The 61,691-nt window shown below is 40.7% G+C and overlaps 2 protein-coding genes across 2 annotated transcripts; one reads left to right on the plus strand and one right to left on the minus strand.

Moving 5' to 3' along the window:
• Positions 1–7,929: 7,929 nt before the first annotated feature.
• Positions 7,930–15,707, minus strand: ggctb (gamma-glutamylcyclotransferase b). The gene is made up of 5 exons (XM_061081867.1): positions 15,647–15,707; positions 10,114–10,238; positions 9,892–10,037; positions 9,641–9,773; positions 7,930–8,094 (listed from the first exon to the last, which is right to left on the minus strand). Exons 2-5 carry the CDS (start codon positions 10,222–10,224, stop codon positions 7,930–7,932), a joined length of 555 nt encoding a protein of 184 aa, XP_060937850.1. The 5' UTR covers positions 10,225–10,238; positions 15,647–15,707.
• Positions 15,708–25,538: 9,831 nt separating this feature from the next.
• On the plus strand, positions 25,539–27,981 carry LOC133014109 (low choriolytic enzyme-like). Its single transcript, XM_061081252.1, has 8 exons — positions 25,539–25,610; positions 25,775–25,793; positions 25,884–25,946; positions 26,113–26,259; positions 26,369–26,486; positions 27,389–27,567; positions 27,657–27,738; positions 27,843–27,981. Exons 1-8 carry the CDS (start codon positions 25,539–25,541, stop codon positions 27,979–27,981), a joined length of 819 nt encoding a protein of 272 aa, XP_060937235.1.
• The last annotated feature ends 33,710 nt before the right edge of the window (positions 27,982–61,691 follow it).

Here is a 61,691-nt window from a genome sequence, read left to right on the forward strand (position 1 = left end):
AAAAATAAATTTCTGAAAAAAAAAAAAAAAATCTGGATTATTGTACACAGTATTATGATACAGCTGGAGTTAGATCGCCTCACACGGGGCACCATTTATGTTGTGCAATAGGAGTAGACTTGACGTTGGCTAATTATTAATAATCATGAAATAGGATTATTAAAATAATAAAAATTATCTATCAAAAATAATTAAATTATTAATTGAAGATGATCAGTAATCAAATAACAATAAAACCACTAATGAGAAAATAGGAATTATCAATTAGAAAGTACAAGCTGTCAATTAACAATGATAAGGTTATCAACCAAGAATAATGAAAATAATTAGTCTAAAACAATAAAATTATCAATTTAAGAATAATACTATCTATATTAATAATTGAGAAAGGGGGGCACCACCCTGGTTACCAGGGACCAACGATGTCAAGCTATAATTATCAGTCTCATAATGATAAATGTCAAATTAATAATGTCAATATTTTAATATTAACGATTACTTAATAAACAGTGAAGGCTTCTAAGTTCGAGCACAGGCGATCATAATCCAGCTGCAATCACATACATATGCACAAATAATCACAGACTACAGATACTTTAATTACAAAAGTATTTATTAAAAAGGGGAAATAAAGTTATAATGTTATTCAATGATTTATCATTTTAACAAGCTCCAATATTTCAAAGGTAAACACAGCAGCAGCACTTATCACAATTCAGAAAATACATGGACAACCTGCGGTCTACCTATGTATGTCTGTCTCTATGTGTGTGTGTGTCTGTGTCAAAGTGTCTCTCTGTGTGTGTGTGTCTATGTGTGTGTGTGTGTGAAATAAAGTTAGTGTTATTTAATGATTCATCATCTTAACAAACTCCCATATTTCAAAGATAACAACAGCAGCTTATCACAATTTAGAACACGCATGTAACCTCTGGTCCATCTATGTGTCTCTGTGTGTGTGTATCTGTCTGTGTCTATCAATGTGTGTGTGTGTGTGTGTGTGTGTGTGTGTGCGAGAGAGAGAAAAAGAAGGGGGGTGGCGATGACGCGTAGTGACATCACATCTAAGATGGAGGCCGATCATGATTCGTGGAATCAAGGCCTAAAAACTCTCAAAATGGCGGATTGACTACAAAACAAGATGGCGGAGCCGTTATGAATTTAGAGCCAGGATGGGAGGAGAGAGAGAGCGGAGGCGTGGCAATAATAGACTCAAAATGGTGGGTTAACTTGCGTTATTCAAGATGGAGTCTATGTTAATGACACCATGTGGCCGGAGCGCACACTGGTGGTCGTCACATGAATTACACAAAGGAAATTTTAGACAAAGAGAATTCTTATCTCTGCTTGGCTTTGGGGGCCGAATGGTTTCCAGATGTGTTCAGCCTCTCTAAGCATAGATTTAACTATGTGACATGACCTGTATTATAAATACAGGTCAGAAGTGTGTATAGGTCGGTTTAGAAGGAGAGAGAGAGAGAGAGAGAGAAGACATGTAAGGAGAGTTCAAAGAAGCTCTTAAAAATACGTCTGAGATGAGTTAACAGTGATTCACCCCTCAGCCCTCAAGCGAGCGTTGTGGGCCGAGGTTCTGATCGGTGAAATCACTGCAGACTCACACAGACGTTAACAGTGCGGGCGGAGGCGCTTCTCGCGGCCCTATTTACTGCAACACAAAACATTGCGATCCAACCGGAAGTAGCGGCTCGGAGTAGTGGCCGGCTAAAACAATGGAACACGGAAGTTCCATCAACAAAATACACTCAAGTATTAAATCAACACGCTACATATTAAAACTAACATCTGCCCAGACAACATAAGCCTCTTACTGTGACCGTGATTTCGTGGGTTGCATGCGACTTGGCGCGAATCCCCGGAGGTTCAGTGAATCGCTTGAAGTTTCTCAGACGGGCTCTCGTGAGCACCGCAGCTGGGCCGGAGCCGATCCGTTGTGCTCCGTGGCGAGATGAGGTTTCGTCTTCTTCTGCAGCAGCGGAGATCGTGCTGCCTCACAGGGACGTTCGGCTGCTTGTAGCCGTTGTAGATCGTGTGGAGAAAGAATAAAGTAAAGTCCGTGTGGATAAGGAAACAGTCTGAGATCGTCCAGCGAGCAATTTCCTGTTTTGGTCTTTTTAAGTTAAAAACAGGAAAAGTCCTTTTCAAAATAAAAACGTCATCTAAGGTAAAAGAAGAAATGAATGAAATGAATTGAAATGAACAAAACAAATGTCTTATCGCCTCCATTAGCTACTGAGTCGTGTGGTTAGACCTCTTGAGGTCAGAAAACAACTTGAGCAGCGTGGAAAAGAAGACAAAAAGAGTCTCTTAAAAATACCGAGTTAACTAGTAGAACCCCGGAGGGGTTCTGTTGTCGCTTGGGCATCTGAGTGAAGAGAGAGAGAAGTCTGTGAGTTCAGCCCTTTTAAGTCATGTCTCAGGTGACTCCCCCCTGGGAGGAGGGGTCAGGGGTCAGTGTGGCCCTCCAGCCAATTGAGTTGTCAGGATTTGGCCCCCAGGGGCGGGCTTACCGTGGGGGACCAGGACGTGATCTTTTGCCACATGGAGATAAGGGTCCATGCTGGGTTTTTAAATGTAAGGGGTTACCCGAGCCTGGCCTAAGGTTTTACGACCCTTTGTTCTAAGTCGGATCACTGGGCCTTGCCCAACAATATTTTGATTTTCATTCTCAAATCGTCGTTAGAGCACATCGATCCCAGATATATATGTATCTTACAATGTGAACAGACCCGGGACCTGTTTGATCAACATCGTAAAAAGATCAGCTTCAGATCCATCCATCTTATCCAGGTAGCTCAGGTATCATTCAGTCCGGCTACGTCCTGCAGACAGGAAACCAGGAGGTCCAAACCATCTGAGCTGGTCTGTTTCAATCAGAGGTGGATCTACTCTCAGCTCCTTCCAGATGTCAGAGCTCCTTTGGGCTAGCCCAGCCACCAAGGCTGCCCTTTTGTCTGGTTGTTCCAAGATCACATTTTTTTTTACTCTCACCAAAATGTCATGACCCAAAGTAAGGATTGGCATGAAATATACATTAACTGGTTATTTGCCTCATTTTGAGGAACAGGTCCTTCTGTGCAGTCTGGTATACCTTACAATCACTGTTGATACCTTCTTCACTTGAGTTAGTGACCCTTCATCATTTGTATGTTCTTAATTGTTACATGGCCCAGAAATCGCTACAGGATATTACAATATGCTTGTAGAACATATGGTTTGTGATTTGCGTGATCTTTTAAATGTTATTCCAAATTTACAGAACCTCCCACTAAATCCCCAAAGGACGTGAACAGTGTCTCAAACATTGTAAATGTGTACTTGAAAAGCTCAAAAGCAGTTCTTTTTGGATGTCTGGGTCACTCTTGCTAATTTACAGGCCTCACTGTTTTCCTTGAAGCCCCCCCACTAACTGTCCCAAAGAAAACGGCCCCATTCAGGTCCCCATGGCTCTCAGATGGTGATGCAGCTGCTTGTGTAATGACCCATATGTGGATTCTTACTGTGTCCTACTTAGCTGTTGTTGAGTCCCCCCTACACGAAAGACCATGTTTGTCAGGGCCTCTGGTGGCCAATGGGCTCAGCATTTACCACTCTGGGACAAGACAGGATCGTTTTTTCCTGTCTCATGATGTGATGGAACAAACTGAATGAACAAGGGCAGTATAAGCTGTGCAACACTGTTCTTACTTTAATACAACTCTGGTTTCCTGAGGTTTAAGACACTGAGTCTTCTCCACTGAATAAGCACATTAGGAGCTAGACCTAAAATAATTCATTTAGTCTGGGCTGCAGTAATCTCATCTGACAGACTCTTACAATGAGGACTCTACTCCCGCTGTTTGATTCAAGCAGGGACAGGGTGAGGTGCTGTTAGCAGAGATTTAACAAGAACCTACACAGTAACATTCCAACAGGGCTCCACATGATACAAGATGTTCTCAGTAATACTTGCAACAATTGCAAATTATAAACATTTATTTGAATATGTGTTTATATCACAGGTTTAAAGAATTTTCCAAGATTTTTCGGGATGCAGTATTTGTTTATGACAACTCCAGAAGCTACAAGGCAATCGCCAAAGATCCAGCAATCCCTCTTTCAGCCGTGTGTTAAAACGTTCATTCAAACTTATTTGTTTAGGGGTCTTGTACACTGTATGATAATTGGTAAATACAATCTACAAAGGACAGTAGGTGTGGATTGGGTGGGAGGTTTGGGGCAAGAGGGGGTAAAAATGGAACAAAATAGAGACTGTACTCCCAAGAAGTATACAAATATTTGCTGTTTCAGCAAACTGAAGTTGGCCAAAGTTCTGAGCAGACTTTAAATATCATAATAAACCGCTGTAAAGGATCTAACAAATGAGGATAAAAGAAAACAATAAGCATGACAACAATAAAGCTGCCTACAGACTTTCAGAATTCAGCAAGTTTATTGCCAGCCACACTTTGCAACATGGAATTAGATTGTATCCTCTATGAGTGTCAATATAGAAGAATAAAACACCATCAGCATGCGTTAGCTATCAATAGTGGGCAAGAAACAAATGCCTGCAGTCATGGTATTTATGCGTCTTAAAGGAAATAAAAGAGGAGGAGGAGAATATGGACCCAGTAATGAATGGATACATTGTTCATTCAGTGTATCGTGTCAGGCAACATTCCTAATTGGTTGGTTGGTAGATGTAGACTGTTACATTGTGAGATGGTCTTTCTACTATGATCATTTTTAATTAGTATTTCTTAGAATTAAAGAGTAATGCAGTCTCAGATGATATATAGAGCACTTCTATCCTAAGAGGAACATTTGACTGCTCTGTAGCTCCTGGTCAGTGTGAAAGAAACCTAGTGAGAGTCTCCAGGCAACTCTGTGCTGCTTGAGACCATGTGAATCTATGAATGCAAGTTGCAGCTGCACCGCAGAGAAGAATCTGTATTGCCGTGATCCCCACAGACAGGATAGCCGTCCGTCCTAGATACATTCCTCTGCCTCTTATGCTGTGTTTGTTTGGGATTTGGTCAGAACTCTGCTTGGGTGGGAAAGAGCCTTGAAAAACATGTCTGAAGTGAAGAGAGCATTTTTGGAGAAAGATGCTGCAGCGAAGTGTGGCTCGCACAGGGGGGCAGAAGAGGCATGTTTTGTCAACAGAAATGGAATTTTACAAGGGTCGTCTCTCATGGGGGCCAATCATTTGTCCTGTTTCCATAACCCAGAACAGCTTCTCCACACTATACAGGCCCGTCAGACATGTGCCCCAGAAAGGCGCTGGGGCCAGTTTATCTCCAAAATTCTACTCAATCTGCCAAACCAAAACATATATTACATTAAGACCCTTAACAGAGCAAGATTGAGAGAAAAATAACTCGCTTTGTTTTGGGAAAAAGAAACCATCAGAAACAGACTTGGGATTGGCAGCCATCTGCCCAGTTGAATTGGAAGGAGAAAAATGTGGGAGAGGGGATAAAGAAGACCAAGACTAGTGGCCTGTATTTAAGCACTGTCAGGCTGTACTGATAAAAATCATAGCCACCCGTCTGTGCCCTCTCCATTGCAGCAGCAGCAGCAGAGATTTACTCCTCCGGTACGATTAACCATTGTGATTCTCTACTATCCACCAGGTCCTTTAGGAGATTTCTTGGAAGAATAAGATGTCCTCCTATCAAACTTCCCGGAAAATGGCCCTCCACTTATCCTTCTAGGTGACTTCAACATACAGACAGAGAAGTCATCTGACCTATTACTTTACTTTCTTCCTTTGCTCTCTCACTTAGTCCTTTCCCCTCCTACTCACAAAGCTGGTAACCATTGACTATATTTTCACCAGAAACTGCTCTTCATCTAACCTCACTGTTACCACACTTCATGTCTCTGACCACTTCTTTATCTCTTACTCTCTGCCACTCTCTCAAACTGACAACCCTACCACATCAACAGACTCTGTACCTGTTTGTCGTAACATTATCTCCCTTTCTCCCTTCTCTGTTTTATCAGCCCTCCCTTAGTCTGAGTCTTTCTCACTCATGCATCCTAACTCTGCCACAGACACTCTCCTTTCTACTCTGTCCTCCTCTCTTGATTCTCTCTGTCATCTCACGTCACGACAGGTCCACAAGTCCTCCCCGGCTCTGTGGTTGTCTGACTCGGTGTGCACTGACAGAGCCACTATGCGAGCATCAGAAAGGAAATGGCGAAAAGCTAAACACCCTGACGACCTGTTCGCTCATCTATCTCTTCTCTCCTCTTTCTCTGCCTATTTCTGCAGCCAAAAGCTCTTTTTACCAAACTAGAAATCAATCCTTATTTTCGAACCCCAAAACCTCCTTGATCCCCCCAGTTCCACCTTCTACCAAGCCACTTTGCAAACTACTTAAAAAAAAAGATAGATGACATACGCTCCTCATTTTCAAATCCACCTTCTATAACTACATTTCCATCTACTTCATCCCCTTCATTTTCCTCTTTCATCCCGTCTCCAAATCAAGTTCTTACCTTGGTAACCACCACCTGCCAACCACCTGCCCCCTTGACCCCATCCCATCTCACCCATCTTATCAACACTTCCCTGTCAACTGGCTGTTTCCAAGGCAGGACACTCAACTGAGACTGACCTCCTTGCTGTCCCTGACCAACTTCACACTGCTAGAGCAGTCTCTCTCTCCTCTGTCCTTATACTTCTAGACCTTTTTGCTGCATTTGACACAGTGTACCTCCAGATTCTTATTTCCGCCCTTCATGACCTTGGTGTCTCAGGCTCCGCTCTCTCCCTGCTCTCATCCTACCTCAACGACCACACTTACCAGGTAACTTGGAGAGGATCTGTGTCTGAACCTTGTCCTCTCACTACTGGGGTCCCTCAAGGTTCCGTCCTGGGTCCCCTCCTCTTCCCTCTGTACACCAACTCTCTGGGCTCTGTCATTCACTCACATGGCTTTTCCTACCACAGCTAAGCTGATGACACCCAACTAATCCTCTCTTTTCCTTAATCTGAAAAACAGGTAGCCGCACGAAATCTCTCCCTTTCTGACTGACATCTTTCAGTGTATGTCCGCGCACCACCTGAAAATGAACCTTGGTAAACTGAAAGGCTCTCCCACCCACCACTATTACTTTACTCTACAAAATCACAACTGTTTGCTGTCCGGGCTCCTAAATTGTGGAACGAGCTCCCCCACGACATTAGGACAGCGGGAAGTCTACACATCTTCCGTCGCAAACTAAAAACATTTCTCTTTCAACTATAACTTGAACAAAAAATTTTAAAAAGCGATTTAATAGCACTTATATGGAACATACCTATAGCACTTTGTAGTCGGGCTTTCTTGAAGAAATTATACTTTCTTGATTATTGTTGCTCTGGGTTTGTACCCTCATGGTTTAATGCACTTACTCTAAGTCGCTTTGGATAAAAGTGTCAGCTAAATGAAATGTAAAATTGCCCCTGATAGCTGTGTGAATAAAGGGTAGGGTCAATCATATTTCAATAATATTTATATAATTAAATGTGTCAATTTAAAGAGAAAAATAAAATTTTAAAGGAACGTTTAACACACGTCTGAAAGAGGGATTTCTGGATCTTTGGCTTTTACCTCGTTGCCTCTGGGGTTGTCATATTTTTGACAACAGTATTTAGATGCCATCTTTGCCATTTTGAGAAAGACAATGAAAACAATAAGCCAAAATTCATTGGTATTTGGGATCATATTTTGTTTGAAGAACTGAGTGGTGGAATTATTCAAAGGGCCAATAAAAGGACACACATGACCATGCTGAACACATACGTTCTTTATTATATCTTTGGTTGACAGTGGTCTTTGTCATAGTCCTGACAGGTGGGATTGAGTTAAGCATGAAGTAAACAGTATTACAGGTTCTTTCCTATGATAAAAACTGGACCTGACGCAGGCGGAATCTTCAAGCGTCAGAGAGGTGGTTGGCCTTCTCCTTTGCTCTTCTTCTGGCTTTCTCTAGTTCAGCCATCATGGGCAGAGGACCCTCATACATGTTGGTCTTGATTGCTCTCAGCTTCTCCTGGTAGTCCCTTGGCAAGCCGTTCTGCTCTGCTCCCATCACAATCACCTGCAGTGGTTGACGAAGTTCAATATGTTGTGGTCAGCTAAATCCCACCCATCCATCCATTTGTCAGCACCTGTCAGCCAATGTTGACATATCTATGAAACAATAACCATATCAACAGCCCTACCCTCTCTTTGCTCAGTAGTTCAGGTCTTCAAATGTTTCACGTTAGAATTATTTTTCTATGCTATTACATTCATCTTCACGAAGCAGACATCTGTCTAAGGCTCTGTCTATGTCACATCCTCCATTCCCTGTAGCTGACTCAGACTGTAAATGTACAGTAGTCTGTTCACCTCTGCTCTCTGCTTAATGGACTCTTTCATTCTGCTTGTTACAGCCATGTAAGCTACAGTGTGGCAGGATACACAGATCACAATTCATCTGAGAACACCTAGCAGCTTTTACAGTAACAATGCCCAGTATAACACAGGGGACAATGAAGTGTACTCTTGCATTTACACTTTAGTGGACAAAGCCACGGCGTCCATCACAGCTAGCTGTTTTTCTCTGAGGCATGTTTGGAGCTCACACATGAACAATCTGGCATTCTAACTCACAAACTGTCAGATCTGTAAATCGACGCACGGCAGTGGGGGTGGGCCCCGACTCGTCTGACCTTTTGATCACACATTAGGTGATCAGGGTCGTGATCCCTATTCCAGATGCTTCACAGACAGAAATAGGTTGGAGGGAATAGTTTCTCTCGACCGGTTGCATGATGTATTTGTTTTTCCTACTAACTCACATTTCCATACATGCATAATTTGTTAGGATTGTACAATTGCAAAGTTTGCAACAAGTTGTTCAACAAACTGTTTACAACAGTGTCTCAGTTTTTGAGATCTACCATGTCCTATTCTTAAACCCATATGAGCTGTTCTTTATCATAGCAACAAGTAGTGTGCATAGGTTAGTGTATAATGTCTTAAGTTATAGACCAGTGTAACCAACTTGCTTGAGATAGGTGCAGTAATCGTATTGTAATCGTGTGGTCATATGATTGGAAATCCACCTTTTTAACACTTCAGACAAAAACTGAACATCAGCTTCCTGATTTAGGATTTACTGAGAACTGTAAAAACCACATTGGTTTATGTTAGGTGGACCATGAAAAGAACCATACTAATAATGTGTGATGTTATCACACTGAGGTATTTTCAACTGCTCTGTTTCCTGTACATTTGGTTTGGCTTCGTCTTTTTTTTTTAAGTTATAAAATAGGATGAAACCTTAATGATTGAAAGCTGAGACGGATTGATCAAGCAAGTGAGTTGGCATAAACTTGATACTGCAGCTGCACTCCACAAAATTGTATTTTAAATATGTACATCAGTAGGAAGCAAAGTCAGAAAGTACTGGGCGACACATTACAAGGTGATGGTTTAGGTGTTGTTATGGGAATTGTTAAGTAAGAATGTTATCGACCTTATCCATTAAAGTTGAATGACTGAAGAATTTGATACATCCACATCAGCCAAGAAGGAATCCCTCCTCCAGCGGTAAGTTCTCTGAGCCATAAGCATTGATGCAGTGAAATGTCTCTTACCTGTAGGTAATGGGGTGATGGTGGGGCGTACACGCAGCTGTTCATTATGTAGGTACGACAGTTGAGCTCCTGGCCTTCTGTGTTCACTGATACCTCCACAGGATTGTACCTACCTAATGTCACATTTTCTTGACTGAGTGTGTGCAAACACATGTACACAAAAAAAAAAAATCACATTTGGTAGCCATCAGCTTTACAGGAAAACATTCAAAAAATTTTTGGCATTAAAGAAAAAGATAAATGATAACCACCTGTCTAGAGACTCCAGATCAGAATTGTCAACTCTCCACACCACACCCCACACCTCTTCCCCTGGGCTGTGCTCTATGGTGGCCACACCTCCATGCCACCGGTCACTTGCAAGGCCTTTATGGTTCCCAAACACTAACTTAAAGTCCTGAAACAGAGAGATAGAAATAGTAAGTGTTCACATTTCTGACTGGAACCCTACTATCTTTGATATAAGACTGTACCTTGAGCATGGCCACACAGTTTACGGTTGCAGAAGGATTGCTGAGCTGCAGCCGCTCCTTCAGCAGGTTGCTACCATATGCAAAGTATAGGAAGGTGCAGTTATTTTCCATGTTGGCACCAGTTTCTGAGAGGAGGAAGACGAGAACAAGGAGGGTTGACAATGAACGGAGCAGAGTGAAGGTGGAGAGCAGGGTTTAGACACAGCTGATTGTGTGGAGAAGCAACAGGCTGAGGGGAGAGAGCTGGAGCTGCAGAGTGACAGAAATTAAGTACTGGCCTTCCAGCACTCACACACTATTCTCATGCTAATCCCCTGTACTGCCACACAGCCCTATTCACACTCACAATACATAGTTTGCCTCATGTGTTGAGCCAACAGTATTAAGCTACACAAACGCACGCACACACGCACGCACGCGCACACACACACACACACATAGTAAAAACACTTTACTTCTATTTTTCATATTCACACTTAGTCTTATCCTTCGATTCTTATCTTAACATCACGTTTGTAACTGCTATTATTATTACTGCTTTGCTAGTGTAGGTAATTCCTTTGCACTATCTATTGATGTATATTTTATGTCAAAACCGTGTTTGTAATATCTTTTCAACAATCAAATAAAAGATGTGAACCACCTTTGTAACCCTGCAGGAGTTATCTTACTAACTGCTTCACACTGCAGGCTTCAAGCCTTGGGTCAACCAAAATGGGGATGTCTGCCCACTACTTCATACTGTCATCTTATCTAATGTGGTGATTTATTGTCTGTTAATGTTTGATTGTTGTTCAAGTCTTGTTGTTGTTCTTCCCATCCAGTGACAAAGTCTTCTCATATAACAGATTAATAATAAACTGGTCATGTACAGGGTCACATGAGATTAATAACAACAATACTGACGCCCAACTGCTGATACCACAATCAAACATTAACACTCTAAAGCAGAAGTCTTCAACAGGGGGTCCGCGACCCCTAGGGGGTCCGCGGAGGTACTGCAGGGTTTTTTTGTTTTTTTCACGAATTTAAATGTCTTTCAATACACATTAACATGCATCCAACATATTGTGAGGCTGATTTGACCCTCTACCTGACAACCTCCATCCATCCAAGATTAGATAAGTTGTGTGCTACCCATCAGGGTCCGACATCTCACTAATGTGGGAGTATGTGTGCCATCCAAAGATAGCTTGAGGATTCACTGTTTCTTCTACATGTATGTTTAAAATAAAAACATGAATCTGTGAATTACTTTAATAGCTCAGTGTTGTATGCAAGATGTACGGTGGGTACGGAAAGTATTCAGACCCCTTTTAATTTTTCACTCTGTTTCATTGCAGCCATTTGCTAAAATCAAAATAGTTCATTTTATTTCTCATTAATGTACACTCAGCAACCCATCTTGACAGAAAAAAACAGAAATGTAGAAATTTTAGCAAATTTATTAAAAAAGAAAAACTAAAATATCACTTGGTCATTCAGACCCTTTGCTGTGACACTTATATTTAACTCAAATGCTGTCCATTTCTTCTGATCCTCCTTGAGATGGTTCTACTCCTTCATTGGAGTCCAGCTGTGCTTAATTAAACTGATTGGACTTGATTAGGAAAGGCACACACCTGTCTATATAAGACCTTACAGCTCACAGTGCATGTCAGAGCAAATGAGAATCATGAGGTCGAAGGAACTGCCCAAGGAGCTCAGAGACAGAATTGTGGCAAGGCACAGATCTGGCCAAGGTTACAAAGGAATTTCTGCAGCACTCAAGGTTCCTAAGAGCACAGTGGCCTCCATAATCCTTAAATGGAAGAAGTTTGGGACAACCAGAACTCTTCCTAGACCTGGCCGTCTAGCCAAACTGAGCAATCGTGGGAGAAGAGCCTTGGTGAGAGAGGTAAAGAAGAACCCAAAGATCACTGTGACTGAGCTCCAGAGATGCAGTAGGGAGATGGGAGAAAGTTCCACAAAGTCAACTATCACTGCAGCCCTCCACCAGTCAGGGCTTTATGGCAGAGTGGCCCGACGGAAGCCTCTCCTCAGTGCAAGACATATGAAGCCCCGCGTAGAGTTTGCCAAAAAACACATGAAGGACTCCCAGACTATGAGAAATAAGATTCTCTGGTCTGATGAAACCAAGATTGAGCTTGTTGGCATTAAGTCTAAGCGGTATGTGTGGAGAAAACCAGGCACTGCTCATCACCTGCCCAATACAATCCCAACAGTGAAACATGGTGGTGGCAGCATCATGATATGGGGGTGTTTTTCAGCTGCAGGGACAGGACGACTGGTTGCAATTGAAGGAAAGATGAATGTGGCCAAGTACAGAGATATCCTGCAAGAAACCTCTTCCAGAGTGCTCTGGACCTCAGACTGGGCCGAAGGTTCACCTTCCAACAAGGCAATGACCCTAAGCAGACAGCTAAAATAACAAAGGAGTGGCTTCGGAACAACTCTGTGACCATTCTTGACTGGCCCAGCCAGAGCCCTGACCTAAACCCAATTGAGCATCTCTGGAGAGACCTGAAGATGGCTGTCCACCAACGTTCACCATCCAACCTGACGGAACTGGAGATGATCTGCACGGAAGAATGGCCAAGGATCCCCAAATCCAGGTGTGAAAAACTTGTTGCATCATTCCGAAGAAGACTCATGGCTGTACTAGCTCAAAAGGGTGCTTCTACTCAATACTGAGCAAAGGGTGTGAATACTTATGACCTTGTGATATTTCAGTTTTTCTTTTTTAATAAATTTGCAAAAATTTCTACATTTCTGTTTTTTTCTGTCGACTTTTTTGATTTTAGCAAATGGCTGCAATGAAACGGAGTGAAACATTTTTGAAGGGGTCTGAATACTTTCTGTACCCACTGTATATTTATAAATGGCAGTGGCATGGCCATCCTGTACCTTGCACATGTTTAAATCCAAAACATGAATATATGAACCTGTGTAATATTTGAATAGCTTAGTATTGAATGCACAATATCAGGGTAGTTATGTTTATACATGGCACTAGGCCCAGTTTAATATAAAACACAATTTTATACAATATATATAGTAGGGGGTCCCTGCTCCATCTCTCCACCTGTTTGGGGGTCCTTGGCCTGAAAAACATTGAAGACCCCTGCTCTATATTTTTCCTAAGATTTCTATGGTACTATTTTCCATGTGAAACAGTTGGTAACTATTTAAAATATGCCATATATAAAAGTTTACTTTATGAGGAAATAACATTTAGCATAAGATATTATAATTATATTTCCTCCTGTGATATTGACCAACATCCTTTTTCATTCACTAAGGCATTTTTATCAAGGCTAAAAAAGAATAAATACATAACATATAGCTTATGTTTAAATATCTATAGTAGTTTGCCATATATAAAAGTTTACTATATGAGGAAGTGCTATCTAGCACAAGTTATTATTATCATATTTCCCCACAGGAGGAAATTATTTGATATTGACCAACATCACTTTTCATTCACAAATTCCTTTCACAAATCACACAAAGAAAAATACATATATGGAAATACTTGACACTGTTTTGAATGTGCAGTGTTAGAAGGTTTATCATATGAGCAATTACGGAATTAAGACTTACATTTCCCCACAGCTACAGTACAAAATGGCTGCCAAGATGGAACGAAAATCTACCTAGCCGCTGAAGTTATTTCCATGATTCAGGGCTCGTCCCCTATTGGTAAGTGATGAGGTTTACTACAATATAGGCTAGGCCAGGGGTGGGCACACTTTTTGACTTGCGTTCCAAAATTTGACAGAGGGGCCGGGCCAGGAACAGATGGATTGAGTGTTTTTGTGAACTAATATAAATGACATGGAAAAATCATTACATGATTTGGCCTTTACCAAGTAGCAAAGCACTTATTTGCAAGGCCATTTAACAAAAACTTGCCTTCAGAGAAAGGCTTGCTAGCCTTTGCTATTTCGAATGCCCCCAAAAAACATGCCTTGGTAGTTGACTCTTTAATCGCAGTTTGTCTGTGAAAAAAAGGTTGCTGAGTCTGTAAATTAGTCGCCAACCTCTGAGCTGCAGCCACCCGTTCTTGCGTTGACTGCTTGCTAGCGTAGTTAGCATGCTTCGTAGCAAAGTGACGGCTGATGTTGTACTCCAGGAAAACTGCGACAGTTTCTCGGCATATCAGGCATACAGCCTTCGATTGGACTTCAGTGAAAAAGTATTTTGTTGTCGACTCCGTGTTAAACACTCGGCACTCATTGTCCACTCTTCGTTTCCTTGATCCTCTCATTTTACAGAAGGGCTCAGAGGGCAAAGGGAAAAAGTGAAGGGAGATCAGGTGCCTTTTCAAGCCCTACACACCACACTCCCGGGCAAAGTTAATTTAGCTTACGTTTTTATCCAAAGCGACTTAAAATAAGTGCATTTAACCCCGAGGGTTCAAACCCAGAACAACAAGAATCAAGAAAGTACGATTTCTTCAAATATAAAGCAAAACTACAAGGTTCTATAAGTACGTGCAATTTTAGTGCTACTAAAATGTTAGTTTCAACAAAAAAAATTTTTTTTTAATTTAATTTAACTTTGCCCATGTCTGGGCTAGTCTGTAAATACTGAATAATTATTCAGTCTTTTTATTCAGTCTTTTAGTCAGCAATTTAGTGAGCAAAATAGCGAAGTCCATGAAGCTAGCATATAGCAAAGAGTGGAAAGACTCCAGAATCTGCAGCTGTTAACACTTTGGGGAACCCTGATGTGGCTTAATAAAAGTGACCACAAGTAAATTAATGTTTTTTCAGAATGATCATACATTTGTGACTATACACCTCAAAGGGTTTAAATGTTTTTCTTTTTGGAAGGAGATGCACCTGACAATTCTGACACCGATCAGTCCTCATCCACTGAAAATGACAAAGAGACTGTCGTTGAAGAGATGAAGCAGCATGTACATGGCCAAGACTCGTTTCAGATGGAGCAGACAATACCTTAAACACTCCGTTAATGTTGTTGAAGATGCCAATCAGACACATCCACACCATGAAGAGGACCTATCTGATGATGATGCGATCCAGACTATACCCCATCCTGTGATTAGTTCTTTGAAGGTGTGATCAAAGACCATCCAGAACTAAAGGAGATCAAAGATCAATTCATGTGTCTACAACATCAGTAAGAGCCCAGCAAAGAACAGCTGGAGGGAGAAGTGAGGAGATGCACATGCCTACTCAGCATTATGTTTAGTTAGTTTATACTTTGTTGGTGACAGAGTTGAAGGTTTAAAATTGCTTAAGTCACAAAGGCATGTTCAAAAATTCATTTAAAGTCATTTATTCCTCTTTTTTTTTTACATAATTGACAGAGATTGTTATTAGTATGTCAACAGTAACCTATTTTCATAACCCTTTTGAGTAGAATTATTAATAAATATCATATATTCAATATTTGGTAAATTTTTTTGTGTTTTCTGAAAAACCTGAAAAAAATACTTGTGCCATTGGTTTAAGAGGGTGACGTTACATTAAAAAATGTGTGTTGAGGTTGAACATGTACTTACAAGCGATGAATCAACTTGTTGACGTTAACTTGAACAGTCAAGGTAAACGCTTGCTCTGTTCATTTGCTGTGGTTGGAGACACTAGGAAAAGACCGGAAAGGAGACAGCAGTTAAAACCTGAAAAGTACAGTGTTAGCAATAAAAGTGAATATAACTACACCCACATCCCGCTGAAAACATTCAATTCTTACTTTATTTTACTTTACTCTTTTCTGTTAAATTACCTCTGAACTCACCCCTGTTTGTTGGAGGAAGCGGGGTGGGCCACACGATTCCCAGCAGGAGAGGGGAGTCTGGAGATCTTCAGATAAATTTAAGGCTGAACTCTTCCTGCAGAGAGAAAAAATATTTTTTTAAATATTTTTTTTCTCTATTCACGTTGATGTATAGAGAAAGGGTGTTTTAGCTTTAAGTAGCCCACCTCTAAATGGATAATTCCTACGATGCTAGGAGACATAGTAGTACACGATGGATCACACATGCACAGGAGTGTGTAAAACAGTCTTCAGGGGACACAGCAGTGATCTCCACTAAAATGACTGGAGAGGAAAGTCATGTTTTTCACTATAACTGGAAATCGTGATGAAAATAAAATGTTACAGTTTCAAGGCTCTTTGATTTCCGGGACAATTTGTCTCAAAGTATCTTATTTTGCTCACAGTTTAACCTAAAATCTATGATGGGCAAAGAATAATATCAGTATAGATAAATAAATGAATAAATAGATACAAAATAATACATACATAAGTAAATAAATGTAGAAAAAAACAATTGAGTACACAAGTAAATGAAAAAAAGATACTGTTTGCAATGAAAAAGTCCATTCTGTGTTTCTACATGTATTCATTTATTTATTCTTGTGTGTTTTGTCCTTCATAAAATGCATACCCCATCCACACACACGCACACGCACACACACACACACACACAAGACCCCTGCTCTAAAGGGATCTGACATAATAATTTTACGCACCAGCAAATACAGTCAATATAACCCTGGACATGTGCCAGCCTATCACTAGGGCTTATTTAAAGCAATATAATAAATTATATATATTTGAATATATTAAAATTTTAACAGTCCAAAATGATTGCAGGATTTTGTTGAATTTAGCTCAGTGGTTTCAGTTGACAAATCAGTAATATTTGTATGTTTACATATTACAACAGTTAATATAAAAGTAATTATGACACAATAGCCAATCAGGCTCTCCCCTCTGTTCCAACTTCTACTGCTCAGGTGGAAACCTTGATATTGTTTTATTAACTTTAGATGTTTAACTTTGCTTTTTCCTGTACATTTTCTGAAATGTTATTGAGTGTTGCACCTGAGGGTCAATGCACTGAGGAAACCTGGAGAGAAACCAGTCTGCTCTTTTGTCTGGCTGAGCCATCATCACATCCAACAACTCTGCATCCACTTTCTATCAGGACCTGTGATGGTGGTAGTCTCATGGTGATCTTCTCTCTGCTTGATACGTCTGCACATTAGATGGCAGCAGTGCGAAATCATCTTGGATCAAGCAGTGTAGAAAAAGTGAAGTGTATGTGTGTGTGTGAATGGGTCAATGTTACTCAGTGCTTTGAGTGGTCGATGACTAGAAAAGTGTTATATAAATACATTCCATTTACCCTCAATTAGCTCATTCAAATGAGGATAAACATATTACAATATTTTATATAATATAAAATACAGTTATATTTAAGATTATATTATTTATTTTGTGAACTACCTTTATCTTGGGGTGGATGTGGCTAAGGGTGTAGAGCAGTGGTCCTTTTTTATAGAAACAGCACCTTATATTCCCCCTCAAACACAGATAAGAGGTTGCTTTTTACACATACAATCTGGGTGGCATTAAAACACATCTAAATCAGTGCTAGTAGCAGTACTCCAGACTTTCATTTGAAACACTTAGTCAGACTAAAACATGTTTAATTAGGACATGTGACCTTGCTGATGCATTTTACCTCTTAAACAGTTTGATAGGATTATTACATGTGTGGCTGTAACAGGGTGGCCAAAACTTTTGAACAATTTCAAGAGCTTTCAGAAAATCACTAAGACAGTCTGACTAAACAGACAAACGTGTTCATATGCAAGGATAACATTTTCACTGAAGTATCAGTGTAAACTAAAATAGCTTTGTAAGAAATACAGGATAGCAATGCAGTAAGTTAATTCCCAACAAATTCTGTTCTTAGGCCTTTGCGCAAAAGGTAAACATTGTGTCAGTCATGAAGAACCTCTTTTCCCTTATGATGGTCAGGGGTTGTGGCCTACCTGTGCTTCATTTCCCTCAGATCTTAAAGTCATGATAAGAGAAGTCCTCTTTGGCTTCCTTGCTGAAATGATGTCCAAAACATTTGAAATCAGAACTTAGAAGACTATGGACTATGGACTGTTTTTAACTATTGACTATACCAGTGGTCGCCAACCCGTCGATCTCCCAGTCTTCACTGTCGAGCCCCCAACTCTCTGGACTCACTGGCTGTCGACGCACTGCAGATCAGCTATGTGTCAGTTGTCTGTTTTTCACATGCGCTGTGTGTCTGCTACTGGCTGTGGATTTGCATGTTTATCTACTGCATTTCCTTCAACAACAAGTTGGTTCACATACTTAACTAAATGTCAGGAATCTACAGTTGAAGATGCTGATTTTTCGGTCTGTTGATAACAATCAAAGCCCCGTTATTTGAAAATAAATTTTAATGCTATTGAGCTATACACTAATAGAATATTCCCAAAATATACCAAAATAGGTTTAATTTTTTCCTTTACTCCTAGTCCTACCACAATAAAACTTTACATAGAAAAGGAAAAATTAAAAGTAACATTTTTTGTATTACAAGTTTCTTTTGAAATGAATTTGAATATGCACATATTTGCTCCACACATATTGAATATGTCCTAATTTGCATAGGCAGAAACACCATTCATTTGTATGACAAATACATCGGCCCAATCTTCATCTCTTTGTGCTGCAGTCTTTCTTGCAACTACAGCAGACTACATCTTGTATTTCTGGTGATGCCGCAGGGTGATCGGTCATTATTGGCATAAATCTCCCATCCAAAACATGCCACCCCAGTCTTTTGGGTCCATACGTTCACTTCGCCCTTTCCACTCCATCATGTGGTTAAAGACCCGAAGATTATGGAACTTTGCAGCTGTTGACCTTGGAGGGGGAGTTTGAGGTTCCACTAGAGATGAGTTCTGTGTTACTGTATCACAGAATCGCCTGTATCTCAGCATATCCAGTGATTCATCTTTTTCGCCCCCATACAGTGATACTCGAGCTTTTTCACCTGCTGCAATGATCTTTCACGGTGAAGAGAGAGCGTTCGATGAACAAGCGCTCGTCTCCGCGTTGCATGCGTTTGCGCGCTGCGGCAAGGATAAACACTCTACTTCCTGTAGCCATTAGGTGGCAGTGTGATTTTAAGTCATGGTGTCTTTGTAGATGTCATCAGGTCGCGACTCTTGTCTTACATGCCTAGGTTGGACTTGATTGAACCAAAAATGTAGAGATACAGTAGCCCGTGTTTCGATGGCGTGTAATCAAACTTTGACACAAGGCCACGGTCACATGGTATAAGGAAATGTTAAAATTCAAATAACTTTAGATCTCCATCTTGTTGTGAAGACACTCATCTAAATTTTAAGTTGATCTGATGAAAGCCCTACGACAAGTATGTCAAAGTAAATATGCGGAATATGGCCAATATGGCCACTAAATCCAAAATGGCGGGCTTCCTGTTTGGTCTAGCATATGTATCCAAGAGACTTATTTCTTTGCCATGAAAAGACACGTGTCCCTATCGATTTTAGTAGATGTAGGCCAATCGTAGTGCCGGGGCTGCCCTTTATGGGGCGCTAGTCAGTTATTTTGCCACGCCCATTCCTTAAAATCATTTGAATAGCTTCAGGGGGGGGGGCTGTTGATACACACCAGTGTTAATTTTGGCAGCTATTTTTGATTTAGTCTTAGTTTTAGTCTTTTGACGAAAATGCATATTAGTTTTAGTCTAGTTTTAGTCATTTTTATCCTTCTTAGTTTTAGTCTAGTTTTAGTCGACGAAAAACAAATTACATTTTAGTCTAGTTTAAGTCGACGAAAACAAATTAGATTTTAGTCTAGTTTTAGTCGCAAAAAACAAATTACATTTTAGTCTAGTTTTAGTCACATTTAATAGCCACATTAAACTCCTTATCTTCCCTTCTCAGGTCCAGGGACCCCCTGTGTTGTGTCTACAACTGCGTACTAGTCTAGCTTGCAGTACTTAGGTTGTCCATTAGATGTCCCTCCTATAGGTCTATAGCAGGGGTCGGCAACCTTTACTATCAAAAGAGCCATTTTGCCCCCTCTTCCCCCAAATAAAATTTGTCTGGAGCCGCAAAACATATTTGATAACAAAGCTGATAAAATTTTATATAAAGTTATACTATACTAATCTGTAGATTATTGCATTTATGAAATTATAGAACAACAATAAAGAAAACTGTTGACATTTTATTTATTTTTACCTGTTACAACAGGGGGAAACACCAAATGCTTATGAAGAGGAGAAGAAAATACACAGGCAAGTGTAGGCCTACTTTGAAATAAATTAAACGCAGAACTATGTAGGGTTATTTGAGTCATCCCCATATTTGTGGGAAATGTATGAAATAAGAAGTACCCTATTTTGAAATAAATAAAAACATATAGCTGCAGCCTATATATTTTAGTTGGCGTTGGCGAAATGTGAAAACAAAAATTGAAAGCAGATCAGACCGGAGGAGGAAACTGAAGCTCGGTAGAAACCAACTGCAGCTTCTGCTCTGATCCAGAAGCTGCGGCGCTGATCTCAGAGCAGCTGAGACCAGAGAAACTCTGTGTTTTCACTGTTTCCAGTGATAAGAAGCAGGTGAGTCAGTGACCGGCCTGCTTCACATGAACGAGTTCTGATCTCACTGTCTCTCTGAGCGAGTGCGCGGGGGCGGAGCCTCGGGACCGGTGCGCTGTCTGGCAGCACACACACACACACACACACACACACACACACACACACACACACACACACACACACAGACACACACACTCGCCGCTCCGGGTACTTCATGACGGCCTGATACGATTATGTTTTTAAAAATTGTTGTGACTTAGTCAACCGCCAACATTTTCGTTTCGTCTCGTCTCATTAACGAAAATTAAAATAGATTTCGTCATAGTTTTTATTTTCAAAGATCCGTTTTCGTTACGTCTTCGTCTCGTCTTAGTCATGGGAAAAGGGGCGTTAACGAATATTTTTCGTTATCGTTATCGTCAACGAAATTAACACTGATACACACATGTAGTTTGAGTGAGATGGAACCATAAGACGGAAGTTACAGCAATTTCGTGTTTCACAGCGAGTTGATGAACTTTGATGGCACGCAACTATTATGGCGTTGGACGAAAAGTCACAGTAATCTTATTTCTTCATTATCAATGTCTTGAGACCCATTTGATACAGTTTGACATGGTTGAGGTCAGTGGATGAGGAGGAATACATCCAAGTGTAAGACATGCAAAAAACAAGACATTTACTGTTGCGCTGTGATTTCAAGTCATGATTTCTGTGCCGGGACTCTTGTCTTATGTGTCTAGTTTGGACTCGATTGGACCATGTATGTCCGAGATACAGAAGCTTGTGTTTTAATGGCGTTTAATCAAACTTTGACTCCAGGCCACAGTCACACGGTGTGACGAAAAATCGATCTCTAAATCGGTTTTTATCTCCATCATGTTGTGATGACACTCATCTAAATTTTAAGTTGATCTGATGAAAGCTCTACGACAAGTACGTCAAAGTAAAAATGTGGAATATGGCCAAATTGGCCACTAAATCCAAAATGGCGGGCTTCCTGTTCCTGCTTCTTGAGGCTTTTTTCTATGATTAGTCATAATACACCCGTGGCCCGATTTTGGTGGAAATCGGTTATGTGGAAACCTAGGGGCTGGGTTCCAGGGGGCGCTGTTGAGCCATTTTGCCACGCCCATTTCCAAATACTCCAGAATAATAGTTATAATAAAAATAATAAAACATTTTCACCATTTTCTAATTTACTGCAAAGTTTAGAAACTTTTTGAGCACTTTGAAGCCCTCAAAAAGCCCATCCTTTTGTCGGGAGAAAAATAATAATCCTTACAGATTCAATAGGGCCTCTCACCATTCGGTGCTCGGGCCCTAATGAGTGTCATCACAACAAGACGGAGATTAAAAGTTATCAAAAGATCGATTTTTCATCAAACGGTATGTGTATGACCGTGGCGTCAAAGTTTGATTACATGCCAATAAAACATGATGTTCTGTAACGCGGTCATACATGGACGATGAATCCTTTGATGCTGAGCAGTAAACAAACAACTCCGATTCTGCAGTGACAGTGCTCATAATTCAAAAGAATCTTTATGTCTTGCAAAGGTGACGTCTCTCTCTCTCCCAGAATTGGAACATTTCCTCAAACTGTGTAAACATTGAGGTACGGCAAAGGTTCATCCTTCGCCAAAGGAGACGATGTTGTCATAACTCCACTGTGCATTGTCCTATCACCATCAAACTTCTGTCTCATGATCAGAGTCAAAGCCTGAACAGCTCTACACCGTGTTCCACATTATTATGCAAATTGGATATAAGGGTCAAAAACATTCATTTTTTAGTTTTTGAATTAAACTCATGGATGGTATTGTGTCTCAGGGCTATTTGGATGATTGAAATCAATCTCAGCCACCTGTGATAATTAGTTTGCCAGGTGAGCCCAATCAAAGGAAAACTACTTAAGAAGGATGTTCCACATTATTAAGCAAGCTACATGTTTCAGGCAAAATAGGGAAGAAAAAGGATCTCTCTGCTGCTGAAAAGCAGCAAATAGTGCAATTCCTTGGTCAAGGTATCACAACATTGGATATTTCAAAAAGAATTGCGCGTGATCATCAGACGGTGAAGAAATTTGTCACTGATTCACAGCACAAGCGGGTTCGTTCAGACAAAGGCAAAATAAGGAAGATTTCTGCCAAACAAATGCGTAGGGTTAGGAGGGCAGCCACTAAAATGCCATTGAATAGCAGCAAACAGGTGTTTGAAGCCGCTGGTGCCTCTGGAGTCTTGCAAACTTCAAGATGAAGGATGCTCAAGAGGTTTGCAAGTGTCCTTAAACCTGTTATTCGTTCCTCTAAACCAAGCTCACAAGCAAAAAAGGTTGCAGTGGCCTCAGGACTACATGAAGACTAAGTTCCAAACTGTTTTGTTTACGGATGAGTGCCGTGCAACCCTTGATGGTCCTGATGGATGGAGTAAAGGATGGTTGGTGAATGGCCACCATGTCCCAACAAGGCTGAGACGTCAACAAGGAGGTGGCGGAGTCATGTTTTGGGCCGGAATCATGGGGAGAGAGCTGGTCGGCCCCTTCAGGGTCCCTGACGGTGTGAAAATGACCCCGGCAAAGTACGTAGAGTTTCTGACTGACCACTTTCTTCCGTGGTACAAAAAGAAGAACCGTGCCTTCCAAAGCAAAATCATATTCATGCATGACAATGCACCATCTTATGCTGCAAAGAATACCTCTGGGGCATTGGCTGCTATGGGCATAAAAGGAGAGAAACTCATGGTGTGGCCCCCATCTTCCCCTGACCTTAACCCTATTGAGAACCTTTGGAGCATCATCAAGCAAAATATCTATGTGGGTGGAAGGCAGTTCACATCCAAGCAGGTGCTCTGGGAGGCTATTATGGCATCCTGCAAAGACATTAAATCAGAAACTATCAAAGAACTCACAAGTTCAATGGATGCAAGAATTGTGAAGGTGATATCAAAGAAGGGGTCCTATGTTGACATGTAACTTGACCTGTTAAGATGTTTTTGATTAAAACCTTTTTTTGATTTCAGTAAATATGACCTCTTAATGCTGCAAATTCAACAAATGACAATTTTTAGTTCTTTACAACCTATAAAATATCTTGAAACTCAGAAACTCAGAGACTGCATAATAATTTGGAACACTGCATTTTGAGTTTTTTATTTTAAAAAAAAATACTGTTATCATTGGGAGGTTTGTTCAATAAAATTTGAATTATACTCTAACAGTTGATGACTTGAAAAATATACTGACTGGCTGTGCATTACTATTTAGGAAAATCTGAGCAAAGTGTAATCTGCATAATAATGTGGAACGCGGTGTATGTGTCAATATTTCCTCAGTCATTATTTATTTATTTTCAGGCAAAAAGCATGCAACGCTTCAAAATGCATGTGCTCGGGCCCGCCCAGTGCAGAAAGTTAGAAAGTGGTGAAAATGTACGTATTCTGGAGGAATTTTCAATGGGCGTCGCAAAATGGCTCAACGGTGCCCCCCGAGACCCCCGAAACGTTTTCACATTGACTGATCTTCACAAAAATCGACACACAGGTGTATCATGACCAAACAAACAAAAGTCTGGAGGTGCAATTGGAAAAACACAACAGGTAGCCTGCTATTTTGCATTTACTGGCCATTTTGGCCATAGTCCACATTTTTATTTTTGAGGAACTTGTTCCAGGGCTTACATCAGATCAACTTCAAATTGAGATCAGTGTAATCACAACAAGATGGAGATACAAAGTTATTCACATATCGATTTTTCGTCACACGGTGTGACTGTGGCGTGGCGTCAAAGTTTGATTGCACGCCATTAAAACACGATGTTCAGTAACGCGGACATACATGGACCATGAATCCTTTGATGCTAGGCCGTAAACAAACAACTCCACTCCTGCAGTGTCAGTCTTCATAGATCAAAGGAAACTCTATGTCTTGCAAAGGTCACGTCTCTTTCTCGCTCAGAATTGGGACATTTCCTCAAACCGTGTCAACGGCGAAGGTTCATCCTTCGCCAAAGGAGACGATGTTGTCATAACTCCACCGTGCATTATCCTATCACCACCAAACTTCTGTCTCATGATCAGAGTTCAAGCCTGAACAGCTCTATGTGTCAATATTTCCTCAGTCATTATTTTAATTTTTTTCAGGCAAAACGCATGCAACGCTTCAAAATGCATTTGCTCGGGCCCGCCCAGTGCTGCTTTGCAGCCCTAAAAATTTTAGTTATGAAGTGTAACTCATATATTTATCTGTAATTTCAAATGAAATTCGTGCTGACACCGCGTTAAATCTATATTTTACTTTGTAACTGAAAAGTATTGCTCTGCCAACAAACTTAGAATGGTAAAAGGTTTTGTATATATTTATTAATATTATTATTATTATTATTTATTATAAGACCATGAATAATCAAATAAGATTGTTATGTATATTGTCAGAGCCAAAAGTGACATCAAATGATTGGTTTTGTTCAGAGCAAAATTCAAATATATTCAGTTTAATGTCACGTGTGACAAAGAAAAGAAGCAACTTCAGAAGATGAAACAAGATCAAGTTTTAACATTAGATATGACATTTTAAAGGTATTATCAGGATGCTTATCAATTATTCAGAAGAAAACAGGATTAGAAAAAATATAAGATATAAGTCTATTACATCTCAGGGCCGCAAATATGTAATGGGAAATTTGTGTTTTTGTTGTATCTGCTATATTGCGAATTTAACTTTGGGACAGACCCAGATCTCCTGCTGGTTAAAAAGCCTTATCTGAAATCTGATGCTAAGCAAGTTGACAGCAGCCTGTGGCCACTGTAATCCCCCCAGAATGAGATTATCCCTGTGTGGATATAGTGGGCGGTGGTGAGCGGGGCACTCCCGTCGGCTGTGTGTTGAAGACGGAGCCCACCGAACCCCTACCACTAATCTCTGTACACTGACACACCTTGACAGGCTGCATATAAATTCAGGCCCGACTGGGCTTCAACAGGACTCACATCTGGAACTCCAAACATGGACTTTAAAACCAGCATCTCTCTGCTTCTCCTGCTGCTCCTTGGCTCCTGCAAAGCTCACGATGAAAATGTAAGGAATAATGCATGAAAATAAGTTTTAAATAGTGTTCTATATAATCAATGAAACGTTTCCCATAGCTCAGGTGTCTGTCTTTATCCAGATATTTGCACTAGACTGAGTTTAAATTCTTTAAAATTAAGTAAAGGCTAATTTTCTCTGCTATTTTTTCACAGGATCTTGGTGCTGATAATGGTAAGTGACCAAACCATCGCACACCTTTCCCAGTGAGTTCTAAAAAACCTCTATAATGCATCACATGTCTGCTATTTTTCTATTCATTAGACACCTCAGGGGACATGTCTGACACGGAGGACATTACTGCAACTATTCTAAGAATGAACAATGGTGAGCATTCAATCGTGATGTTACAAGGACGGCAAGGAAACATTAGTTTCTCACAGTATCAGTGCAGATTTTCTATATTCCATGATGAAAGGCATGTTTTTTTGGAGAACAATTTCTCATCTTTATTTGACCAATGTTTTTTCACAATTGTCTTTTATTGTTATAGGCTCTACTGATTTTCTGATGGAAGGAGATGTGGTGATGCCAAGGACTAGGACCGCAAAGAAGTGTTTCTCGAATAAATACTCCTGTCTGTGGCCAAAGTCGGCCAACGGGAACGTGGTGATCCCTTTCCTCATAAGCCAAAGATACGGTGGGTTTAAATATTTTAAGGGAACACGGTGGTGAAACTGGACTGTGCATGTTAACACGTCACTGAGTGGATGATATTACTGATTTAATACTTTGACCCACAACTTTAGCCGGCTCTGAGAAGAGAGAGATTCTGAACGCCCTGAAGGACTTTGAACGGAAAACCTGCATTCGCTTTGTCCCACATAATAGGCAGACGGCGTACTTAAATTTTGAACCAAGAAATGGGTGAGTCGAAAACTAAGGAACTTGCATGTGAAGGGAGTAGGTCATGCATGTATATGATAGAGTATACAACTATAATATAGGGATGAAGGTAGTGGGACACTAATGAAAATTGCATAAGAGAAGAGCCTTTAAAATACGTCCTCTGTTTTGCTCCTGTTACTCTTTTACAATCTCTATTACTCTCTTTATACAACGTTAATGTTCTGCCTTAGAATCAGTTGTACTTATGATGATATACAAATATATTCCCCTATGTAAAGGTGTGAGCTGATGATACTTGTTTACATAAACGTTTTTTGTTGAAGTCGGCTCTTCTTCGTGTGTGGCACACGTTTATTGACATCGCCACAGCGGCTCCTCAGAGCCTTTTTCTGGCGGACAAATCCGCCGGTCAGTGACGGGTTATACTAGTGGACATGGTTTCGGATATTTTCTGCCAAGTGCTCTTCTATTTTGGTCCATATTCGTTCTTCTAAATCTTCCGTGGTTTCCGCAGTTTCCGGGCATGAAACCGGAAATGCGACTCCGGACGGGATGTAGTAAGCAGACCAATCACAAGCCTTGAGGGCTGCGTGAGGCTCGCGTCGCTTTGTCGTATAGTTAGAAAAATTGGCTGACGCACGCAAGCCGCAACACGCCCCCCGCAAGTACGCGAGGGGCGTGTTGCGTCTCTCGCGTGCGTGCGTGCGTGTGTAAAAAGCAGAGTATAAATCGGCCTTCAGTATCACACATCTGCAGTTGACAGCCCCATCTCAGCTCCCAACTAAACACCATCAGAAAACGAATTATTTAAGCGTGTAAGCAAAGGGTCGCTGACAATGTAAATAACATTACTGTTTCAATCAAATGTCAAGTCGCACATTCCATATTAATTATCTCCGTCTCCCTCTGTCTGCTATTAGCTGCTCCTCTTTACTGGGCTATGTTGGAGACAGGCAGACAGTGTCACTGCAGAGGTACGGCTGCATCCAACGTGGCATCATCCAGCACGAGGTCATGCACTCGCTCGGCTTCTACCACGAGCACACTCGCAGCGACCGCGACCAGTACGTCAAAATCAACTGGGAGAACATATACAGACGTAAGATCCCCACTTCATTGTCCATTGATTCCGATTGATATATTAATTTGTCTATTCGATACTTACTGGGATTTTTTTTATCTCAACAGATACGTATTACAACTTCCGAAAGATGGACACGAACAACCTCAACACTCCATATGACTACGACTCTCTGATGCACTACGGAAGGTGAGAGAGAGCAGACACGTCGCACTTCGACAAATTAATCAGTGCTGAATCTTGACATGTATCTGAACGATTATATGACTCATTACTATTGTCCATATCTGTAGAACTGCCTTTGGAATTGGAAGAACAGAAACCATCACCCCCATCCCCGATCGCTCTGTTGCCATCGGCCAGAGAGGCGGCATGTCCCGCATCGACATTCTGAGGATCAACAGGCTCTACAAGTGCTGGAATTACATGTGATGAGGACGATCGCGAGATGGGTTGATCTGTTTCATCGCATTAATGTAACAGTATGGGAATAAAAAAATTAGACTTCATGAATCTTCTGTCTCTTCTTATAATTAATTTTTAAAGAAAGAAAGACGTTTTGTGTAACTGTGGTTGGTTGCTGACTACGTTTCAGTAGTTAGTAATTTTATAGATTTTCTACATGCTTTTTGATTTAAAGGAGACTAACTAGATTTGAGAGACTAGTTTTGAGTAGATTAGTTGTTAACTGACTAGGTCTAAAGCAGAGGTCTTCAACAGGGGGTCCGCGACCCCTAGGGGGTCCGCGGAGGTACTGCAGGGGGCCCGCAAAATCTTTGGTTGATTCGACAATTTTTTAAATTTTTTATAATTTTTTTTTTTTCACGAATTTTATTGTCTTTCAATACACATTAACATGCATCCAACATATTGTGAGGCTGATTTGACCCTCTGCCTGACAACCTCCATCCATCCAAGATTAGATAAATTTTGTGCTACCCATCAGGGTCTGACATCTCACTAATGTGGGATTTTGTGTGCCATCCACAGATAGCTTGAGGATTCACTGTCTCTTCTACATTTATGTTTAAAATAAAAACATGAATCTGTGAATTACTTTAATAGCTCAGTGTTGTATGCAAGATGTACAGTGGGTACGGGAAGTATTCAGACCCCTATAAATATTTCACTCTTTGTTTCATTGCAGCAATTTGCAAAAATCTAAAAATGTACATTAATCAACACTCAGCACCCCATCTTGACAGAAAAAAACAGGAATGTAGACATTTTTGCAAATTTAATAAAAAAGAAAAACTGAAATATCACATGGTCATAAGTATTCAGACCTTTTGCTGTGACACTCATATTTAACTCACATGCTGTCCATTTCTTCTGATCCTCGAGATGGTTCTACTCCTTCATTGGAGTCCAGCTGTGTTTAATTAAACTGATTGGACTCGATAAGGAAAGGCACACACCTGTCTACATATGACCTTACAGCTCACAGTGCATGTCAGAGCAAATGAGAATCATGAGGTCGAAGGAACTGCCTAAGGAGCTCAGAGACAGAATTGTGGCAAGGCACAGCTCTGGTCAAGGTTACAAAATAATTTCTGCAGCACCCAAGGTTCCTAAGAGCACAGTGGCCTCCATAATCCTTAAATGGAAGAAGTTTGGGACGACCAGAACTCTTCCTAGACCTGGCCGTCGAGCCAAACTGAGCAATCGTGGGAGAAGAGCCTTGGTGAGAGAGGTAAAGAAGAACCCAAAGATCACTGTGGCTGAGCTCCAGAGATGCAGTAGGGAGTTGGGAGAAAGTTCCACAATGTAAACTATCACTGCAGCCCTCCACCAGTCGGGGCTTTATGGCAGAGTGGCCTGACAGAAGCCTCTCCTCAGTGCAATACATATGAAAGCCCGCATAGAGTTTTTTCAAAAAACACATGAAGGACTCCCAGACTATGAGAAATAAGATTCTCTGGTCTGATGAGACCAAGATTGAGCTTGTTGGCGTTAATTCTAAGCGGTATGTGTGGAGAAAACCAGGCACTGCTCATCACCTGCCCAATACAATCCCGACAGTGAAACATGGTGGTGGCAGCATCATGCTATGGGGGTGTTTTTCAGCTGCAGGGACAGGACGACTGGTTACAATTGAAGGAAAGATGAATGCCACCAAGTACAGAGATATCCTGGAAGAAAACCTCTTCCAGAGTGCTCTTGACCTCAGACTGGGCCGACGGTTCACCTTCCAAAAAGGCAATGACCCTAAGAAGACAGCTAAATTAACAAAGGAGTGGCTTCGGAACAACTCTGTGACCATTCTTGACTGGCCCAGCCAGAGCCCTGACCTAAACCCAATTGAGCATCTCTGGAGAGACCTGAAAATGTCTGTCCACCAACGTTCACCATCCAACCTGACGGAACTGGAGAGGATCTGCAAGGAAGAATGGCAGAGGATCCCCAAATCCAGGTGTGAAAAACATGTTGCATCATTCCCAAGAAGACTCATGGCTGTACTGGCTCAAAAGGGTGCTTCTACTCAATACTGAGCAAAGGGTGTGAATACTTATGACCATGTGATATTTCAGTTTTTCTTTTAATAAATTTGCAAAAATTTCTACATTTCTGTTTTTTTCTATCAAGAAGGGGTGCTGAGTGTACATTGATGAGAAATAAATGAACTTTTTTAGATTTTAGCAAATGGCTGCAATGAAACAGAGTGAAAAATTTAAAGGGGTCTGAATACTTTCCGTACCCACTGTATGTTTATAAATGGCAGTGGCATGGCCACCCTGTACCTTGCACATGTTTAAATTAAAAACATGAATATATGAACCTGTGTAATATTTGAATAGCTTAGTATTGAATGCACAATGTCAGGGTAGTTATGTTGTACATGGCACTAGGCCCAGTTTAATATAAAACACAATTTTATGCAATATATATAGTAGGGGGTCCCTGCTCCATCTCTCCACCTGTTTGGGGGTCCTTGGCCTGAAAAACGTTGAAGACCTCTGGTCTAAAGGATTGAGCCACCGAGCTATCCTACATAGTGCTACTATATAGACACAACGTGAAGCTCACCTGTGCATCTTGTGTAGTGTTACTTACGTATTTTAACCGCTTTTATCTAAGCGAGCTTGAGCAGTCCACCAGGTGCTTTTTCGCACTCAGAAGATGAGTAGCAAGTACCACCATGGGGCAAAGGCTCCTTCAGGGCCAGACATCCTGTCAGAGACTGTCGCCAGTCTGATAAATTTGTCTAATGATGCTGTGAGTGAGTTGAGTGAGTCTGATTTAAGTACCTGCGAAAAAAAGATTGAAGAACTGACCATGCACCTCATCAACCCCACTGGCCCACATCGAAAATACCCCATGCTCTGGGTCAACTCCTGCACAAACAGAGAGCCAAGCTGTAAGCCCAAGAACATGCGAAGGCGCTCAGGGCCATGCAAGCAGCATGTCGAGCGGAGCAAGAGCAAAACTCCCTCCTGCGGCATATAATTGAGACCCAAAAAGAACAGGACCAGGCAGTGCAGGAGCAAGAAACCCTGCACGCGCAGGTCCAAGATCAGCAAAAAGGGGGGAAAAGTCAAACAGAGCTGCCCCTCCTCGAGCCGATACCCCTGATGACAGGGCCAGGAGCTGTCGTCCTTCCCGGTGGAGCCAGCGGAACAGAGACACTGGGAGAACAGCTGCGAGCACAGCTACGCAACCCTCAGGCAGAGGAAGCTTCGCTCTGGAGAGCCACTCAGCAGTTAACCGCTCCGACCCACTCAACGCCAAGGGGGGAGCCAGAGGCAACCCCTAGACGTGCAGTGACCTGGGACCGCTATCAGGCCACTCCAAATGCCTGTCTAACGGACACTGAGGATCCACTCCAGCCAGAACGAGCACATCCTGCACGGAGCCACGCAACTCTTCCACCCCCGGTGCAAGAGATGGTGGCCACGAAGATGAATACCGTGGCACATACGAGTCAGAAGACCCTGATGACTCAGCACCCCCTCAAAGAGAGGGAATCCGCACCAGACAGGTAAGGTCCCTTGTCAAAGACATTGATCGCTTCGACCCAGACAGTCGCGAGTCCAACGAAGACGACACCGTGGTCATGGCAATTCAAGCCCAACCAAATGTGGACCTGGCGCTGGAAGATGACTACTTCCCCCACGCCAGGATGAATCCCAGCATAGAGAACCAGGGACATTAACCCTTCCAACAGGGATCCCCCACAAAACCAGGGGGGTGAGGATTTCAACCAGCCCCACAATCAGTTTCGACTTCATTACCTAAATAGCTGTCAACAGAGAGGTAGGGATTGGTGATACTCACATGGATTAACCTTTACAAACATGTTTAAATAAACTTTTTGTCTGAGGTGAACATTAGTTTCCTCATTTGCAGGTGATTGGATGTTTTGGTTTCAATGCGTGTGTGGAAATCACATGTTTTATTAAATCATGATCGTTTCTCCCCAAGGTTGTTTCCATTGAACCTTGTTGCATTTGTTATTGATACACGAACACAAGAACAGAAACCATCACCCCCATCCCCGATCGCTCTGTTGCCATCGGCCAGAGAGGCGGCATGTCCCGCATCGACATTCTGAGGATCAACAGGCTCTACAAGTGCTGGAATTACATGTGATGAGGATGATCGTGAGATGGGTTGATCTGTTTCATCGCATTAATGTAACAGTATGGGAATAAAAAAATTAGACTTCATGAATCTTCTGTCTCTTCTTATAATTAATTTTTAAAGAAAGAAAGACGTTTTGTGTAACTGTGGTTGGTTGCTGACTACGTTTCAGTAGTTAGTAATTTTATTGGAGATTTTCTACATGCTTTTTGATTTAAAGGAGACTGTTCAAGTCAAAAATAAATGTAAGTCTAAAACCTACTGTGATATTTGTACTTTTTTGGGTTTCCAGGCAAAATAATGTTTGATGCACAACTTTAAAACACATAAGAGCAGATGGATGGAAACATACTTTCTGACTCATAAACATGATGCCAGCATTATATTCTTTGATAGTATAAAACATGTCTAGCTTCGCCCCTGAATTCACCTCCATGCATTTTTAAAGCGCTTTAATGTGTCTTATGTCTGTAAAGTTGCAATACCTGTTTCAGTCTTGGTTGAACACCGTTTTTCCAAGGGACACATGTGGGTGCGTCAGAGGTGTTGCTTATCTTGTTAAACATATTTCCTCACCTAGGATTTCTTAGGACTTTTAGTATGTTGTTCTGGACACCTCATAGAAATTATCTATGCTGAAAAAAAGTACTACAGTCCACTGTCTCTGAGTCTGAGTAGTGATGGTGTATGCCCAGACTGGGGTGCATCAGTACCGTGAGTAGGCACACCCCCTGGTTCAGGTGAGTAGGGAACACTTTCCCTGTTTTACAGGTGGCTGCAGTAGATGTTCAGATGATGGCTCAAAACCATGGAATGGCTCAAGTAGCTGTTCTGGGTTTGCCATTTGACCTGAGTCATCACTGAGGTTGGTTCATGGCAACAATTGATCCACGTGTCTCCTCCAGATGATGTTCTCTGGTGTTAGAACTGTGTAGGACACAGGGCCTGTTTGTGCGACAACTGTTGCTTGTATCCACTTTGGAACTTTGCCGTAGTTCCGAGCAAGATCTCTCTCACCAGCTATGAAGCTTCTGGCTTTTGCTTTGCTCCGTCTCTCCACCTGTGCTCGCTGTTGTGTCTGTACGACCTGCTTAGTCTTCAGTGGTCTCAGAAGGTCAAGTCGTGTGCAAAGCTGTCTTTTCATCATGGCTGACGCGGGGGCCACTTTGGTTGTAGCATGGGGGGTGTTTCTGTAGGTCAACAGGAAGGTGCTTAGGCGCTTGTTGAGCGATCCATTTCCTTGTGATGATTTTAGAGCTTGCTTCATCGTCTGCACAAATCTTTCCGCGAGGCCGTTCGTGGCGGGATGATAGGGAGCTGACTTGATGTGCTGGATTCCGTTTTCTTCCATGAATGACAGGAACTCTTCAGACACCAGTTTTGGGCCGTTATCGCTAATGAGTTGCATAGGCAATCCAAAGCGACTGAAGATGGGCCGTAGCTCTCTGATGGTTCTCCATGATAAACTGCACTTCATTATGGTGACCTCTGGCCATTTGCTGTGTGCATCAACTACGATTAAGAACATACGATCCTCCAGTGAACCTGCAAAGTCTATGTGGACACTCTGCCAAGGCTCCTCTGGGAAGTCCCATGGGTGTAGTGGCGCTAGCTGTGGCATGTTTCTCGTCTTTTGACATGCAGAACATGACCTGGCCCTGTCTTCGATAACTGCGTCTCTGCCTGGCCACCAAAAGTAGCTGCGCGCCATCTCATTCATTTGCACCATGCCACAGGGCCCTGAATGGAGTTCCTCAAGCACCTGCTTTCTCAGTGGCGGCGGAATGGTGACTCGAAAACTCCATAACAAGCATCCAGCCTGAACTGTGAGCTCGTTCCTCCTCACCAGGTAAGGCTTTAGGCTGTCTGACAGCTCTCTTTCTCTCTCATGATCAACAATGTCCATGACCTCAGACATCGCTCGGTCAGTGCGGGTGAACTTCTTCACATGGGCTGAGGTAACTGGGGCGTTGCTCACTTCCTTGAAGTAGAAGATTTTAGCCTCGGAGTGCTTTGTGTGTGAGACAGGTAAGGGAAGCCTTGAGAGGCCGTCTGCATTACAGTGCTGCTCAGCTCTTTTGTACTTGATGTCATACTGGTGGGCAGACAACAGTAATGCCCATTGCTGCATGCGGCTGGCAGCGAGCGATGGAATTCCAGTGTGGGGACCAAAGATGGAGGTGAGTGGTCTATGGTCTGTGAGCAGCGTGAATCGTTTTCCGAACAGAAACTGATGGAATTTCTTTACTCCGAAGATTAAAGAGAGTGCTTCACGCTCTATCTGTGCATACTTGCTCTCTGCTTTGCTTAAAGTCCGTGATGCGAAAGCAATTGCCCTTTCTTCACCTGATGGCATTATGTGTGAGATCACAGCACCAACACCATAAGGCGATGCGTCACACGCTAACTGTAATGGCAAGTCGGGGTTGAAGTGGGTGAGGGCTTCTGAATGGACTAAGGCTCTTTTAGCTTCTTAAAAGCTTCCTCACATCTGTCTGACCACTTCCACTGTGTGGTTTTGTTCAAAAGTTCATGCAGTGGTTTTGGCATGTTTGATAGGTTCGGCACAAACTCTGCGTAGTACGTCAGTAGTCCCAAGAATGATCGCAGCTGACTCACATTTTGTGGGGATGGAGCTTCCTCGACAGCTTTTACCTTAGATGGTGCCTTGTGCAGCCCAGCACCGTCGATAATGTGGGCCAGGTACTCAACTGAAGACTGGAAAAACTCATATTTGGTGTAGCCCATTCACTAACACTTACTGGGTCCAGTACTTCACTCTTGACTAGTTTGACTAGTTCAGCTTCAACTTTTGGCTTAATGGCATATGGGACAGGCCTGGCTTTGAAGCATTTGGGCTTGCTGTTTGGTTTCACTGTCAATTTAACTGTTATGTCCTTCATACTACCAAGTTCTCCCTTGAACACTTCAGCATGTTTCCTCAATATTCCTTGTAGGTTTATGTCCTCAACTTTTGCAACCAGATGAATTTCCTGCCAGTTTAATTTGATCTTTTCCAGCCACGTGCGCCCTAGCAAAGCTGGCTGACTGCCCTTCACAATGTAGAGTAGCTTTCCCTTCTGTTTATAGAGCTTCACTGTCACAGTCACGTTTCCTCTCACTGGTACAGTGTCACCAGTGTACGTTTTCAGCGTTATCTTTGTTGGATGTGGTGTGAGGTGATGTGGTTTCTCCTTGTATACAACCTCAGACACCAAGGATACAGCTGCTCCTGTGTCCACTTGCATCCGTAGTGCTTTTCCGTCCAGTAGCAGTGTAACCCAGTATCCATGACCATCATCTGAAAAAGACAAAACATGCACAGTCTCTTCCCCTTCAGATGGGGTGTCACTTGGGCCTCCTCTGTGTGTTCCAGTTTGTGCACTTTCTTTTTGTACTTCCAGAAGTCACTTTTCCTTTGTTCAGTATTTTTAGTTGACTGTCCATTTTTGCTTTTACATACACGCTCAATGTGACCCTTTTTGCCACAACTTCTGCAGGCTAACGCCGGCCACACACCGGACGCGTTGGCGTCGCGTAGGCGTCACGTAAGCGCACCGCCAAGCCTTAAATAACAGCTGGCTCCCATCCACTCTCATGTTAATCCCTTGTGCCGGCCACACCGGACGCTGTAGTGCAGCGCTGCACCAAAAGTGCCTCGCGTCGTGCAGCGATCGTTTCGGCGTCGAGTCTATTTTTTGCGCTTGACGCGAGCGTAACGCTCCGGGAAACACAGTGAAAAATTATTTTAAACGATATTGGGGACATATTTTATATGATATAAATGATAAAATATGCATCACATAGTTTGTATTCCCCTTCTGTTGTCCTGGAGTTTTAATTTTACCAATTTTACCAATCACATTATTAAATGTCCCCCTCTGCCCCTCCATACAGACACACAAGCAGTCATAAAGATAGAAAGAGAGAGGGGTGTGTGTGTGTGTGTGTGTGTGTGTGTGTGTGTGTGTCTACGTACTCTCCACATAGGCTTGAGTGGAGAATACGTAATTTACCCTCGACACCCGACATTGAACGGAGCAAACAGCGGAGAAGTTCTTGAAGATGGATGACATTAAATTAATAATTGAAGTGGAGAAGTAGTACAGTGAGCTGTATGATCCTCGGCCGTGTTGTTTAAAGACAACATTAAAAAGGACAAATGCTGGGACACCCTTTCAGTTAATGACAAATATCAGCTGTATGTGTGATCACGGAGAGGAATCGCAGGATGACCGCCGCGGAGTTCAGCATGTCCGGTGTGCAGCCTGGCCCCGGCGTGCTAGGGATCTACGCGACGCTTACACGACGCTTACGCGTCCGGTGTGACAGCCTAGCGTTTACGCAACGCTCACGCGACGCTAACGCGTCCGGTGTGAAGCCGGCGTCAGTCTCTGCACCAACACTCCTCTGCTTGGTGACCTGGATTCCTACAGCGATAGCATGGCTTGCCACCTACAGTTTTGTTTCTGAAATCTTATGCACTTGGGTTGATGCACTTAGCTGCTGAGCATCTTTGTTTGCCATTTCCATTGAAGTACTCCCTTCTATTGTCTTCTGCAATGTTAAGTTACTCAGTCAATAGACGTTTCTGAATTGTCCCACTGCGCATGCCACACACTAACCTATCACGAATAGTGTCATTTAGAGAACGTCCAAATTCACAGTGTTCTGTTAACTGTTTCAGTACAGCCACAAACTGTGAGATTGACTCCCCCTCCTCTTGATTTCTCTTGTGGAATCTGAACCTCTCAGTGGTTTTGGAGAATAATGTGCTTTTAAAGTAGTCACTTTTTCATCGTAACATCTATCACCAGACTTTTCAGGTGTCACTAGGATGTGCAGTAGATTGAACGTTTTTCCTCCCATGACAAAAATGTTGGCACAATCACCTCTGCTTTGATGCTATTAGCTAACACAAAGTACTCAAAACGTTCTGTGTATGAACTACATTGTTCCTCAGATTCATCAAATGGTCCTATATTGCCAATCAATGCAGCCATTGTCTCACTGTTACTCACTGCCCTTTTTCTCTCAACACTCGCAAAGAATCCCTTTTCTCTAACAGCGAACTTTCCAAGTGATCTTGGGCTCGATAAAGTTGGTGACCTATACCTAGACCAGGGGTGCCCAATACGTCGATCGCGAAGGCAGTGTGGGTCGATCGCACAACTTGACAAGAGGCAGTCACGTGGACGCTCCGGCGCACGTACCCACTTTTTTTTTTTTGCCGCCGCCGCCCCTGCCGCCACGCCTCCCGCCCTGGACGATGTTGCGAACGTCAACCGGGGCGGACTGCTCGTCACGTCGGGTTCAAACCGGACGCGGAAGCGCCGCGCAGCGCTAATCCCTAGAGCTGCATAGAGTGGATGACGGCGAAAGAGCGATTTGTTTACTGCTCCGCCGTTAAAGAGATGCGGACGTCAAAACATTAGTTATAATATTAGATCCGCCTCGCATTCTCTCCTCCCGGACGCGCGCCTGTTAAGCCTCCGCGCCGCACCGGTGGTGTGCACCATACAGAGAATCACTGCGCTACACAGGGGCGGCCCTAGCACATTTGGTGCTCTATGCAAGAGCCCCCCCCCCCTCAACAAAAAAAAGTTGAAAAACGGAATTTTCAGACAAAATTTTGCCCTGTAAGACTGCATTTCATTTCAAATAAACACAACAACGATCACAACGACATGGTGCAAGCATTCGTTTCAGACAGCGTCTCTCCTCAGGAGAAGGAAAACATTACATAACGTTTCAGCTTGACCTCAGATAATATGAACGTGTTTACAGTTCAAATTCATTATTTGTCATTAAGTTGCGTTTAGTTCAACGTTTTCATAAAAATGAACGCGTTCTTTTTAACTCGTTCATGCACAACACTGCCTGAAACTCAATAGACTACTGGCCTACCTGCCTCAGCCGCCTGCGGGTGACTCTTCAGCTGTGCTGGATGCTGTTCACTGCAAAGTGAACCCGGATGAGCTCTACTCACCTTGAAAATCAGCTGCTGCTCAAACTCAACAAGAAGTTTGTAGACTAGTGCTCTAAAGGTCGACCAAAGTTTAACCAAAAGTTTAAATATACAGTGGGACAGCGGCATTTAAACTTTTTATTTTAGCTGTCATGTGGTTCATGTCTTGACATGTCCTCCCAAAAGTTCTTAAATGTTGTGTTGACATGTTAAATGTTTAATGTTTGACATGTTTAATGTCATTGCACTTAAATTTGTAAAGATCTCCTTTAATTAAAAATAACTGTTTTTGGATTGGATTTATGAGCCGTTGTCCTTTTTTGCACTGCATAGGAGCGGCCCCCGCAAGTGCAATTTCAATTTCACTTGTCTTAATAAATAAATACAGATTTTAAAAGCATACATGATCTGTGTAAATATATCATTACTCTGTGATCAAAAGGACTTGAAAGGACTCGAAACTCAAACTGCAGGACTTGGACTTGACTTGAGACTTGTCAGTCTTGACTTTGGACTTGACTTGAGACTTGTCAGTCTTGACTTGGGACTTGAGGGCAAAGACTTGAGACTTACTTGGGACTTGCAAAAAAATGACTTGGTCCCACCTCTGGAGGATCATACAGCCAGTGTTGGGAAGGATACTTTGAAAACGTATTCCGTTACAGAATACAGAATACATGCACAAAAATGTAATCTGTAACGTATTCCATTACATTAACTTATCTGAGTAACGTATTCTGAATACTTGGAATACTTCCGGTTTGTATTGCATTTTTTAAGTGTATGATTGCGGCGTTTTTATAGTCAGGGGAGCAGCAGCAGTTTAAACTCTCTCTCCACCGATGCTGCGGGCCGCTGGATGTCCGGCTCCCATCCACTCCCACCTCTGTGCCGGTCCCACCAGAGGCTGAAGGACCCCCCCCTGTGCCAAGGCTGCCTCGCGCCGTGCTACGATCGTTTCGGCGTCGAGTCTATTTTAGTTTGAGCTTGACGCGAGCGTATCGCTCCAGGAAACACACTGAAAAATGATTTTAAACGATATTGATGACATATTTTATATGATTTATAAGCATGCATCCCATAGTTTGTATTCCCCTTCTGTTGTCCTGGAGTTTTAAATTTACCAATTTGACCGATCACATTATTAAATGCCCCCCTCTGCCCCTCCATACAGACACACAAGCAGTCATAAAGATAAAAAGAGAGGGGGGGGGGCGGAGAATACGTAATTTACCCTCCACACCCGACATTGAATGGAGCAAACAGCGGAGAAGTTCTTGAAGATGGATGACATTAAATTGGGACGCTGTTGCAGTTAATGTTGGAGCAAGAAGTGACTATATGCTTTTATACTACTGGGTCAACGGGTGATATTATTTTAGCGTCGCTTCAGCGTCCGGTGTGAACCCGGCGTGCCTCGCTGGCCTCCTGCAGAGCCATGACAGCAGAGCTCTGGGAACGCAGGTCGGTCTTCTCTCATCAGGCGCAGGAAGGGCAGCTTGCGGATCAGCAGCTCCGTAGATTTCTGGTAGCGACGGAACTCTCTCAGAGCCTCGGTCCCGAGCCGGTCGCGGTGAGGCTTCTTCACGCCGCCGGGGTCCCGGGCGCTCATACGGCAGCCCTGGTCTCCAGCTGCTTCCTGGGGGCTTTGCCTCCGGTGGATTTACGAGACAGTGATTAAACTCGTGAAACAGAGAAGTACCGTCATGTAATCCACTGATTTCAACAATGTAACTGTATTCTGAATACCATCTATTTAATTTGTAACTGTAACGGAATACAGTTACTCATAATTTGTATTCTAAATACGTAACGCCGTTACATGTATTCCGTTACTCCCCAACACTGCATACAGCTCACTGTACTTCTCCACTTAAATTATTAATTTAATTTCATCCATCTTCAAGAACTTCTCCGCTGTTTGCTATGTCGGGTGTGGAGGGTAAATTACGTATTCTCCACTCAAACCTATGTGGAGAATACGTAGCCCCCCCCTCTCTCTCTTTTTATCTATATGACTGCTTGTGGCTTTGCAGAGGGGGACATTTAATAATGTGATTGGTAAAATTGGTAAAATTAAATCTCCAGGACAACAGAAGGGGAATACAAGCTATGGGATGCATATTTAATCATTTATATCATATAAGATATAAAATATGTTATCTATATCGTTTAAAATCATTTTTCAGTGTGTTTCCTGGCGCGAAAAAAGAGGGGGTACATGTGCAGGGGGGGGGGGGTAGATCTTGTTGAGCTGGTCATTTTGAGAGTAGCTCACAAGCCTATAAAGTGTGGGCACCCCTGACCTAGACTATACCAATCAAAAAGGCCAACTTTTTGATTGGTACTGTATCTTAAATGTCAATTGTAGTAAATATCTTATTTGAAGAATGCAAATTAATATATGTATATATATTTTTAACCACACAAAGGGATATGAGTGGTTTGCCTATAAAGGATTTTTACAGAGATAAGAGTAAGTCTGATGTTTGAAAAAAATATTTTTTTTCTTAAGTCACAATAATCATCACAGATTTTCCTGGTAGTCGTTGATGAGTTCCTCTCCAGACTCTCCAAGTTACTCCATTAAGCAGCAGATGATGACGTCTCTTCCACCTTTGATATGTTGCTGGTAGACCGACATAACATCATATAACTGCATATACATTCACTATGGATCGATAGTGAGCAGTGGTGAAGCGAGCTACGGACTAGATGTGGAGAGTGAGCCTTTTATGGTTTAATGCAGTACATTCATTAAATATTTAGGTTAACACAAACTAGTTAAACACCATGCTAAAACAATACAATACTTCTCTCAGTTTGCAATATTGAGCATTGCTGCTTGCATAATTACAAGATAGTTTAACCAATCCCTCTTTCAAACATTTTTTAAGAAAGATAACATGTTCCAACTTACTATGATAAATCTAATGTAAACCAACACAATACATTTTGACAAACAGGAGTTAGGCCTACATAGCTTACACCATTAGGACCCCTTCTTCAGCAACTGAAAACATGTCCACACAATGAATTGGTCTGTGACTAGAAAAGCAGCACATTTGAAAGCAAGATAATAGCTAGCTAGGAAGCTAAGCTAATGCCAGCAAAGTAGTCTGTGCCCTACTCACAAACTGACTTAAGCAGATGAGCTTACATGAATGTACAAAGTAAACTAAGCATAAAACCTACCGCAGTGGCTTCACATCCACGAACTGTCTCATCAAATAAGATATAAAATCATCCAGGAGACGTCTGTCCTCCTGGGTCAGGTGCTGTCTGTCCCCCAGGGTCAGGTGCTGTCTGTCCTCCTGGGTCAGGTGCTGCTGCTCTTGTCACTGCGGTCAAGCCAGCAGACACTCGCATCTCTGTGGTCAAATCAGCCAAAACAGAAATTCTACTGCACTCTTATATTGACACTTATATTAAACGCATCCAAACCGCCCAGAAAAGGGGCGGCAACGGAGAACTCGAAGTGAGAGGAAGAACACTTGTGGGCATATGTCCGGTTTTCAAAATAAACTGTTGACATTCAGCCTAAACAAACTGCATAATTGAAAAATAATTTCTTGAATTAAATTCACAAGAAGTATATATCGTCTTACCAGTGTCATTTTTATGAAAAGCATTTTGACAGTATCAATTATGAGAGTTTACAAAATAAGTCAACATTTTTAGCTTCAAGTAGCTAATTTCTGGATACCTCAAAGTACTAAATAAACACTTTGCTCAATAATTACAGAGAGAAACTGATATCCCTGTGTTCAGGACCTCTCTGACTACCTACATACTGAATATTAAACATTTTACTGTATAGATTAAGAGATTTTTCAAAGTAAAGTCCAACATGTGTACAATCAAATCAGTTAATTTCTGGATATTTCAAAGTACTATAAAAACACTTTGCTCAATAATTTCAGAAAGAGACTGATATGCCTCTGTTCAGGACCTCTCTGACTACCTACATACTCAGTGGTGGGAAGTAACGAAGTAGAAATACTTTGTTACTGTACTTCAGTAGATTTTTCACATATCTGTACTTTACTTGAGTATTTATTTTCCTGACGACTTTTTACTTTTACTCGCTACATTTGAGCACAAATATCTGTACTTTCTACTTCTTACATTCTCAAAACTGACTTGTTACTTGAGCAGCGGAGGTTGGCGGAACTTGCACCTTTACGCACGCGCACCTCTCTCTTGCTCTCTCGCTCCTGCAGTCTTTATTATTAGGGCCAGAGCACTGACAGGCACTGACAGACGTGAGGCCCTATTGAAATTGTAAGGAGTATTATTCAGGCAAATGAATTGGCGTTTTGAGAGGTTTTATTAGGTGATTTTACATGATTTTTTGAAGGTATTCCTTTTTCGATTCAAATTTGTTTTCCCTTTCCTGCTTCGTGTCAACATCTGCACATAAATACATAACTCGAAGCAGCAAGTGGTTAACTTGTCTTAAAGAAAATATTGGAAGTAGTTTGTTTAAACAAAAACTGTTGGCAAATAGACTATCATTGGTTGGCTGTGTCTACTTAGCCTTACACGTCCACGTAAACAAAACAAACAGATTTAAAACAAGTCAAGATGGAAAAACAAACAACACAACCAAAAACAAACACTGTGTCGTGGACTACTGTATATTTACGCACACAATTCAGGTTTTTTTAATGGACCTCGCCAAATGGAACCCTGGGTAATCAGGCCCAGTTTTCCACTCACTATAATGCCAATATAATTTTTGCAAAGTTATTATATATCTATATATTGCCAATTCCAATCCTTAGTCGCCCTTTGTGCTGACTCAACACAACTTAGAAGCTGTTGAGTCTTTATATATGTATTGTACAAACTGGCTAATGTGTACAACTTCAAGCAGGGTTGTGTCTTCACTTTGCCGTCCCTACAGGCAAGATACCCTACAGGTGTATTGTCACCCTGCTGGAAACAACTGCAAACACAAACGCAGGCCCATTCAGTGAAGGTAGTCTAATGATAAATAAACAGGCTAACATGTAGATGCGTGGACAAGCTGGCGGGCAGATATACAGGCAGTTACACAATACAGCTAATAGACACAAAAGGTTAGTGTTGAAGTGCCGTCAAGCAAGACACTGATAATTTATAAACTTCAAAATAAAGTCACCAAAATACTGTAACCAAATTTGCACCTTAAGATATTCAATTGGATGTATTTTGTAGACATAATTTACCATTAAAAAAACATTGGTCTTCAATTATTTATTTCCTTGTTCAGTCTGAAATTTGGCAGCAAAACCAGACTGTGTCCAGTGATTTTTTTCTTCTCTGTACTAGCACTGTCCAGGCTGTTAACAAAAGAGAAACTATCTTATTTTGTGTGCCTAGTTTCCCTTTGCAGAGTTATCATAAAGGGCATTGTGTATCACTCCTGCTACTGATGAAAGGTCCATGTTTAGTGATATTTACAGACTTTATTAGTGGTTATTCTTTGGTCTATTAGTGTTCTTAGGTAGACTCAAGAGGCACTTGTTTATTCTGTTGTGTTGATTCTTTGTTTTCTCTAGAAGTTCAGATGCACTTGTCCAATACTATTTTAACCTCAGCATCTCGGGTTCAAAATTTGAAAAATTATACATTATATACATAGTGTTGTTATAATTTTTCAGTCAGTTGAACTAAATCCTGAAGAGAACAATTTGGGGTTATTTTTTGTCTGTATAGGCCTACTATAAAAGCACTTAGCATTTTTAATTTTGGTACTTGTACTTTTACTTTTGATACTTAAGTAAATTTCAACACCAGATACTTTTGATACTTAAGTACATTTAATATGAGCGACTCTAAGATTTTTACTCAAGTCATTTTCTGACGGGTGACTTTTACTTTTACCGGAGTCACTTTCAAGTAAGATATCTGTACTTTTACTCAAGTATGGCTTTCAAGTACTTTATACACCACTGAGAGTAACTAAGGATGTCCAAAAACAGGAACAAAAAGATCTCAAGACAAAAAAGGTTTAACATAGGTATAGTATCTTAAGCAGAGGTTTTCTGATCAACTCACATAACTTAACTCAAGGGTGTAAATTCCAAGACTCTGCAAACACAAAGACAATCAGGTGACTTATAAAGGCTAACAAATAACGCACAGGTGAACACAATGAAACAATCAAATCAAAACACAGGAAAAAAGGAACACTGAGGACCCCATATGGTCATTAAGGGCACAGCAGTCTAAAAACACTGACAACTTACTACATACTGAATAGGAAACATTTTTACTTGATAGATTTGGTTATTTTTCAAAGTAAAGTCCAACATTTTCACTGTGGAATTGATCATTTCAGCATTTTCACTGTAGAAAATAGATCATTTCAGGATACTTCAAAGTACTGTAAAAACACTTTGCTCGATAAGTTCAGAGAGAGACTGATATGCCTGTGTTCAGGACATCTCTGGCTACCTACATACCGATTTGTATTAATTTTGGTCACCCCTCACCATTATATTTCTGAAATATTATTCTTTTATTATAAGAGCTTTTGTAGTTGGGAAGCTCTTGAACAGTAATTTTATTTGACTGCTTTTGTATATTCTTATACAGTATGTATTTTATTTATCTTTCGTACACTTCATTGGAGTCACACATGTCAGACACCTCATCTGTGTCGGATGCTTCAACCTCAGCGGTGTCAGATTCATCAGATACAACAATAATTCCTGAGTTTGACAGTGGAGTAAAAAGAAGCCACGGTGATCGGGAATCAGCCAGAGGTACACAGACCTACATTTTTGTAATGAATCAAACGTGTTATCAAAGCCTAACATGATGACCTCCTTTGTGATTCTTCTATATCTTATAGATGGTCAGATATGTTCTCCAGTCCAAGCCAGGGGGAGAACAAGTAATGTTGTAAGCTATCTGATGGTAGGCATTATTATTATTTTTTTTTTAATGCAATTGTTATAACACTGACACCACTTTTTTTTTAATGCTTTCTCATTGCTATATATCTCTATGTTTTTGCAGATTGGAACCAATGTTGAGACCTTCCTTGCACATTTGGAACCAGGACAGCCCTTCCTGCTGTGTGTTTGTGAACAGAAAAATAACATCCAACGGTTCTATGTCATCGTTGACCAGAAGGCCATCCTTCTGCAAGGCCCAGACATCCCTGGCTGCCTTCGATGAACTCTTCAAAGCACACTTCATCTTCAGTTTTAACTACCATCAATCCCTCAACAGCTTCTACACGTTCATCCAAACCATGGTGTTCAACATAGATGTGCATTTTAGACTTTAACAACCTTAATTCAAACTTTTAATGTCAACTTTATTCTAAGAGTAATTTATCTACAATACATTTCAGTTTGATTAGTGGAGTAACTATTGTACAATCAAAATTTAAGGTAACGAGTTCAATTAATTTCAATTAGATGTGTAATTAATTACAAATGCAAATTTAACATTTTAAACTGTTTATTGAGTTCCAACCTTTCCAACAAGGCCAAGTAAATTGGAACTGCTGAGATCCAGAACTGTCCCAGTCTTACCACATAACCTGTTTATATACTATCACGCATCACAAATTGTGGTGATGTATTCACATAGCATGTACACCGTCACTTTAGCTGTCGAATTGACGAATCTGTCAGATAATAACACACAAAGCATCTTAAATTCAGAACTATCAGTAAAACTAAATATTAGAAAATGTAAATTGTTACACAACCTTATCCTTACATGTCATTCTCAACATATCATGGTACAATTGACCAACTGATGGGCAGGTGGGGAGAAAATAAAGAAACAGAGAAAAAAAGTTAGAGAGATATGGTTTGTGACAATCCCAGTGAAAGTTAAATATCTTCTGTGATTTAAAACTGTCCCAGATTCAACATCACCAGCTTCACAACATGTGTATGTACTGCAGGATGCTAAACGTGCACATTAAACACTGGGCAAGACGCTACCCTTCAAGTCCTATTCCACTGCTACACTTCAGCTTTTTGTCCAGGCTGGTGGTTGCCAACAACCAAGATGTTTGTCAACAATCAAGCATTAAAATATTGACAGTTACAGCCTGAGATTGCAGAAGTGGAAATTAATTTACTGAAGCAGTTTATTTATAAAGGACCTGACCTTTGCAGAGAGATAATTTCCAAGTTCCAGGAAAATCTTTTGAATGCTGTCAAAAGTGTGCCTCACTTCTTTTGGGTACTGAAGGTTTAGAGAGTAGATTAGCCCAAAGAGGTAAGCAAAGGCGGTTTGTAGGTCAGGAAGATCCTGAAGAACGATGTTTTCCTCGATAATAGCAGCGACGTTCATGACGGTGTCATCGACCTCCTCCAACACAGTGAGGACACCCGCAACGAGGCCCTTTGTTTGCTCCTCATCTGGGTCAGTTGCCTTGCATTAACAGACAGGAAATGACACAAACAAACTGAAAAATTATTTGTGATTGAATTACTTTGGATGATAATAAGTCATTACTTAAAAGAATAAAACAAATGTTTAACTTAGAATAAATTGATATTCTATACATATTGACATTTTATTATATTTTATCTCACAACCAAAAATTATACACACCCCCATATACAGTATAAGCTCTGAAAATCATTGCTCTAGAAAGTACAGGGGAATGGATAGTCAAGGTTGAAGTCAAACTTAAGAACAGGATTATAAAAATTGTGTAAATATATAATTTGTACAAATAACTACTCACAAGACAAGTCCTGAACAGCTTCTCTGGACTTGTCTGTGTGTCATCAAGTCAGATAGTCAGACATTACACCATTATGTAACTAACACGACAAAAGCTAGGAGCAAGCATTAAAACGTGTTCAGTTATGTTATAGGGTTCAAAAAAATTATGTTAAAGCTGCATTCACTCAACAAACAAACAATTAATATATTATGGCCTAGTAAAGTTGCTTATTCTCTCATTCACAAAATACCTGCTGAATGCAAGTGAAATGTACAAATTTTAAGTCAGCTTGGTTATTTATGCCCAGTGCCAGCCAAATAATATAAAAATGATAAAAAGTAAAGAACTACTGTAAATATGCTCTAATTTTATACGATTTATTCCCTGCGTCATCTCATCATGTGTAAGACAGAGAAAGTTTGTCTGAGTGTGTTAATAGGGAGTCAATCACTATTCCTAATCTGACCATTTGCACTGTGCTTATCTCTGTATATAAACATACTTACATTTTCACATTAGGAAAACTATTTGTTGATTTTGAATGTGAATAAATGTGGCGACGCCGGCAAACTAGTTCTGGCAGGCAACTTGAGCTGCGTTGCGCCAATCATGTGACATACATCATGTGACATACCTCACTCTCCACAACCATCTATATTACACACCCACCTCATCAGGGGGTCTATTAAACCCATCTCTGGCTTCGTGGAGCCCCACCTTAGTTGCAGTGTGGCACTAGACCATGCCACGGGGCTCCCCCACTCACAGCCAGAGACGGTATTGTGACTTTTCAGCATGTTTTATTCACACCACACACATGTGATCAAACATAACTTAAGTGAGGATCAATTGGCTAACAGCTCTAACCTGTGCTGATTGATCCTCTGGTACAGGTGAAGGTGCTCTCCTCGCCCGCTCACCTCCACAGAAGCAAATCAACTGTAGTTTGTATGTTCAAGTACAACTCATAATAAAATTACTAACCCTGACAAAACAGAAGTAAGTTTATAAGCATTTTGGACCACTTGTAAACGATCCAAGAAAGTTTTGAACTGACCCTGTGACCTAGGAAACACTCTAGTAAACCAGGTCGACAGACAGGAAACTCAGGGTTGTCCTCATCCACACCTCTCTTCGGCCTGAGCTCGGATATAGTATCTAGAATAGGCAGCAAACAATATCCAGAGTCAGATTTTCTTGTGTACACTATCGTATGACACATGGCAAGTGAAAGCCATACAGGAGAAATGAGCGCACATTTTAATCAGAAACTCAATTTGCACAACAGAAACTATTGTAAAAATTAAAAAGTGCAAATGTTTGCAAAAGCGAGGGAAACAATAGGACAGAACAAAATTATCTGGTCTATAAAACCTGATAACTATAGTCATGTTCATACAGACAGTTCAAACAGAGCAGGTGGCAAAGAAACGAAAACTTTACTAAATATCCTTTCTTAATATAAATTTGCTGATCCTGCCTGGGCATAGAGTTACACATTCTCAATGCTTCCGTTGTAAAACAGTCTTGCTAAGGGGTATGAAAGTGGTTGCTTCCATAAATAATGGCCAATCAACCCTTTTAACACATGTAAATAATGTCCAACAAAACACAGACATCAGCAGATGATTTACCTTGTGTTAAAGACTTATGGGGCTACAGTTTGTGGCATCTCTGCTAGCTAGCTTGGGGTCAACCTGAGTCTTGGTCTGTCCATCCTCTCGGCTCTCCTTTCCGATCTGTCTATTCGAACCCTGGCTGTTCCTTAAGGCTCCACAGGTAGCATGTCTGACAACTAGTTGATCATCAGTTCTGTCAGTTATTGCAGGAGTTGTCTGTGATGAAATTAGTTTCTGAAAAGTGCTATGGACGGGTTGAGTGATGGCTGACTGGCTGTTGGGACGCTCATCTACTTGTGCTGGAGTTAAAGGATCTGGAATCCAAGCCTGTCTGTGGAGGTTACTGAAAAAAAACACAAACTATTCATCGGAGGGAAACATAAATGCAGCTATTTAAACTTGATGGTAATTCTTAAGAATGTTTGTTGTTCTTCTGAATTCTGTTCCATCACATTAAAAGGTGTTTCAAAATCTCTGGAGTCTCCCATTGGATTAAAACAGACTAGACCTGGTTTCAACATCACTTTGCAAACTATAGCTACAATCTTTCAGTGCTTCACTGCTCACAAAGGCGCAGCATTGCCAACAAAGTCATCCTATTCTTAATCCCCCTCCTCCTCTCCCTCTTCCACATCATATTACCTCTTCTGTACTGGTATCCAAAAAGCATGTTTCAGCAACTCTGGCCAGTCCATCCTATAAAACAAAAATAAATAAATAGAGAAAAACTGCAAAATGACCCTAGGCACAACATGCACTAAAAGGTAGCTTACTTAAGTAATTGTTTTCAAGGTGTTTGAAACTGACAATTGGCTAACTGATAAAATGTTTGATCTTTTTAAATGTTAAATGAGCTATACAATATACTAGCTACAGTGTTAAGCTAAAGAGATAAACGTCATGGTTCATGAACATGTAACCATATCCTCTATAGAATTTAAAGTTGACAGTATGGACGTAGTATTGTTTCTGTTCACCCATCCAATCACTATATAACGCTTACCTTTACTGACCGCAGAAGAGCTGAATTCTAATAACAATAATCTGTGTTACTACTTATTACTTCCTCAAGATTTCTATCCCTGATAACTGTTTTGTTGACAGTAAGTTTATATGAGAATAATGTGTGCTGTGCCTGTGGGAGTGTCTTCAAATCTGACCTATTCTCTGGGTTTTTGTTGAGCAAAGCATTTAGAAGACTCTGGAATTCCTCACTAGGAGGACTGACTGAAAACACTGTAACAAAAAAGTGGATATTTAACTTAAACTCCAAACCATCAACATACAAGACAAATTTGGCCTTTACAAGGCCTCATAGAGCTATTGATTTGTTGCTACATACTAATACGACGTTCATGTCAAACATCACATCTCTCTGTGCAAGCATTAGTGTGTGTCTGAATGTGAGGCTATGTATTACCTGTCTGTCTGGGAGACGGTGGCTCCTGATTCATAATCATGTCTGTCAGTTCAGTGCAGCTATCAGAGGAGAATGGAGGTTTACCTGAAACAATTTGAGTTAAGGTTCACAAGCGTAAACTGTTTTCTGTTTATTGTCTTCATTATTGTGTTCAAAATCTATATGGGTTATAGGTACCCATTGTATAGCAATTACAAAAAATACAGTTAAGTTAACTAATGTGTATTTTATCATAGTTTACTGAGTGTATACATGTGTCAGCGTGTGTATTTGGGTACCAGTGTACATGTAGAAGAGTATACAGCCTAGAGCCCAGAGATCTGAGCTCTTGCTAGTTTCTGATCCTTGCAAAACCTCTGGTGCTCTGTAAGTTGGAGAACCTGAAAATATACACACATAAACATGCTACTTAGGCAAGAAGAACGTAATAAAAGAAGATATACATCCTGCTATTTAGATGTTCCAATATTAAGCTTTCATCAAATTGTTATGAGTTCTTGGTCATCATATGGTTAATTAGTTATCATAGAATATACATCCTCCACATAAGTTCTGATACGATCATGTCATAACAACAGCATCCAAAACACATTGTGTTTTCCTGAAATATGTCCCCTAGCCAAGAGTTTTTGCTCTGAATGGTTTCCAAACCGACCTGTTACAGTAAATCCTTGTCTGCATGTGCATTTGTTTCCATGCTGCAAATGTGTTCCCCACAGCATATATAAGCTGTGTCACAAATCAACTAGATCCATTAAACTGCTGGTCATCTGACCTTGTAATCTTTTCCTCATGTTGTCAAAGTTCTCCTTGTGATCTTCTTCCCCTGCCTCCTCAGCTGTAGAGAGCGAGGTAAGGACATCTTCCAGAGTCTCTCCCACTAGCTTAGACAGACAGAAGTTACCAAACTTCAGGGTGAAACTACCATCCAGTAAAATCTGTGGGTGACAAAGGGAAACTTACTGATTCCATGAGATAATGATAAATGTTGTGTTACACCATCATACCTTAAATAGATAACTGCAAACCTTAGCGGGGGTCAAGTCAGAGAAAATGATTCCTGATTCATGGATGTGCTTCAGTCCTTTGACCAAGTCCCATCCAAACTTCCTCACTGCATCCTCATTCAGATATCTATCCTGATCAATCCAATACTTCAAGGAACCACCTTAGAGAGACATAGATACAGAGAGGAAAAAATAGCAAGAAGGACACAGAGACAAAGACGCTTCGAATAATAGTAATCAAACAAAAAAACTAACACACCCCTTCACCTATAAAAAGCATGATAAATATGAGGTGATTCCATTTAATTCAAGCTCATCAACGAGTGTCTGTGACTGACTGACCTGTGCAGAGCTCCGCTACCGACCAGAGGTGGTTACTTGTCTCATACCACTCATAGAAGCATACTATGTTTGAATGATCCAGATCACAGCTAAGACGAACCTAAAAGGGAACCGAAGCAAGGCATTATAGACCATGGCTTTATTAAAAGGCTCAAAAGCTGTAGTTACTATACCTAACCTATTGTTCTGATGAAAGTCTTAGTAGTAGTTTTAAGTGGATATAACTCTTAACAAAACTTCAAACCGCTATTAGAGGGCTGATGGTTTCAGGCCTAATCAGGCTGCATACAATAATATTATAGATATCCTGAACAAAATATGAAAAGGCAACAGACATCTTAATGGATTAAGAAAGTTTAAAGCAATATCCTACATGGTTAGTGAGCTCAAGTCTTTTGGCTTTGTCAGTGCACATGACGGCCACAAAATTTAAACTGCCCGTCCTTCTTCCTTTATAGACAACAGAGCCATTGCCTCTCCCGAGCTCCTCATACAGGAAAAAGTTCTCCATCCACTGTGGAGAAGAAATAAGATGATAAATTACTAGATGGGTTTGTTTTCAATGAGGACGGAAATTAGAGAAATATCACACATCATCATGCTTTGGTCCTTTATATATTAGCTGTTATATAAATGTTATTGCAAATACTGTAATACACATATGCTTATGAAAGTATGTGAAACCTATTTAAGCTGTTGAAATGTGCTGTAAAAAAAAGGTTTACCGTGTGAGGAATGAACAGTAAATGTAAGACCAAGATTTCCCCAAAGGAAATTAATTGATATTGACCACATCACTTATCAGTCACAAATTTATTTTACCAAGGCCAAAAACAAGCATACTCTATATTTTTCCTAAGATTTCTATGGTACTATTTTCCATGTGAAACAGTTGGTAACTATTTAAAATATGCCATATATAAAAGTTTACTTTATCGAGAAATAACATTTAGCATAAGATATTATAATTTATATTTCCTCCTGTGATATTGACCAACATCCTTTTTCATTCACTAAGGCATTTTTATCAAGGCTAAAAACGAATAAATACATAACATATAGCTTATGTTTAAATATCTATAGTTGTTTGCCATATAAAAAGTTTACTATATGAGGAAGTTATATCTAGTTATTATTATCATATTTCCCCACAGGAGGAAATTATTTGATATTGACCAACATCACTTTTCATTCACAAATTCCTTTCACAAATGACACAAAGAAAAATACATATATGAAAAGACTTGACACTGTTTTGAATGTGCAGTGTTAGAAGGTTTATCATATGAGCAATTACCGAATTAAGACTTACATTTCCCCACAGCTACAGTACAAAATGGCTGCCAAGATGGAACGAATATCTACCTAGCCTCTGAAGTTATTTCCATGATTCAGGGCTCGTCCCCTATTGATGAGGTTTACTACAATATAGGCTGGGCTGTAAATACTGCATAGTTATTCAGTCTTTTTATTCAGTCTTTTAGTCAGCATTTTAGTGAGCAAAATAGCGAAGTCCATGAAGCTAGCATATAGCAAAGAGTGGAAAGACTCCAGAATCTGCAGCTGTTACCACTTTGGGGAACCCTGATGTGGCTTAATACAAGTGACCACAAGTAAATTAATGTTTTTACAAAATGATCACACGTTTATGACTATAAACCTTAAAGGGTTGACATTTTTTTCTTTTAGGAAGGAGATGCACCTGACAATTCTGACACCGATCAGTCCTCATCCACTGAAAATGACAAAGAGACTGTTGTTGAAGAGATGAAGCAGCATATTCATGGTCAAGACTCTGTTTCAGATGGAGCAGACAATACCTTAAACACTCCGTTATGTTGTTGAAGATGCCAATCAGACACATCCACACCATGAAGAGGACCTATCTGATGATGATGCGATCCAGACTATACCCCATCCTGTGATTAGTCCTTTGAAGGTGTGATCATAGACCATCCAGAACTCAAGGAGATCAAAGATCAATTCATGTGTCTACATCAGTCAAGAGCCCAGCAAAGAACAGCTGGAGGGAGAAGTGAGGAGATGCACATGCCTACTGAGCACTATGTTTAGTTAGTTTATACTTTATTGGTGACAGAGTTGAAGATTTAAAATTGTCACAAAGGCATGTTCAAATATTCATTTAAAAAGTCATTTATTCCTCTTTTTTTTTTACATAATTGACAGAGATTGTTATTAGTATGTCAATAGTAACCTATTTTCATAACCTTTTTGAGTGGAATTATTATTAAATATCATATATTCAATATTTGGTAATTTTTTTTGTGTTTTCTGAAAAACCTGAAAAAAATACTTGGGCCATTAGTTTAAGGGGGTGACGTTACATTAAAAAATGTATGTTGAGGTTGAACATGTACTTACAAGCGATGAATTAATTCGTTGACGTTAACTTGAACAGTCAAGGTAAATACTTGCTCTGTTAATTTGCTGTGGTTGGAGACATTACGACAAGACCGGAAAGGAGACAGCAGTTAAAACTTGAAAAGTACAGTGTTAGCAATAAAAGTGAATATAACTTCACCCGCATCCCGCTGAAAACTTTCAATTCTTACTTTATTTGCTCTTTTTCCAACTCTTAACTGTTAAATTACCTTCCCGCAGAGAGAAAAAATATTTAAAAAAATATTTTTTTTCTCTATTCACGTTGATGTATAGAGAAAGGGTGTTTTAGCTTTAAGTAGCCCACCTCTAAATGGATCATTCCTGCGATGCAAGGAGACATGGTAGTACACAATTGTACATGTGTAAAACAGTCTTCAGGGCACACAGCAGTGATCTCCACTAAAATGACTGCAGAGGAAAGTCATGTTTTTCACTATAACTGGAAATCGTGATGAAAATAAAATGTTACAGTTTCAAGGCTCTTTGATTTCCGGGACAATTTGTCTCAAAGTATCTTATATTGCTCACAGTTTAACCTAAAATCTATGATGGGCAAAGAATAATATCAGTATAGATAAATAAATGAATAAATAGATACAAAATAATACATACATAAGTAAATAAATGTAGAAAAAGTAAATGAAAAAAGATACTGTTGGCAATGAAAAAGTCCATTCTGTGTTTCTACATTTATTCATTTATTTATTCTTGCGTGTGTTTTGTCCTTCATAAAATGCAAACCCCATCCACACATCCACGCACGCACGCACGCACGCACGCATACACGCACATACGCACACACACACACACACACACACACACACACACACACACACACACACACACACACACACACACACACACACACACACACACACACACACACGCACACACACACCACACACACACACACACCCAAAGCCCCACGGTAGAATGACGTCATTCATTGAATGGGACCGGTAGTGGAACACAAGCCCCCCGTGACCCTCCAGTGTGGATGTGATGCAGCGTCTGTAATAGCTCTCATATCAGACTCCTCGTGTCCGTGTTCATTACAGTGAATCATTTTATATAATCAAGCAACCAAAGCAGCCACCAAATGTTTCCTCGACATCCTTTAAGTCCTCTTTCTGCCCAAAGCCATTCATCAGTAAATGTTTACCATGAGCACTTAGAGAAGCTGTTAATCAAGATAAACCTGTACCATGACGTTTTTATAATCATAGCGAAATGCCTGCTCAGCATAGTGACGAAATATATTAAACTAAAAAGCAAAAAATAAATTAAAACTGGTTGCAAAATTCTACAAGACAGTCGTTCGTGTCCTAAGTATTGGTTTGTGCATGAAGATGTAAAAAAATCAGTGAACAACGATGAATAGTGCAAATGCATTCAATGCAAAGTTAAAAACTTCAGAACCTGTAAAGTTCTGTGTAAATCTAAGACTACCGTTTCCTCTGAAAGTATTTCAATCTACAAAATAAAAGCAAGCGATAACGTCAAATTCAAAAGTTTACTGAATCTATAGAGCTGACTGAATCTATAGAGCTGACTAAATCTATAGAGTTGACTGAATCTATAGAATTTACTGACTCTATGGAGCTGACTGAATATATAGAGTTTATTGAATCTTTAGAGAAGACTGATTCTATAAAGCTTTCTTGAATCTACAGAGTTTACTGGATCTATATCGTTTACTGAATCTATGGAGTTTACTGAATCTATAGAGTTTACTGAATCTATATATAGTTTACTCTATCTATAGAGCTGACTGAATCTATAGAGCTGACTGAATCTATAGAGTTTACTGAATCTATATAGCTGACAGAATCTATTTATAGTTTACTGAATCTATAGAGCTGACTGATTATATAGAGTTTACTGAATCTATGGAGTTTACTGAATCTATTGAATTTACTGAATCTATAGAGCTGACCAAATCTATTTATAGTTTACTGAATCTATAGAGTTTACTGAATCTATGGAGTTTACTGAATCTATTGAATTTACTGAATCTATAGAGTTAACTGAATCTATGGAGTTTACTGAATATATAGAGTTTACTGAATCTATTGAATTTACTGAATCTATAGAGCTGACTGAATCTGACACTGAGTCCACATGTCTTACTTTGATTATTGATTATTCTGGGTATGAATTTTTTCAGGTTGAGATAATCATGCTGTTTACATGGCACTGTCTTCGGGCCAATTGTCTCAATCGGGTTGATATCAGAAGATTGTGTCCGTGTAAACGTAAAAATGCTCATAATACGTTTACTCTGAAAGGACTTCCACCGGATGTGCCTTCCATGTTCTCTGTACCTTGACTCCGCTGCGCTCAGCCGCTTTGTTTGCATGCAGGGTTTCTCAGGCTGGTTTCCCATGGAGGCGAAGTGAGAGTCAGAGAAGTTTAGTTCCACGGATCCTCGGGGCTGACGGACTGAATCACAGCCGCTGCACTCGCCTCCTCACTCGGCCGCGGTGTCCCCTCAGAGCCGGTTCATTCCACAGCTTCACATCCGGTGGGCATCGCATAGTTTCTGCTCACGTTGCGAGTGAAGTGAGGAGCTGAACAGAGGAATCGGAAACAACTCGGTCTCCTGAGGTGAGTGAGATCTTTACAGAGCGTGTGGACTCGGTCGTTTTCAAGTTTCCTAGTCATGTGGAGATAATCAGACTGGAGCAGGTGCAGAGAGAGAGAGAGAGAGAAAGAGAGTCACTCGTGTGGTGTCTCACGCTCTCTGTTACTTCACACATGGGATGTTTTCATGTGATCTCTGGATGTACGACACATTCATTTGGTTTGTGCTGTGTCTCTGGTCTGCGGCACCATGTGGGCTCCTGGTTTCTATTCCCCTCCGATCTGTTACTTCTGTTTTTCTTTGTCTCACTCACTAGTGAAAATGTTGTATGGGCTTTTCTGTAATAAGACTGATGCCTAATCCTGTCACAGTGGATCTGCCTCCCCTCATTAAGAGTCTCTCTCAGTCGGATCTACTCTCACAGACTTCGTCCATTAATGCCCAGTGACATGAGCTGAGTATTAGTCACCTGGTTAGTTAAACAAATAAATTATATATAAATATATATGAATGAAGTTTGAGTTCATGAAATCTTTTTTGTGAACCAATTAATTTGGCTATGTTTCCCACTTTAAACAAATAAGTCATGCTGTATAAATACGACTGTAGCATGATAAACTCACACTATGCACATCGTGGTGCTTTTGCATATATTGGTTACATGTAGTACATGTAGTGCACACACTTTTAAAAGTACAGTCATGATAATAACTTGATTTATATTGCACCCTTCAAAACAGCCACTTCACAGTGTTTCACAAAGCGGCAGCATCTTTATTTGTGTAGCATATTTCAACAACAAGACAGTTCAAAGCGCTTTACATGCAGTATTTAAGGCATCTCGACAAAAAGCAAACACCAAGCATGATATAAAAAAAGAATCAGAGAATAAAATAAAATAGTATAGATTGAAGGCATCAGTGCATTGTAAGAGATTAGTAATGATTTGAGTCAATAAAACGCTCTGGCAAATGGGAAGATCTTCAGCATTGACTTAGCAGAACTGAGATCTGCAGCAGACCTGCGGTTCTCTGGGAGTTTGTTCCACATGGGTGGAGCACAGAAACTGAACGCTGCTTGTCCAGGTCTGGTTTTATCTCTGGGGACAGAAAGCAGACCTGTTCCCAAAACCTGAGGGTTCTGGATGTTTCATAACGTAGCTGTAGAACAGAGGTGTGTTTTGTCCCAGACAGGGAGCCAGTGTAAAGATCTGACAACTGGTGTGCTGTGATCCACTTTCCTGGGGTTTGTGAGGACTCGAGAAGCAGCATTTTAAGATTTAGGATTTTTAGAGAGACCTATAAACACACCATTACAATATAAGTCGGCTAAAGATAAATCCATGAATATTTTTTTTCCAAATCCTGCTGAGACATCAGTCCTTTTATCCTCGACATGTTCATTAAGATGGTAATAAGCCGACTTGGCAGTTGTGTTTATGTGGCTGTTTAAGTTGTGGTCTGAGTCTATGACTCCACCAACATCACTGGCTTGGTTTGTGCTTTTTAACTTTACTAAGTAAAGCTGTATGCTGTCTTTTAATTGTTCCGCCCTATCCCTCTTTGTTTAACTGCGAAAAATTTGACTCATCCAATTGTTGAGTTATTCTATGCACTTAGTCAATGCTTGAATGGGATTATAGTCCCCTGGTGGGATGGTTATGTAAATGTGTGTGAGAGAGTGGAAGCATTTAGATGTTGAAGAGGACAAAATAAAAGTAAGAATATAAAACATCAAAGACCAGATGCAAATTAAGACAATTTCAGCAAATTATCTAATGATAAAGACAGCAGATAAAATAGAACTAATTTGAAAGTAATGGCAAAATAAAATTATAATAGAAACATCACTGTTAGTAAAAGCATTTTTTTGGAGAAGATTTTAAAGCAGTGAAGTTTCAGAGATTTGCATTGAATCTGAGCTGCAGTACAGGGGAGCTGGGGGGTTCTCAGCCAGTTCTGAGACGCTAAATAAGGCTTCAGTTGGTTTTGCCAACTAACTTCACATGAACGGAGGGAGGCCTGCGTACTGTCTCACCACACACACACGCACACAGCGAGCCTCGAGGTGTTAACACATAGAGACTTCTGACAACGTTCCCACATCCAAGCAAACAGATAGCTCATATTTCTGACAGAGACACTGACAGATGTGCCGTGGTGCGTTTGTTCCTATCTGACCTCTGTCTCGCTGCACACACACACACACACACAGTTGTAGCACATGGTAAATACGTTATCTTGGCCGGACCTGTGATTTCACAGTGTATTTTTAACTGCATCTCTCCCATTTTCAAATTAAACAAACATCAACTAGTTTTATTTGGTTTCACATTCAACTATATTGCACGGCACTCACAGGTTCTTGCTTAAATTTATTTATTGAAAAAATTGAAACTAGTCAATATAGGCTGCACGAGATCCTTCGGTCTGCCATCACTGTAACACAGCACATCTGAGTGTTAAGTGTTCAAACATTTGAGCTTCTCTCTTTTGATGTTTTGTCTTTGAGCTTCTGTGAAGTCAGCACGTCCGCATTATAAACTCAAGTGTTCTAACAGATATCAACCTTTGTCTGTGCCCTTGGATTTCATGGAATGGTCCCAGTGAAATCCGCAAAATGTCCTTGAATTGGATCTTTAAAAAAGTGTGTGAACACTGACAGTGGTAGACATTTCTGTGAAAGGATAGAAAAGGTCAAAGGTCGCTTTTATGAACAGGACCCTCAATATTAACTTGGCTCCTTTTACAACACACTATAGGAAACTTTATGGAGTTATGACTTGCTGAGCTATGGAGTAATTTCAGTAATCTGACGATAAAAAGACCTCATTATCAGGTTTTAGGTGAACATTAACTTTACTGTTCCTAAGTGATTGGATTTTATTTTTGCGTTTCCTCTGGGATTTATTCTTGTTTACCTTATGTTGACTTGACACTGTGACAGGACTTATATTTTGGCACATCAAAAACCATTTATTCAACCAGTATTAATAATGGCAGTAAAAAATGTGTAAGCTTCAAACAAGCAGGAGAATAGCTCAAGTATCTGATTGTTTTCAAAATGGTTTGGTACAATCAACTAAGACAAGAACTAAAGTCAAAGTGAAGTTCCTTTTAATGGACATTACATATCAGGGTCTCTCCTGGATGTGGTTTCCTCCTGTCTCCCTTGAGCACAGCTTTCCAACATGTGTCTCTGTCGCACACACGGTCATGATCGTCCATCAGCTCTTTTCCACTAGAAGAACAACTTGCATTTATTTTCTCGGTTGCAAAGAGCTCCTCGGGTGCTCAACTCTGACATCACATGAAGGGATTTCAGTGATTTGGGAAAAGACGTCTCAGTTTCCTTTGACTGATCGTGTGACTCGTTGGTCTTTACAGTTCAGCAACTTCTCTCTTTGTCCTGTGAAGACGGCTGAACTGAGACTCCATGTGTGAGTCCATGTTAGTGATTGACAAATTACTTATTAATGTGTAGTAAATGTACTGTTGAAGTACAGTTATTGTACGCTGAATGTGATACAGGGACAGAGTGTTCTCATGAGTGTATGAATCCAGGCAATTTACCAGTTGCCATTACCATTGATCTTAAAGTAACTTCATTTATTATTAACTCCAAAAGTGTTTGGTGGACCCAAGCAGTTCATCCCCCCCCTCCATCGGCAGAGTGGTGGGTAGATACAGAAATTAGTGAATTTTCATTTTTAGGCAAACTATCCCTTCAATCCCCTTTTCCACTGGTCAGAAAACCCACTAACTCCCACTCTCATCTGACTTTTGTCTGCAATAAGAATGGATACACTCCCAGAGCAAATTACTCTGCAGTAGAGACAAGTTTTTACCGGCTCAGGCTGCAATCAACAGTGATGGAAACATCCCACCCGGGTGACCATGCTCGTTTCTTCTTCTTTTTTTTGGTGTAACGTTATTTACACGCATTGAACTCCCGAGAGTGGATAACTGTGGACGTTTTGTACTTGATGATGATGTGAACATAACTAACGAGGGGAGAAAATGGGGTTAGGGTCAGTGTGGTAAGTAAGTCTATGACCTTATTTTTAAAAAATGACATAAAGCGTATTCCCACTAATTTGTGTCTCTGTCAAAGCAAAGATTGTCTCTGAACTTACTTTCATTACTTATTTTGTTCAGTTTTTTATTAAGTTTTCACTATTTTGAAGCAAAATGAAAGTGTCTTTTTAAAGTAAGTGAAATTTAAAAAGGAACAACATTCTTTTATCAACTCTGTATTATCAGTTTCTTTTGGAAGTTGTATCTCTTATCCATGTCACTGCTGCCTCTGACTAAAATGTTGTGTTTTTCGATTTCATCTCTGCTCAAACAGAAGCTATTGGAATATTGATTTGATGCATTGATTGTAAAGTGTCTGACAGGAAGTTCTGCAGCCTGGACTTGTTCATTTACAACTTCCCTCTAAATCATAACGTTTTGTTGAAAGTTGCTGCGAACATTTAACATTGAGAAATAATATTTTTAGTTTTAGGGGTACTATTGTTAACTTATTACTTAATAAGGTTGTAAAACTGATACTGACACCGAACCGTTTCAGTCTAAATAATGTAACATTATAGATGCATATAAAAACATTTGCATTTCGCTTAGGGAAAGACGGAAAGACAGAAAGACTCTCCCCCGCTCTGATTCTGGGAGAAAAAGAGGTTCATGCACTGAACATTTAATCAAACAGTAGACATTTGAGCTTTAACACTGCTTTAAACATGGCTCCTGTGTAATGAAGCTGTTTTAAGGTCATGTTGACATTTTAGTTTTCAATAGAATCCTATGTTTACTCTAGGCCCCTGGTTTATAATTAGTGTTTTTTATTGCAGAAGATTAACATATGTAGGTCCTCTCACCATGATGTTGTTATGGAGAGAGTTAAATATTAACAGGCTTCTATATGGACCTGCTCCTATCTATCAGTGCTTCCATAATATGTCCTGAAGCAGTAAAAAAAAAAAAAGTTTTGTCCCCTGTAAAGAATCATCCCCCTGAGGGCTTCAAAGCAAAGAACAGTCACAGGAAGTTGTTTATGATGTGTACAGTGTTTCCTATGTTCTATAGCTCCGAGCCAGTCAGTCTTGGCATGTGAGCGTGCTGAGTCTGACAGGCAGACGACCATCGGAAAACGCCTGTGCATCAGTTTATACTTCTGTAGTCCATTAACCAGAACACACACACACACACACGCACACACAAGGTCACACACATTACATGATAAAAAGCAGCTCTACAACCCCAGTCAAAGTGGTCTGCATTATACTGAAAGTAAGAGAATCCCCCCCAGCCAGGAAAAATATGTCAGCTGCTTAAAAGTGCTGTTTTGGCATGTATTGGGAATTGACATATTGACTATTAGAGTAAAGTGCCGAAAAGTGTGTTGGCAAATAAGCTGCATGTGTGCACGGCTGATGGATGATAAGACAATATTTAATTATCACAATGTCATTTTTATTAATTGCAACATAACAGAAGTCCAATATATGTATCGATGTAATGC

This window comes from Limanda limanda, chromosome 11 (assembly GCF_963576545.1).
Source record: "Limanda limanda chromosome 11, fLimLim1.1, whole genome shotgun sequence".
Taxonomy (NCBI): Eukaryota; Metazoa; Chordata; class Actinopteri; order Pleuronectiformes; family Pleuronectidae; genus Limanda; species Limanda limanda.

What these genes read in the sequence shown, in the direction of transcription:
- ggctb (XM_061081867.1), bottom strand. Translation starts at nt 10,224, where the DNA reads ATGGAAAATAACTGCACCTTCCTATACTTTGCATATGGTAGCAACCTG. An exon ending in ACTGTGTGGCCATGCTCAAG is followed by an intron (nt 10,038 to 10,113) that starts GTACAGTCTTAT and finishes TCTCTGTTTCAG; the next exon opens with GACTTTAAGTTAGTGTTTGG. An exon ending in GATCTGGAGTCTCTAGACAG is followed by an intron (nt 9,774 to 9,891) that starts GTGGTTATCATT and finishes GCACACACTCAG; the next exon opens with TCAAGAAAATGTGACATTAG.
- LOC133014109 (XM_061081252.1), top strand. Translation starts at nt 25,539, where the DNA reads ATGGACTTTAAAACCAGCATCTCTCTGCTTCTCCTGCTGCTCCTTGGC. An exon ending in TATTCTAAGAATGAACAATG is followed by an intron (nt 25,947 to 26,112) that starts GTGAGCATTCAA and finishes TTATTGTTATAG; the next exon opens with GCTCTACTGATTTTCTGATG. An exon ending in CCTCATAAGCCAAAGATACG is followed by an intron (nt 26,260 to 26,368) that starts GTGGGTTTAAAT and finishes CCACAACTTTAG; the next exon opens with CCGGCTCTGAGAAGAGAGAG.